This window comes from Hevea brasiliensis, chromosome 6 (genome assembly GCF_030052815.1).
Source record: "Hevea brasiliensis isolate MT/VB/25A 57/8 chromosome 6, ASM3005281v1, whole genome shotgun sequence".
Lineage (NCBI taxonomy): Eukaryota > Viridiplantae > Streptophyta > Magnoliopsida > Malpighiales > Euphorbiaceae > Hevea > Hevea brasiliensis.
Genome location: NC_079498.1, coordinates 103,855,963 through 103,928,051, shown reverse-complemented (window position 1 = coordinate 103,928,051; position 72,089 = coordinate 103,855,963). Strand labels below are relative to the sequence as shown.

General features: G+C 34.1%; 2 protein-coding genes, 1 long non-coding RNA gene and 2 other non-coding genes across 6 annotated transcripts; all 5 read left to right on the top strand.

Annotated features, from left to right (window-relative positions):
• Positions 1–13,032: 13,032 nt before the first annotated feature.
• LOC131181208 (small nucleolar RNA R71) lies at positions 13,033–13,139 on the top strand. Its single transcript, XR_009149836.1, has one exon. It is a non-coding gene; the product is annotated as a small nucleolar RNA R71 (small nucleolar RNA).
• A 16,695-nt stretch (positions 13,140–29,834) lies between these two features.
• On the top strand, positions 29,835–29,941 carry LOC131181047 (small nucleolar RNA R71). The gene has a single exon (XR_009149674.1). It is a non-coding gene; the product is annotated as a small nucleolar RNA R71 (small nucleolar RNA).
• A 5,796-nt stretch (positions 29,942–35,737) lies between these two features.
• LOC131181007 (uncharacterized) lies at positions 35,738–36,819 on the top strand. Its single transcript, XR_009149644.1, has 2 exons — positions 35,738–35,875; positions 36,624–36,819. It is a non-coding gene; the product is annotated as an uncharacterized LOC131181007 (long non-coding RNA).
• A 7,603-nt stretch (positions 36,820–44,422) lies between these two features.
• LOC110632691 (proline-rich receptor-like protein kinase PERK1) lies at positions 44,423–47,932 on the top strand. Of its 2 annotated transcripts, none has more exons than XM_021781003.2 (7): positions 44,423–44,652; positions 44,871–45,089; positions 45,280–45,690; positions 45,792–45,872; positions 46,012–46,082; positions 47,173–47,394; positions 47,498–47,932. In XM_021781003.2, the coding sequence occupies exons 1-7, from the start codon at positions 44,595–44,597 to the stop codon at positions 47,615–47,617; spliced, it is 1,182 nt and encodes a 393-aa protein (XP_021636695.2). In that variant the 5' UTR covers positions 44,423–44,594; the 3' UTR covers positions 47,618–47,932. The 2 variants fall into 2 exon arrangements, with proteins under 2 accessions (XP_021636695.2, XP_058004947.1); XM_058148964.1 differs by lacking the exons at positions 47,173–47,394; positions 47,498–47,932 and adding exons at positions 46,514–46,596; positions 46,695–47,157.
• A 427-nt stretch (positions 47,933–48,359) lies between these two features.
• LOC131180705 (uncharacterized protein At5g39570-like) lies at positions 48,360–49,567 on the top strand (the record flags this gene model as incomplete). The annotated part of the gene is made up of 1 exon (XM_058148070.1): positions 48,360–49,567. A coding segment is annotated over one exon (687 nt), but the record flags the coding sequence as incomplete, so codon positions are not given.
• Between the last annotated feature and the right edge of the window lie 22,522 nt (positions 49,568–72,089).

The window sequence follows — 72,089 nt, the reverse complement described above, 5'->3', positions numbered from 1 at the left end:
AAGGAAATGAGTTTGGGGGTGGCATTTTTAGGGACAATCATCAAAAGAAAATGCAAGATACAAGTTTAAAGTATCAAAATGTCCCTCCATTTTTATGTGTTTTGTAAATTATGCTAGCACTTGACAATTCTCATTGTGTATTTCTCTCTTCCATATATATATATAAAAAAAAAAGAGAAAAAAAATAATAATAAAATAAGAAGTGTACCTTATGTTGTCAAGATTGAAAATATTCTCATGCTTTGAATCCTTTTACCCATTTTTCTTCTTAGCCTCATCTTGAACCCCATGGCCCCATTACATCCCTAAAAAGACCTTTGATCTCTTGATAGTACTTACTATATTAGTGGAGATAGAAGTAGGGAATTTGCCTATGGGATTGGAAAACTATCCATTCATTCATTCAATTCCATCATTCTATATAGAGACACTTTGACTATTGATTGTCCTAGAATTCCTTTTGAGCATGACTCTCTCTTTTGATTGGTTGGTTTAGGAATTTTGAATGATAATTGACTTGATGGCTAAGCGGTGAAAGCTTGGATAAGCATTAGATTCTTTGCATTTTAAAGAATGGGTATATGGATTGTTGGTATGGCTAAAGGTGTGTTAAGTTACTTTAATAGGTGATTTTCATAGCTCTTTGGATAAGGCACCCCTAAAAAAATTTTTGCATTACATTTTAAAGTTTGCTTGAGGACAAGCAAAAGCTTGAGTTTGGGGGTATTTGATGCATACATTTTGCATAGTCATTTAGGTTTAATTTCATAGCCATTTTATTTGATTATTAGTCACTTTTAGCTAATTTCATTAGTTATTTAGTTAGTTTTTCATAATTGTCAATTTTGGATTAATTTGTAATTTTTACTTTATTTTATAGGAAAAATGGTGTTTTTGAAGGACTAAAAAGAAATTTTACTTTTGAGGAATGATTTCTGCAGCCAAAGATGTCAAAAACAAGTTTCAAAGTTAAAGTATGCATTGGCCAAATTGCGCATAACTTGCCGCATAAGTTATGCAGTTCTGCATAAGGAGAAGAAACTGTCCCAAGCACCTGCCGAAATCTGCATAAGTTGCCGCATAACTTATGCAAATTTGTGCCTCCCTTATGCAACCTCACAGAATTGTGCATAACCTATGCAGTCTTGCACCTTGCTTATGCAGTTTCGCATAAGAGAGTCAGAAACCAGCCGAAAACTGCATAAGGGACTGCATAACTTATGCAGTCCACTTATGCAGTCCCACAAAGACTTCATTGATGAGCTGGCAGAGGATTCCCTCAGAAAATCACACCTCAAACACACCATTTTAGGGCTCCATGTTAGAAAAAGTTATAAAAAGACCCTTATCCCATTTTATAAAGAGGAAGAAAGGGAGGAAGAAGAAAAAAAGGAGAGGGCAGCAGCTGAAGAGTCAAAAATCGTCTCCCACACCATTTCTAACCATATTTGAATATTTCTTTCTTTTCTTGCATTTTTCCTACCTTTCTATTGTTGGGTTTCTTGTTTCTTAGCTTAAATTAAAGCTTTATTTCCATATTAACTCATAATATCTTGTAAATATTATGGATAGTGAGTAGTTTTCCTTGATTCTGGAGTAAGGGATGTAATATTTGAGATATTTTATGGATTTTGATTGGGTAATCCATATTTTGTGGTCTTAATGAGTTTTATTCATTTCTTGTGTGCTTAATTGTAACACCCCCGTTTGCATAGCCTGGTAGATTTCACTGTTCCGGTGACCGGTGTCGGTCTGGACAATGAAGGGGATTAGAATCACACTTAAGACAACTAGAGAAGCTATAAACACAAATAATTAGTAATGTCCAATTAGTTAAGTATAAACAAGAAAAATAGAACATAAGAAGTTAAACGAGCCGAGAGTCACAGCGATAGGTGGCCTTCTCGGGAACGACTGCGAAGTCGTTTTAAACTCAAATTTCGAACCATAAAAAGTGACGCTGCGGTCCTTAGGACCCTTATAAACGCAGTGGAAAAGAGAAAATCATGAAAAAGAACTGTTAAGCTAGTCAAATAATTAGGTCAGGGAGCCAGAAGAAATATAGAATTAATTGCAAACCGGGATGAACCGGTAAGGGGCAGTTTGGTCAATTGACCTCGAGAGCTGACTCCTGACCTAATTGTCAAATAAAATCGGAGAAAAGAAAATTTCATAATCGAGAATTAAATTAAAGAACTAATAGAAAAAAAAAAAGAGAAAATGAAAAAGGTGTAGGGAGATGACATCATGCATGACATCATGTATGATGCCATAAAGAATATAATTAATAAATTTACTTAAATTGATTTTTAGTCTTCTTAAGACATAAAAGAAAAGAAAAAAAATAATAAAACACAAAAGTCTTCTTCAAAAACGTCACTCTCCCTCTCCCACACCAAAACCTCCATTAAAGCTCAATTTTGAGCTTGCATATTATAAGATTTCACCATAGAAAAGTAAGCCACCATAGTTAAAGCTTGTCTAGGCAACTTGAGAAGAAGATTGGTCATCAAAAAAAGAAGAAAAGAAGAAAGAAAATTGGAGAAAAGGGGAGTTAGAAGTTGCTACACAAAGGTTAGTGATTTAAGTTGCAAATGAGTTTATTACTTGTGTTTATAACTTAGTTAACTTAGAAAAATGCTTAAAATGAAATAAAAATTTGTTGAGGGACCATGAATGATTTTCAGCCAGCAGGTATATGGGAGTATATTTGCATGGTTTGATGGATTTAATTGGGTATATAAACCTTAGTTAGTTGAATGACTATGGTTAGAGGCATGGAAAAAAGTAAATGCATGAGGTTAGTGAATTAGGGTTTGGACATTAGGGTTTAGAGACCAAAAATGTGAAAAACTTGTAAATGGTGTCTTTGACCTAATGTGAAGTGAAAAATGGTCATTTGTGACCAAATGAGGTGTGTTAGAAGTGTTGGAATTAAAAGCCAATTCGGATTGGATAAGGTCATGTGCTGGCAGCATGACCAAAATTTCCTTTGAGGGACCAAAAATGAAAATTTACAAGTCCAATGGATATGGGACCAATTGGGGATGAAAATAGGCACTAAATGACACAATTTTCATTTAGGAAGCCTGCCCAAAAAGTGACTAAAACCTAGTGAACAAAGTGACCGAAGTTGAGAAATCGCAGGCTGCCTGCACAACCTGACCAAATGAACAGTGTTTGTTCATTTGGTCATAACTCGAGCTAGGCAGGTCAAAATGACCTGAAATTTTACCAGTGGTTAGATGAGATATAGACCTAAAATTTTCATGAAGAACACCAACCCAAATTATGCCATTAACCCAATCAAATTACTGAGCCAAGTTGGGTCACTGAATTTGCAGACTGCAGATTTGCCATTTGAATAGTAAAGTTTCAATGGCTATAACTCTCTCTAGAAAACTCCAATTTAGGTGATTCTTGAACCGATGGAAACCTAAGGCATAGTAGAACATTTCATATGAAGAAGATTAGACCAAATTATGGACTTAACTTGATCAAATTGCTGAACGAAGTTGGAATTAATAATCTGCCAGAACAAAATTCTGTAGCATGAACAATAAAAGTAATTTGCTTATAACTTAAGCTAAAAAGCTCCAATTGGGGTGATTCAAAAGGGAGAATAAACTTAAGACAATAAGGAACACTTTCTATGAAGAAAGTTTTGCCAAATTCCAACAGTAGACAGACCAATGAAACAGTACAATTAAGGACACCAAAACTGAAAATTTGGCAATTTTGCCTAAAAGACCTAAGTTTTGAGAAAATGACCAAAACCAACAAGTTTGGTGACCAAAATGTGGTATGTGGATAAAGTTGGAATTCCCATACCTATTAAGCCTTAAAAAGTCAATAATTTGACTTTAATAGTGCAGTGAATAGTAACCCGAAACACAAAATTTCAAGAACGTCGAATTTAGCACGTTAGAGCTAGGTAAAAGTGAAGTTAAATTTATTTTTGGATTTATGTTAAGTTATAGTACTGAAACACGGTAAAATTGTGTGTTTCAGTTGAAAAGAATACCGGGAAAGAACCCGAGGAACCGAGTCAAGGCCAAAAGACGACTCGCTTGAGGTTTGTACACAACATCACTATGCTTTAAAATTCATTAATAAAGTGAATGAAATATGTATTTTACATTTGCTTTGAATTGTTGAAAATTTATTTGTGACATTAGTTATTATGTTTTGACTTAAATTGTTGAAAGTTATTGTGTATATTTGAAATGACAATGTTTAGCAAATTGTTAAGATAAGTTTTGAAACCACAGTGTCATGACCATATATTTGAACACCTCACTAGCATGACTAGTGGGGGTAATTAGTTTCGAATTTTGATTCCTTCTCTGGAGAAGTGTTGAGGTGTGCCATTAGAAGAGGACGTTGATACGGTGTGTCCACAAGTGCACGGGTCACAGTAGTATAGTTTTAAAAATGATATCGATCCCATAGGGAATTGTGCTTAAATTGGAAATAAAAGGATAAGCTAATTAGAATGACAAAATTTAAAGATATTAAAAATGAAATTTAGAATTAAAATTGGTATTTGAGAAATTAAAACTAAATCAAACAATTAATTAAAATTAATTAAACTAGATTACCAAAAATTAATTTGAAATTTCTATTTATGAAATTAAGAAGAATTAAATCTAAATTCAATAAAAATAAAATAAAGTAATTCTAGAGATTGGATTTAAATTGGATTTAAATTGAAATTGCTATTTATGAGATTCGGAGGATTTAAATCTAAATTCAATGAAAATTTAATTGATTCTAGAGATTGGATTTTCAATATTGTTTGCATGTGGTTTATCATTAATTTAGCCAAACACATGAGAATTGCAATTTTGAGGGAAATCAATTCTTAAATTTTTGAAACCTTTTTCAAGCATCTCAAAATTGGTTTTCATTAAATCAAACCCTGTTTTCACGGTATTTCAAATCTAACAAAAACCCAACTAATGCATAAAATTGATTTTTGGAAAATTTCCCTTAATCTTCTTAGCTTATTTCTAATACCAAGAAAATAAAGTTTATTGCAAGATTATCCATCCCCAATATTCACTTTTCAGTCCATCTATTAAGGATTAAAACTTAACTTAATGAGGGCCCATTCATCAAGCAAGGCAATAAGCACACAAGCAATAAATCAAAATATAACAAATCCCATTTAAATGGCTAAATCAGTTCAAAACCACAATACAAATCAATATTTACAAACCCATCTCTAGAATCTCAATCAACTACTCACAAATCATTGTTTAAAGACAAACCCAAATGAAGAAATGAAGAAATAATGGAAATGTAAGCTAAAAGGGGTAGAAAAAACCCAGCAAATTGCAGAAGGATCTCTGCAGAAAAGTGCAGAAACGTGATCCTTGCTGCTGCTGGAAGAAAATGCAGAAGGTGCTCCTCCTTCTCTCTTTCTAACTTTTCCGAAAATGACTCCCTTGCTCTCTATATGGAAAGAAAGTGATAAAGGGCACTTTATATAGGCGAGGGGACTGTTCTAGAATGGGTAAAAGGGGGAAGGATCCAGAGAAAGTGAGGTAAAAAGCTGGAGTAACGGAAATGCCACGTCAATTATTTTCCAGTAAAAACGACATAAGCCGAGTCAGTTGTGTCGCGGGTTGTGTCGCTCTCGGCGTGAATATCTGACGATCGACACAACCTGCGACATAAGCTAATTCGGTTGTGCTGCAGGTTGTGTCGCTCTCGGCCATTTTTTTACTCAACTTCAAAATTTTTGCAATTCGATTTTAATCTCCTCCAAATGGCTACTCTGATCAAAATACATCAAATTTCTCCAAATTTATCCTACAAAACAAATGAATTCCAAAAATTAAACTAAGAAAAGTGAAAATTGCAAAATTGACTAAATATATACTAATATCTAAAATAATAGCTATGAATAAGGGTAAATTATGTGCAAAAATTACTCCTAAATGATGATCTAAAATGCATGCATCAAATTCCCCCATACTCAAACTCTTGCTTGTCCTCAAGCAAAATTTCATTAAAACTCATTTGGAAGGGAATAGAATCAGTCTTTGAAAACACAAAATTCACTAATCCAAACTACCAACTTACCTCTAGCCACCAACATTCCAAATTCCCACCAGCAAAAGCACAAAGAATGAAGCAAGCACTCTCAACAATTACAGAATAGCTAAGAATTAACCAATCAACCTAAGCAACAAATACCAACCAGCTACAAGAGTCAATTGTGCCAAAACAAACCTAAATGAAATAGATAGCCAATGTGTCTCAAATAGATGGTGAGTAATGTATGGAAGATTTTATTGCCAAACCCATATGCAAGCATAAAAGATCTAACTCTACTAATGTAACAAGCATTTTTCAAAGAATCATTAGGTCTTTTTAAGGGTTGTAATGGGGTCTAATAGGGTGAGATTGTGGTTAACAGAGAAAGGGAATAAGGTAAACAAAATATGAGAATAATATTAATCATGAAACTCAAAGTGCATCCAATTTTTTTCTCTTTTTTTTTTTTATAATAGTAAATTTTTTTTTATCAAGTCAAGAGGAAAGAAATTCACAATGAATCTCAAGTGCTATCACAATGATTATACAAAGGGACTACTTTTTATGCTTATTTATTTTATTTTATTTTGATTTTGTATGTGTCCCTATTTCATGTCACACCCAAAATTACCTTTGGGATATTTTGGTGACCTTTTCAACTTTCACAATTACTCTAGCACTTTTCAAGATGTTTTAATCCTCCGAGATTTTTTTTTTATATATATATTTTTATGCACTTAATTGCTAAAATATTATTCTCATAGATAGGTGGTAGTGTTTAGGTTTTATGGCTAGGTAAATGATTTGGGTTCCAAAGAAATTAGGGAATTAAGGTTCAAGGGGGTTTGCAAGGGTTAAAATGAAATTAAGGTAGGTTAAGGCTAAATGTGAGGTTTAAAATATGAAGAAATGCCTAAATCATATTCTTATCAAATGCAAGTTAAAAATTTCGCTTTGAAAGATCTAAAATGCTTGTTCTAGGAATGGTGAGACGACAATGACCATTTTCTTCCTTAAAGGCTTATCCAGACACTCAAAACTCAAAATAACTAATCAGAATCTGCATACCTAGATGAATGTATTAATTTTCAGCTATTAAGTAAGAGAAAGAATAATGCTTAAGACTTTGTACCCAGCTGGAACTTTCATTCCACTAACCATCTGAAGGCAAGTTGGATTGCTTGAATAAGTGGCTTATGGAATTCAAAGACTGGTTTAAAAATTCAAAAATTTTAAATGAATGAATAAAATGCATGAGTGTATAAATGTATAGTCAACCTATATGCAACTAAGTATGCGTAACTAAGTATATGAGGCTATATGCAAGTGTATGTATGTGAATATGTACAAGTATGAAGTAATGAATGAGTATGTCACTATATGCAAATGAAAAGGAAAAATAATTTTTGCAAAAAATTTACCCTCTCCCCCATACTCAGAATGAACATTGTCCTCAATGTTAAAAGATTGCAAGAAATGGGATAATTTGGCTATATGTGCAGAAAATGGGTGGCTCATATGTGTATAAAGAATTATTACCCTGTTGCATAAGCGATAGCACAACTTGTGTTGAAAGTGACACAAGCGGAGATGAGAATTGTTACCTCGTTGAAGTGCAGCCAATTTAATTAGATAAAATTTGGACAGCTGCTGCACTCATTGCAAAAGAAACAGTGCAATGGAATCCATTAAATCAATTAACTCAAAAAGTTGGAAAAGAGGTTAAGCTAAAAAATATAGCCATCAAGTGTAAATTCGAAGTAGCACATAAAAGCAAGTGAGCAATGTACTAAAATCATAAAATAAAAATGTATTTTATGAGGAACTAAAAAACTGAATAAGTAAATGGTTCAAGTAAAATAAAAACAACACAAGCAAAATATTAACTAAACAAGTTCAAAATACTAATTAGTTAAGCAACGAAGTTAAAGACATGAAATGTTTTTTTTTTTTTTTTTTATGCTCATTTGCTTGCAATGCATTGTATCCCATCTGCACAAGGAAATTAGAACAATGTTAAACTCTGAATAAGGAGTATAGAAAAAACTTAAAACAAATATATATATGAAAGAAATAAAGAATCAATAAAAAATTATGAGTTATGCACAAAAATGCTAAGTTTAGGTCTTTAGCTTGACCATACTCACTCAAGATTTTATGGAGAATGAGAGAGATAGCAAGTTGCTATTTTCTCAATTGGCTCACCAGCTGAATAATGCCTCAACCTTTGTCCATTTACCTTGAAATTACCAGATTTTTCACCAAAAATTTCCACAGCACCATGAGGTAAAACTTTCACAATTTTGAATGGACCAGACCACCTTGATTTTAATTTTCCTGGAAAAAATTTTAACCTTGAATTGAATAAGAGAACCAAATCTCCTTTTTTAAAGTCCTTTTTCTTGATATGCTTATCATGCCATTTTTTAGTTCTTTCTTTATAGATCCTAGCATTTTCATAAGCATCAAGTCTCAATTCTTCTAATTCATCAAGTTGCAAAAGTCTTTTATGTCCAGCAGCTTGTAAATCAAAATTGATTGCTCTTATGGCCCAATAAGCTTTATGTTCTAACTCTACGGGCAAATGGCATGATTTCCCAAAAACTAACCTATAAGGTGTAGTTCCTATGGGGGTTTTAAACGCTGTTCTATATGCCCAAAGAGTGTCATCTAATTTAAGGGACCAATCTTTTCTGGACTTATTGACAGTTTTCTCCAAGATTTGCTTGATTTCTCTATTTGTGATTTCTACTTGGCCATTTGTTTGAGGGTGATATGGTGTGGCAATCCTATGCTTTACCCCATATTTTCTCATCAATTTTTCAAATTGGTGGTTGCAAAAATGGCTACCACCATCACTGATTATGGCACGTGGGGCACCAAACCTGGTCAAAACAAATTTTTTCAGAAATTTCACCACAACTTTTGCATCATTGGTAGGTGTAGCAATAGCTTCTACCCATTTAGATACATAGTCCACCCCTACCAAGATATATTTATTTCCATAAGAAGATGGAAATGGCCCCATGAAATCAATTCCCCACACATCAAATAATTCAACTTCTAATATGGATTGTTGGGGCATCTCATCCCTCTTGGAAATGTTGCCTACCCTTTGGCACCTATCATACTTGCTTACAAAGTCTCTCACATGTTTAAACATATTAGGCCAATAGAAACCTGATGTCAAGACTTTTTCAACAGTTTTTGAGACACTAAAATGACCACCATATTCAGAGGAATGACAATGGTAAATAACATCATGTATTTCTTCCTCTGGTATACATCTCCTAATTATTCCATCATTACATCTTCTAAACAAAAGAGGTTCTTCCCAAGAATAAAATTTAACATCATGCAAGAATCTTTTCTTTTGCTGCCAAGACAAATCAGGTGGCAAGACACCACAAGACAAGAAATTCACAATATCAGCAAACCATGGAAGTGCAGAATTCAACACATACAACTGCTCATTCATGAAAAATTCATCAATTGACACAATTTCATCATCTTTATTTTCAGTTTTCATCCTAGAAAGGTGATCAGCCACCACATTCTCAACACCCTTTTTATCTCTTATTTCCAAATCAAATTCTTGAAGTAACAAAATCCATCTAATCAACCTAGATTTAGCTTCTTTCTTGCTCATTAAATACTTTATTGCTGCATGATCAGTGAAAACTATTACCTTTGAGTTGACCAAATAAGAACGAAACTTATTGAGTGCAAATACTACCGCAAGGAACTCCTTTTCAGTTGTGGCATAATTAACTTGAGCTTCATCAAGGGTTCGGCTTGCATAGTAAATGGCATAAGGTTTCCTATCTTTTCGCTGGCCAAGGACAGCTCCAACAGCAAACTCGCTTGCATCACACATGATTTCGAATGGCAAAGTCCAATCCGGGGGTTGCATGATAGGAGCTGTTGTTAATGCCGTCTTTAACCTGCAAAAAGCAACCATACAATCTTGATTAAAATCAAATTTAACATCATGATTCAAAAGATTTGTTAAGGGTTTAGCAAGTTTAGAAAAATCCTGAATAAATCGCCGGTAAAACCCGGCATGTCCAAGAAAACTCCGCACTCCTTTGACAGTGGTTGGAGGGGGCATTTTTTCAATAATTTCTATTTTAGCTCTATCCACTTCAATTCCCCTATTTGAGATCAAATGCCCTAAAACGATCCCCTCTTGGACCATAAAGTGGCATTTCTCCCAATTCAACACCAAATCATTATCAGCACACCTCTGCAAGATTTTAGACAAATTAGTCAAGCATGAATCAAAATTAGTGCCATATACTGAAAAGTCATCCATGAAGACCTCCATAATTTCTTCAATAAAATCAGAAAAAATGGCCATCATGCATCTTTGAAATGTGCCAGGTGCATTACACAATCCGAATGGCATCCTTCGATAGGCAAAGGTGCCATAGGGACAGGTAAAGGTAGTTTTTTCTTGGTCATCAGGATGTATTGGAATTTGAAATAAACCGTAATATCCATCTAAGTAAAAAAAGAATAAATGCTTGGCTAATCTCTTTAACATTTGATCCATAAAAGGAAGGGAAAATGGTCTTTTCTTGTATCATTGTTCAACTTCATATAGTCTATGCACATTCTCCAACTGTATACTTGATTCTAGTGGGTATCAATTCATTATTCTCATTTTTAACAACTGTCACCCCACCTTTCTTTGGTACAACATGCACAGGACTAACCCACTCACTGTCAGAAATAGGGTAAATAATTCCAGCAGCTAGTAATTTTAGGATTTCCTTTTTCACAACATCCTTCATTGTAGGATTCAATCTTCTTTGGTGTTCAATGGAAGGTTTACTATTTGGCTCTAGGAAAATCCTATGCATACAAACTGTTGGACTAATTCCCTTTATATCATCAATTGCATAACCCAAAACTCTTCTATATTCTCTCAAAACTCTCAACAATTTGTCAATCTCAATATTAGTCAATGATGCATTAATTATAACAGGATATGTTTCATTTGGTCCAAGAAAAGCATACCTGAGGTTGGAAGGAAGAGGTTTAAGATCTACCTTTGGGGCATCCTCTACCTTTAATGATGGTGGTTTGATCTCCAAGGTTTGCACTTCTTCAAGTTGAAAAATTGTGGCTTCAGGATGTGGTGGAGAACTCTCCAAGTGTTGTGCAAAAGTAGCCATGTTATGATTATCATCATCAATGCTCCCACCCTGGACTAAGCAATTTTCAAGTGGGTCTTGTGGATAGCTTTTTCTAAAATGCTCTTGAACAATCTCATCAATAATGTCTACCCGCAAACAAGACTCAACTTCTTCATGTTTCCTTTTCATGGCTGGATTGATGTTGAATATCATTTGATCATCTCCCACTCTAAGTGTCAATTGCTCACCCTTCACATCAATTAATGCACCAGCTGTTGCCAAAAAGGGTCTTCCCAATAAGATAGGAACTTTTGTGTCTTCTTCCATATCTAGAATGACAAAGTCCACCGGAATGTAGAATTTTCCAACCTTGATAGGCACATTTTCAAGAATGCCTTCTGGATACTTAATTGAACGGTCAGCCAATGAAAGATACATGTTTGTGGGCTTCAAATCTCCCATATTCAACTTCTCATATATTGAAAGAGGGATTAGGCTGACACTAGCTCCATGGTCACATAAGGCATTTGCCACACAATTATCACCAATATGACAAGGAATGGAAAACACACCCGGATCTTTAAGTTTGGGAGGTAACTTCTTCTGAATTATAGCACTGCATTGCTCTCCCAAGTTGATGGTGTCATAATCTTCTAATCTTCTCTTGTTGGAAAGAATCTCCTTCAAAAACTTGGCATAACTTGGCATTTGGGATAGTGCCTCAGTGAATGGCACATTGATATACAACTTCTTTAGCACTTTAAGGAATTTGCCAAATTGTTTGTCTAGCTTGTGCTTGATGAATCTTTGAGGGTAGGGAAGGGTGGGCTTATAAGGTTCAGGTGGGATGTATGGTTTCTCTCCCTCATCTTGCTCACTTTTGCTTTCTTCTTCTTTTTCATTTTTCTTGCTCTCAACTGAATTTTCTTCTTTTGTGCTCTCTTTTTCTTCTCTCTTGTTTTCACTCTCTTGACCAACTTTCTTACCACTTCTCAAGGTCACAACCTTACATTGTTCATGAGGGTTTTGTGGTTGGCTAGGTAGTTTCCCATAGGAATTGCTTCCCGATGAGCTTGCTTGTTGAGCCAATTGAGTCTCCAACATGCGGTTGTGGACTTGTAATTGATCCATGGTTTGTCTCATGTGTTGCATTTCTTCCTCCAATTTGCTATTCATTTTGCTTTGTTCAGCAAAAAATTTCTCCATCATGCTCTCCAAGGTTGGCTTCGGTTCATGGGATGGAAGGGATTGTTGTGCTCTTGCTTGATATCCCGGTGGTGGCTGCCTTGTGGGCTGAAATTGAGGCTGAAATTGAGGCCTATTTTGCTGCATAAACTGCTGGTTATGAGCATAATTTGAGCTTTGGCCTTGTTGAGCAAAAGTTGCTTGTGGTCTCCATGTTGAGTTGTTCACATTAGAGTAAGCATTTCCCATAGGTTTCTGTTGATAACCTCCTGCATAAGCAGCTTGCTCCTGCAAATAATCATCACCATAAGAAGAGTAATCAACTCCACAACTTTGAGTTCTATCTGTGAAGGCAACTTGTTGCATAGTTGTAGGAGTTGAGTTTGTTGCCTTTGTGCAAAAATCACTAAGAAGCTGAGTCAACTGATCAAATCTTGCATTCATGTAGCTAACTGAGTCAAGTTCATAAATCCCAACTTTCTTTGGCTCAAGTGCTCTAGGATTTCCCCATAAATGGGTATTATGAGCAATCTTCTCTAATAGATCATAGCATTCTTCACTTGTCATTCTCATGAAATCTCCTCCTGCTTGTGAATCAATTGTGTTTCTTATGGCTGGAGTAACTCTGGTGTAGAAATTCTGAACAATCATCCATTTGGGTATTTCATGATGAGGACATTGCCTTTCAAGCTCCTTAAATCTCATCCAAGATTCATACAAAGTTTCATCATCTCTTGGCTTAAAAGCTACCATCAAATTCCTCAAATGAGTAGTTTTCCCAGGTGGGAAAAATTGAGATAGAAAAGCTTGAGATAGCTGCTCCCAAGTAGCTATAATAGCTTGTGGAAGTGAGTCATACCACTCCAATGCTGAATCCCGAAGAGAAAATGGAAATAATGTGAGCCGAATAACTTCATCAGAAACTCCAGGTTGTCTTTGTGTACCACATATCATTAAAAATTTCTTCAAATGAGAATGAGGATTTTCAAGTGGACTACCTCCAAATTGTGAATTCTGAACCATTTGAATGAGACCAGTTTTTAATTCAAATTGATTAGCTCCAATAATAGGTCTGTTATCTCTCACATCAGTACATCTAGGAAAAGCATAGTCTAACATGGATCTTCTTTGAGGATCATTTTGATTAACCACAGCATTTTGCCCGTTTTGCTCATCTCCTCCATTGTTTCCACCAATAGCTCTATTTTGATTCTCCATATTTTCAATTGTCTCCTCTTGCTCAAATGTTTGTTGTTCTTCTTTTTCTGCTTCTTTTCTTCTTTTGTATTCCTTTTTGTTGGCTCGACAGAATTTTTCAATTTCAGGATTGAACAACAATTCAGTATCACTTGTGCTTTTCGATCGTCTCATAAACAAGAAAAGTACCTGAAAAACACAAGGAACAATAGTGAAAATAAAAGAAAATAAAAATTCTAATTAGCTTAAAACAATTAAAATCCAACTTAAAAACAAACAATTCCCCGGCAACGGCACCAAAAACTTGATACGGTGTGTCCGCAAGTGCACGGGTCACAGTAGTATAGTTTTAAAAATGATATCGATCCCACATGGAATTGTGCTTAAATTGGAAATAAAAGGATAAGCTAATTAGAATGACAAAATTTAAAGATATTAAAAATGAAATTTAGAATTAAAATTGGTATTTGAGAAATTAAAACTAAATCAAACAATTAATTAAAATTAATTAAACTAGATTACCAAAAATTAATTTGAAATTTCTATTTATGAAATTAAGAAGAATTAAATCTAAATTCAATAAAAATAAAATAAAGTAATTCTAGAGATTGGATTTAAATTGGATTTAAATTGAAATTGCTATTTATGAGATTCGGAGGATTTAAATCTAAATTCAATGAAAATTTAATTGATTCTAGAGATTGAATTTTCAATATTGTTTACATGTGGTTTATCATTAATTTAGCCAAACACATGAGAATTGCAATTTTGAGGGAAATCAATTCTTAAATTTTTGAAACCTTTTTCAAGCATCTCAAAATTGGTTTTCATTAAATCAAACCCTGTTTTCACGGTATTTCAAATCTAACAAAAACCCAACTAATGCATAAAATTGATTTTTGGAAAATTCCCCTTAATCTTCTTAGCTTATTTCTAACACCAAGAAAATAAAGTTTATTGCAAGATTATCCATCCCCAATATTCACTTTTCAGTCCATCTATTAAGGATTAAAACTTAACTTAATGAGGGCCCATTCATCAAGCAAGGCAATAAGCACACAAGCAATAAATCAAAATATAACAAATCCCATTTAAATGGCTAAATCAGTTCAAAACCACAATACAAATCAATATTTACAAACCCATCTCTAGAATCTCAATCAACTACTCACAAATCATTGTTTAAAGACAAACCCAAATAAGAAATGAAGAAATAATGGAAATGTAAGCTAAAAGGGGTAGAAAAAACCCAGCAAATTGCAGAAGGATCTCTGCAGAAAAGTGCAGAAACGTGATCCTTGCTGCTGCTGAAGAAAATGCAGAAGGTGCTCCTCCTTCTCTCTTTCTAACTTTTCCGAAAATGACTCCCTTGCTCTCTATATGGAAAGAAAGTGATAAAGGGCACTTTATATAGGCGAGGGGACTGTTCTAGAATGGGTAAAAGGGGGAAGGATCCAGAGAAAGTGAGGTAAAAAGCTGGAGTAACGGAAATGCCACGTCAATTATTTTCCAGTAAAAACGACATAAGCCGAGTCAGTTGTGTCGCGGGTTGTGTCGCTCTCGGCGTGAATAACTGACGATCGACACAACCTGCGACATAAGCTAATTCGGTTGTGCTGCAGGTTGTATCGCTCTCGGCCATTTTTTTACTCAACTTCAAAATTTTTGCAATTCGATTTTAATCTCCTCCAAATGGCTACTCTGATCAAAATACATCAAATTTCTCCAAATTTATCCTACAAAACAAATGAATTCCAAAAATTAAACTAAGAAAAGTGAAAATTGCAAAATTGACTAAACATATACTAATATCTAAAATAATAGCTATGAATAAGGGTAAATTATGTGCAAAAATTACTCCTAAATGATGATCTAAAATGCATGCATCAGATGTGAATGGATATCCATATATTTGAGCTAGCTAGCCTTGTGATGTGATTTCTCTTTAGCCTCTGGCTATTGAGATTCTATTTGTTTCGAATGGCATGATCTAACTGTGGATTTTACTAAAATTGATTTGATACTTCTGTGACACCCCGTACCCGTGTACAGTATACCCGAGTAAGTAAGGCCACACGGTGTACCGGCACACTCTAATATACCCTCATTAATTTTCAGCATAATTTTGAATATAACTTGTAACATATAACTCATTTAAGTCATTTATTGAAATCATAATTTATTTGAGGTTCCGTAAATTTTTAAGAAAATCCGGCAGAGTACCGGCTAAAAATGGAGAAAACAGTTCTTCGGAACCTGTGAAAAACACTTCCAATAAACAAATTCATTCATTCTCAACTCCAATATCATCACAAAACTCAATATCAAGATCTCAACATTTCAATTTCAATTCTCAATCATCCATCACATGTGATGATCACATATAAATCATAAATAACCGTTTACTTTTCCATTCACAAATACAATTTTCATAATTTACATAAACCTCAATATACATTACACAAGTTTAATTACATATGAGAAAATCAAAATTAAGTTACAAAATGTCAAAATGACACCTAGTGTCCTACCAATGCACTGCAGAAGTTGAGGTGACACGGACACTGTGCAGAGCTGCAGGATGGACTCACCCAGTCTGTGGTCTACTGGGCTCACGATCTGTATCTCCAGTACCTACGCGTGGCAAAAGCAACGCGCTAAGCAATAATGCTTAGTGGTGCAATAATATAATAAAAGAAAATAGCAAGAAATTAAATGTGTAGTGAATGTATATGTTTTATTTGTTTGGTGTTTGTATATCATTTACTTTGTCCACTTTTATTCATTTGGTTGCCCCAAGTAACATACACTAGACGACTGGACTGGATAACGGGTAAACTGGCACTGGGTATCTAGTACCTCGGGCCGTCACACCATCGGTCACATATGCATCTCCCGGTGTGCAATAGAACAGCTACCAAGCTGTAAATAATCTCAGGCACAAGGCTAAATCTCAATGCAAGCTCAGAATGGCTAAAAGCCATAAAATCACGGAATGGCATATTGCAATGTGCAGTACTGCTAACTGAACCCTATTGGCATGCCAAACTATCCAAACCAATCTTGTTAGGTATACTAGGGCATTTGAAACTTTTAAATTCTTCACTTTGTGAATTTCAAGTTTTTTGTGTCACTATTCACCTCATTGGTCAACAAAAATGTTGACTTTTGGATAGAAAATATGTACATTGACTTTGGCACTCCCAACATACCACATTTTACATTTAAAACTTGTTAGAATTGGTCACCATTACCATTTCTAACTTAAAACCAAGAGGGCAGAAAATTTCAGTTTTTGAAGCATATGTTTACTGTTCCATTGAGCACTGTTACAGTGAGAATTTGAAGAAATGACAAACATGAAAATTGTTCCTTATTTTGTCTAGTTGAATTTCATTTTTTGAATCACTCCATTTGGAGTTTTGTAGCTCTAGATATTGTCCAAAAACCACAGCTGGCCGGATTGCCAATTTGCAAAATTGACCATATCTACAGTAACATGAACAGTGACTGCCACTGCCATTTGGGTTAGGTTCTGGCCATAATTTGGGGTAGGTTTCTTCATGAAAGTTGTTTTTCTATGTCTTAACTTGTTGCTGTAAAAATTTCAGGTCAATTGACCAAATCTACAGTGAGTTATGGCCAAATGAACAGTTACTGTTTATTTGGTCATTCTGCAGAATCAGTTGCAGGGTATCCGGATTGGGGCCAAGTTTTGGTCCTCTTGCTTTGGTCTTTTGGGCATGGTTTCTTCAGCAAAAATGTGCCATTATAAGCCTAGTTTCATGTCCAATTTTCCAAACACCAATTGGACCAACACAACCAAAGTTATGGCTGTGTAATTGGACTGAAATTTCAGTCCATTGCTGCTGTCCTAGGGCAGCTTACACCTTCACTTTGCCATACTATTTTTCAGTCCAAATTGTGGTCAACTTACCTAAAATGGTCACTAATTGACCATTAAAATGTTCTCTAACAATTTCCTAAGCCAAGTCAATTTTTCACTTCTCAAAACCCTAATTCCCATATGAGTTTTCACAAATTCCTTATTTAACTCTTTCATTCTTTGTATATGTATATGTATGCATTTTAAACATAAGCTCTAGTTCACTCTAAGTCCATCAAAACAATCAAAATAATTCCTTCACAAGGGCTGCCGAAAATTCATAGTATGTATACACATAATTCTTGTTCATTTTAGTTACAATTCTTACTCAATTCAAGTTACAAATCATAAAAATAAAGATTTTTAAGTATCTAATGCACTAACCTTGAATAGGGCAGATTTTTCCCAACTCTAAACTTCACTTTCCTTCACTTTCTAGGCTGCCAAAAGCTTGTTTAAGGTGTGGGGTAAAATTTTAATGAAGAGAGGTTAGGATTTTGTGGTGAAACAAAGGAAGAATCAAGCTTTTTGATTGAAGATTAATGGAGGGAGAAGGGAAGGGATTTCGGCTGGAATGGGAAAGAGGTGGCTGCTGGTTTTTCTTTTATTTCTTAGTCTCAATTATCTCTTTTATTAGTTAGTCAAATGGTTACTTAATTGTGATTGGTCATAGTTTTCTTAATGACATCACCATGATGTCATAAATAAGCTTTTTCCTCACTTTCTTTTCTTTCCTCCACTACTCATCTTCAATTTAATTTCTAGTAATGTTTATCCATATTTTATGTCATATTAATTATTTACTCAACTGGACAAGTCGGCCAAAAATCACCTCTGAAGGCGAAATGACCAAAATGCCCTCCGTTTGGCTGAACGGGTCAAAATTGTCTGTACCGATTGAAAAATTTTTCTAGGTATTTTCTTGGCATTCTAATGCCATAGGAACCTCAGTAACCCTTCTCTGGAGTCCCAAAAATTATTTTATAATTTTTCCCCCGGGTCTAGGGCTCCTAGTTGCAAGAACCGCAACTTCCCTCCGGTTACTCATCGCTTGGGCACTGGCTCGTTTGACTTGGTTGTATTTTATTTCTAAAATTTTTACTAAATTTTTCTTATTAATATTTGAGTTAATTATGGTTCCTGACTTTAGTTTAAATATTTTTCCGGACATTCTAGCTGTCCGGACCGACACTGGTCACTGGAACAGTAGGATGTACGAAGTGGTTACCGGGAGGGTGTTACAACTTCAAAATGAAATTGTTTGGGACTAAAATCACATAATGCATGATTTGTACTTAATTCTCATGTTCAACCAAATTTTTGAATAAATGTGATTTAAGTTTTGCATAAAGATTATTTTAGTATGTTGTGCACCACTGAGTCCTAGTACTCAGCGATAGCTTCTATTGCTGTCGCAGATACAGAGATTAGAAGAGCAGCAGACTGAGCTGCTGTGGTGTGAGGAACTATCAGCTTAAAGTCATCGGATATAATTTATACCCTAATTGTAAATATTTCTTTTGATGTATGTATTGCATATAAATGTATGGACATGTAAATGGGTCTTGAGCAGCTTGTACAAAAATTTGTATGAAGTTTGTAATAAAGTTTAGTTTGTATTTCTTTTGATGTAAATTTTGTAAGAATGTATATAAATTGTTTTGTCTTTAATGAAATATGAGTGGAACTATTTTATTTAATTTAAATGAAATGTATTGCTAGTATTTTGAGGATTATTGAATTTTGAACTTGAGAAATTGATTGAAATAATTGTGGAATTCTTGAAATTGATTGAGTTTGATTGTGAAAGTGAAGTAGTTGTTGAGAAAATATTTTTTAGAAGTGCTTTTTACAGGTATTTGAAGAACTGGTTTCTCAAAATACAGACAGAACTTGTCAAAATTTTTATAAAATTTGCGGAAAAATAAAATGGACCAAAAATATTAACTAGATTTACTTTTAACTACCTATTAGAAAATGCTCACCACTTATCAAAAGTAAGAAAATTGTTTTAAAATCCCTTGTAGGGTACTTAATGAGTTATCGGTAGGTGAAGTTCGGTAATTCATTAGGTGTTCTATGGAATCATGTTATGTCTTACATAGGGGTAAGGTGTGACATGTTTTAGTGGTATCAGAGCAAATTTTTGAAGTATGTTTTAACTTGAAAATTTGTGTCTTTCTTTGTTAAGTACAACTGCTCAATGTCCATAATTGTTACATACAGTGCATTACATCATGAATATGAACTAACGGAGGGAAATCTCCTTGTGTTACTTGTTCAGGAGATACCCTAACTTCAGCCTGAAATGGAAGAAGGGGATCGCTCGATTGAGCGATCTGTTGAAGCCGAGGCACAAGGAAGCCCGGCTTTACCGAATGTCGGTGGGTCAAGAGCACCACCCGCAAATGCCGCGATTTCTGCCACGATTCGCACAGATGGCTGCGATGTTTCAACAAATGGCTGGGGGTATGCCTGCTCAAGCTCCACCTCAGACACTTGTGGCACAACCACTACCTCCAGCCAGACAGTATGATAAATTACTAAAGCATGGGGCTGCAGAATTTAAGGGTACAGTGGACCCTTTAGAGGTAGAGCAATGGCTTGAAAGAATGGACAGAGTATTTAAGAAGCTGCACTGCCAAGATAAACTGAAGTTTGAGTATTCTGTGTCTCTACTGCAAGGGGATGCGTATGATTGGTGGAAGACCATCCCCCACAGCTTAGCTGAACCACCAGTACTAACCTGGGATGACTTTATCAAAGAGTTCAGACAAAAATACATCCCAGACGCATATGTTGATCAGAAATTGCAAGAATTTTTTAGTTTGAAACAAGGCAACAGAACAGTGGCAGAGTATGAGAGGGAGTTCTCCTGCTTAAGTCACTATGCAGGGAGTCTCCTCTCTACCAGCAAGGCAAGATGTAAGAGATTTGAGACTGGTTTGAAGCCCAGCATAAGGATGCAAGTTATGGAATTCAAACACAGCAACTTCTCAGAGCTCATGTCTCAAGCACTTGAGCTGGAGAGAATTAAATCAGAAGCAACCCCAATAAAAGAAAAATCAGAGAGAGCTGAGAAATCAGAAAAAGATAAAGGGAAAAAGTCAGTAGAGCCAAGTTCTGGTACTACCTCTAGAAAGAAGAAGAAATTTAGTGGACCCAGCAGGGGTCGAGGTGGAAGATTTGGTAGGGGCAGATTTTGCGGGCGAGAGACCCCTAGGTCCGATCGTGATCGGCGGGGTTCACATTCTGCCCGCCCCTGTGAGACTTATGGCAAGATTCATGGGGGGGAATGTTATTAGGCCATTGGAGCCTGCTTTAACTGCGGAGGCAAGGGTCATTTAGCAAGAGACTGCACTAGTGCTCCATCTTCGAGATATGGTCCAGCTCCTACTACTGCCGAGGGATCTATTCAGAGTCCTGCTACCAGAGGTTCACAATCTGTTGGCAAAGGAAGAGGCAGAGGTAAAGGCACTGCTTCAGGCAGTCAGGGCACAGTTGGTCAATCAGCACAAGGGAGTGCTTCAGCCAGAGTCTACACAATGAGACAGCGAGAAGAGGCTGAGACTTCTGATGTGGTAGCTGGTACATTCTCTATCTCTGATCAAGATGTATTTGTGTTGTTTGATCCGGGTTCAACCCATTCATATGTTAGTGCTAGCATAGTCAGTTCACTTGCTGTTCCATGTGTCCAAATGGGTTTTGAAGTGCTAGTAACTAGTCTGTTAGGACAAGAGGTCCGAGTCAACAGAATCTATAGAGATTGTCCTTTGGTGATCCAAGTACATGTTTTCTTGTCAGACTTGATTGAAATGCCCTTCAGAGAGTATGATATCATCTTGGGCATGGATTGGTTAGCCAGGTATCATGCTATGATTGACTGTAGACTGAAGACAGTCACTTTTGGTCTCCCTCTGTTCAGTGATGTGGTAATACACGGGGAGAGGCATTTACTGCCATCAAACATCATTTCGGCTGCACTAGTCAGAAGAATGATCAGAAAGGGGTGTGAAGCATACTTGGCACATGTAATAGACACCCAAGTGGGGAGTCTAGCACTGAAGGACATCCCTACTGTATGTGACTTTCCGGATGTATTTCCTAATGAATTGCCAGGATTACCTCTAGAAAGAGAGGTGTAGTTTGCAGTTTGAAATTGATGTTATGCCTGGTGTGGACCCAATCTCCATAACGCCATATAGAATGGCACCTGCAGAACTAAAAGAGTTGAAAGTGCAATTACAAGAATTGCTTGACAAGGGCTTTATTCGCCCTAGTGTGTCACCTTGGGGAGCACCAGTGTTGTTTGTTAAGAAGAAAGATGGCACTCTCCGCTTGTGTATTGATTATCGACAGTTGAATAAGGTGACAATAAAGAATAGATATCCATTGCCCCGCAGTGATGACTTGTTTGATCAGTTGAGGGGTACAGCTGTGTTTTCCAAAATTGACCTGAGATCAGGGTATTATCAGCTGAAAGTATAAGAGCAGAGTATTCCTAAAACTGCCTTCAAAACCCGCTATGGCCATTATGAGTTTTTGGTTATGCCATTCGAGTTAACTAATGCTCCGGCTGCTTTTATGGATCTGATGAACACTATCTTCAGACCATACCTCGACCAGTTTGTTGTGGTATTCATAGATGATATATTGGTCTATTCGAGGAATGCAGAAGAGCATGATAGACATCTGCAGTTATGTACTTGGACTTTGAGGAGAAAGCGACTATATGCCAAATTGTCAAAGTGTGAATTTTGGCTGAAGGAAATATCTTTTTTGGGGCATGTAGTATCAAAAGAGGGCATTAAGGTAGATCCAAGTAAGATTGAAGCTGTCCTTAATTGGAGGCCACCTAGAAATGTCACAGAGATTCGTAGTTTTCTGGGTTTAGTTGGATACTACCGTAGGTTTGTAAAGGGATTTTCCATGTTGGCATCTCCATTGACTAAGCTACTCCGAAAAGATGTAAAATTTCAGTGGACTGATAAATGCCAATAGAGTTTTGATGAATTGAAGAAATGTTTGACTGAAGCTCCAGTCCTGACTTTACCTACACCGGGTAAAGAATACACCGTTTACAGTGATGCTTCTCACAATGGGTTAGGCTGTCTATTGATGCAAGATCGAAATGTCATTGCCTATACATCACGCCAGCTGAAACCACATGAGAGGAATTATCCAACACATGATTTAGAGCTTGCAGCTATAGTGTTTGCTCTTAAGATCTGGAGACACTATTTGTATGGGGAAAAGTGTTACATCTACACAGATCATAAGAGTTTAAAGTATTTGGGCACTCAGAAGGAGTTGAATTTGAGACAGAGGAGATGGTTAGAGTTGAGAAAAGACTATGATTGTCTGATAGACTATCAGCCAGGGAAAGCTAATGTGGTAGCTGACGCCTTAAGTCGCAAGACTATGGCAAGTCTACGGGTTACTCCTTTGTCTTTGGCACATGAGTTGAGATCATTACATGCCAGCTTAGAGATTAATGATGATGGGCAGACAGTAGTTGCATGGCATGTACAGCCAGTGTTGATTGATCAGATTAGAATGGCTGCTCAGAATGATCAGAAGTATCAGAAGCTGATGGAAGAAGTCCGACAGGGCAAGAAACCAGAATTCTCAATCAGAGATGATGGTCTATTGCTACACCGGGGCAGAATGGTGTTCTTAATGATGTTAATTTGAGGCAGATCATTTTGAAGGAAGCACATGAGTCTCCTTTTGCGATGCACCCTGGTGGCACAAAAATGTATAAGGGGCTAAAGGAGCATTACTGGTGGATGGGTATGAAAAGGAATGTGGCAGAGTTTGTATCCAAATGCCTAACTTGTCAACAAGTGAAGGCAGAGCATCAACTACCAACTGGGTTGTTACATCCACTACCAGTACCAGAATGGAAATGGGAAAGAATAACAATGGATTTTGTGATGGGACTTCCGAGGACACAGAAGAGTCATGATGCAGTATGGGTCATTATCGACAGACTGACTAAGTCTGCTCATTTTCTGCCAGTCCGGATGGACTACAGTTTAGAAAGATTGGCCAAGTTATACATCGATGAGATTGTGAGACTGCATGGAGTGCCAGTATCCATCGTATCGCATGCAGATCCTAGGTTCACTTCTAGATTCTGGGGTAGTCTTCAGAGAGCCCTAGGAACTAGATTGAACTTCAGTACTGCATTCCACCCACAGACAGATGGCCAGTTTGAGAGGATAACTCAGATCTTGAAGGACATGCTACGGGCTTGTGTGATTGAATTTGAAGGCAGTTGGGATACACATTTGCCTTTGATTGAGTTTGCTTACAACAACAGCTACCAATCAAGCATTGGAATGCCTCCACATGAAGCTTTGTATGGCAGAAAATGTAGAACCCTGTTGTGTTGGGATGACGTGGGTGAAAGAAAGATGATTGGGCCCGAAATTGTTCAACAAACTGAGGAGAAGATCAGGGTGATCAGAGATTGACTTAAGACTGCATCAGACCATCAGAAGTCCTACATTGATTTGAAAAGGAGGGATATTGAGTATGCAGTAGGTGAGAAAGTATTCCTTAAGGTTTCTCCTTGGAAGAGAATTATGAGATTCGGTAGAAAGGGGAAACTGAGTCCTCGTTTCATTGGGCCATATGAGGTTCTGGAAAGAGGGAAGTTGAGATTTGAACCACTGGTGATGAAATTTGCGATGAGGACCTAGTTCTTTTACTGACTGGTTCAGAGGGAAGTTGAGATGGAGAGTTTAAGTCCAAAGGAACAGAGGGGTTTCCTTTTCTTTTTCCGATAGTGGCTTTCTTGGGTTTACCCACAGCCATTTTGGTTTTACCTTTAGATTTGGTTTGAGTTGGCCCGGGTTCAGACATTGGTTCTTGAAACTGAGTTTCGAAAATGGGTTTTTCATTTTGTGGCGAGAGGGGGGTCGGCGGAATGAGGGTTGGTGTTTGGTTTTGGGGGTGTGGTGGTGTTTGCGGTGGTGGAAATTGAGGTAGTGGAGGACTAGGACTGGGGTTAGGGTTCGCAGAAAATGAGGATGGAATAGCCATTTTCGATTTGACAGAGCGCTTGGATTTTCTGGGTTTGTGGGTGGACCACATCTTGGTTCTCACCATTTAATGAAGAGAAATAAACTCTTCAGCTTCCTTAGAAATGCCGGAAAAAATGGTGGAGAGGGGGGGTGGAATGGTGCTTTGGTTTATCGGGAGTGAGGGCGAGGGCTTAATAAAAAAAAATGGCGAAAATTTTGGGGCGTTTTAAATTGTAGGGCAGACATCTGGTAATTTGGGTTATGCTTGGGGTTAAGCAGAATTTTGCTTAGGGTTCAGCAGAATTTGCATAGGGTACAGCTTAGTATGCAACATCATCAGCAAGTTTCGGCATGTTTTGAAAAAATTTGTGGTTTTACTTACCAAAAACAGTCCAAATGATATGGAATGCTATCATGACCCTTAGCAATTACCAAATACACACAAACACCATAAAATTGAGGAATTTAAGCTCATCATCTCTTAGAACTCATCAAACATAACATAAACATGAAGGGATTTGAAAGGCAAACAACTTAAATTAAGCATGGATTGTAATTACCTTTCTGCAAACCCAACGAAATGGTTTGATTTCCAAGCTTATACCCAAAGCACATTTTCAGCAGCATTTGAAACAAGTTTCAGACATTCAGACCTTTATAACATTGTAAGGCCCTGACCATCTTGACTTTAATTTTCCGGGAAGTAACCTTAACCTAGAATTATATAAGAGAACAACATCACCTTCCTCAAATTCTTTCCTCCTAATACGCTTATCATGCCATCTCTTAGTTCTTTCCTTGTAAAGCTTGGCATTTTCATAAGCATCCAATCTAAGTTCCTCAAGTTCATTTAGTTACAGCATTCTTTTTTCTCCTGCAGTTTTTAAATCAAAATTCAGTGTCCTTATGGCCCAATATGCTCCATGTTCCAACTCCAAAGGTAAATGACAAGCTTTCCCATAAACCAATCTAAATGGGGTGGTGCTAATAGGAGTTTTAAAAGCTGTTCTATAGGCCCAAAGAGCATCATCTAACTTTAGTGACCAATCTTTCCTTGAACTATTTACTGTTTTCTTAAGAATTCTTTTCAACTCTCTATTTGAGATCTCCACTTGACCACTAGTTTGTGGATGGTAGGGTGTTGCAACCTTATGCTTTACTCCATATTTTTGTAATAATCTCTCAAATTGATGGTTGCAAAAATGAGAACCTCCATCACTTACAATGGCACGTGGAGTTCCAAATCTTGTAAAAATGAACTTTTTAAGGAATTTAATCACAACTCTAACATCATTAGTTGGAGATGGTATAGCTTCAACCCATTTGCTCACATAATCTACCCCAACTAAAATGTATTTGTGTCCAAAGGATGATGGAAAAGGTCCCATGAAATCAATGCCCAATACATCAAATAGTTCCACTTCCAATATATTTTGGAGGGGCATTTCATCTCTCTTTGAGATATTACCCATCATTTAACACCTATCACATGCATTTACAAACTTTCTCACATCTTTAAACATATGTGGCCAAAAGAACTCTGCTTGAAGAACTTTTTCTGCAGTCTTTATCACACTCATATGACCCCCATAAAGTGAAGAATGGCAATCTTTAATAACATTCCCTATCTCCTCATCAGCTAAACATATTCTAATCAATCCATCTCCACATCTCTTGAACAAAAATGGCTCTTCCCAATTGTAATCCTTCACATCAAAAAGAAATTTCTTCTTTTGCTGCCATGTTAGGTCAGGTGGAAGGATTCCACACACCAAATAGTTCACGAAATCAGCATACCAAGGGGTTTTTGCACTCATGATTACTAACAGTTGCTCAGCAGGAAAATAATCATCTATTGGGGGCTCTTTTCCCAAATTATCTCCTTGTTCTTGCCTCAATCTAGACAGATGATCTGCTACCACATTTTCTACTCCTTTCTTGTCTTTAATTTCTAAGTCAAACTCTTGAAGGAGTAGCACCCACCTTATCAACCTAGGTTTGGCCTCTTTTTTCTGAAGGAGATATTTGATAGCTGCATGATCTGTGTATACTATTACCTTAGACCCCACAAGATAGGACCTGAATTTATCTACTGCAAATACCACTGCCAAAAACTCTTTCTCTGTAGTAGAGTAATTTATTTGAGCATCATCTAAGGTTCTACTTGCATAGTATATTACATACACCTTCTTATCTCTCCTTTGTCCCAAAAGAGCCCCAATGGCATAATCGCTAGCATCGCACATTAACTCAAAAGGTAATGACCAATCGGGTGGCTGCATAATAGGAGCATATATCAAAGCTTCCTTTATCCTGCAAAAAGCGTTCATACAATTAGTGTCAAAATGAAATTCCACATTTTTACTCAATAAATTGGTAAGAGGCTTAGAAATCTTAGAGAAATCCTTGATGAATCTCCTGTAAAATCCAGCATGCCCCAAGAAACTCCTCACTCCCTTCACGGATGTTGGGGGTGGCATTTTCTCAATAATTTCTACCTTTGCTTTATCCACCTCAATACCCCTGTTTGACACAAGATGTCCCAAAACAATTCCTTCTTGTACCATAAAATGGCACTTTTCCCAATTCAAAACTAAATTGAACTTTTCACATCTCTGCAAAACCTTAGACAAGTTAGATAAGCATTCATCGAAAGATTTACCATACACAGAAAAATCATCCATGAACACTTCCATAATACCCTCAATCATGTCAGAAAATATGGACATCATACATCTTTGAAATGTAGCAGGGGCATTACATAGTCCAAATGGCATCCTTTGATATGCAAAGGTACCATAAGGACATGTGAAGGTAGTTTTATCCTGATCATCTGGGTGAATAGAGACCTGAAAGAACCCTGAATAGCCATCCAAATAGCAAAAATAAGAATGATGAGCTAGTCTCTCAAGCATCTGATCTATAAATGGTAATGGAAAATGGTCCTTTCTAGTTGCATTATTCAACTTCCTATAGTCTATACACATTCTCCATCCAGTTACAGTTCTTGTAGGTATTAGTTCATCATTTTCATTTTTCACTACTGTGATGCCCCCTTTTTTGGGTACAACATGAACTGGACTTACCCAATTGCTATCAGAAATAGGGTAAATGATACCTGCATCAATCAATTTCAAGATTTCCTTTTTCACAACCTCTTTCATATTTGGATTCAATCTCCTCTGTGACTCTCGAGAGGCTTTATGATTATTTTCCAACAAAATTCTATGCATGCACACAGAAGGATGTATTCCTTTAATATCATTAATGGTATAACCGATTATCCTTCTATGCTTTCTTAGAACTCTTAATAATTTTTCAACTTCACAATCATTCAGTTTAGCACTAACAATTACAGGATATGAAGAATTTTGACCAAGAAAAGCATACCTGAGATTTGTTGGAAGAGGTTTCAACTCTACCTTCGGTGCTTCACTTTTTTCAAGCTTTGATGATGAAGTCATATCTTGCTTCAAATCCCCAATCTTCTCAGTATCAGCCATAGGCAAAGGTGGATTTTCTTTCAAGATTGTAGCATATTCTGCAGCTTCTTCAATCTCATCCCCTTTTTTGATGTTATAAACCAAACAAGCTTCTAAGGGATCTTCAGGATGTTGCTTTTTGAGCACTTCTCTGACCTCTTCATCTATCACATCAATTCTCAAGCATGAATTTGAATCATCTTTCTTTTTCATTGCTTGAAACAAATTAAATTCAACTTTTTCTTCCCCAACTTCTAATGTAAGGCTTCCATTTTTTACATCAATCACAGCTCTAGCAGTAGCAAGGAAAGGTCTACCAAGAATAATAGGAATGTGTACATCCTCCTCCATCTCCAATACCATAAAATCCACTGGTATGAAAAATTTTCTAACTTTCAGAGGAACATTCTCAATTACCCCAATTGGAAATTTAATAGACCTATTTGCTAACTGTAGTGAAATGACAGTAGGCTTCATTTCTCCAATTTTCACTTTCTCATAGATAGACAATGGCATTAGACTAACATTGGCTCCAAGATCACATAAAGCCTTATCTATACTGATATCCCCAATGTAACATGATATGGAAAAACTTCCAGGATCTTTCAGTTTGGGTGGAAGCTTATTTTGCAAAATAGCACTGCTTTCTTTTGTGAGAGCTATGGTATCAAATTCCTCCAATTTCTTCTTGTTAGATAAAATCTCCTTTAAAAATTTAGCATATGAAGGCATTTGTGCTAAGGCATCAGTGAAAGGAATAGTCACATGCAAAGACTTCAATACTTCCAAAAACTTCCCAAATTGTTTATCCAATTTCGCTTTCTGGAACCTTTGTGGGAATGGTAAAGGTGGCATGTAGGCTTTAGGTGCTACATATTTAGGTTCTTCCTCTTTGCTCTCCCTCTCCTTACTTCCTTTTTCTTCCACTGAATTTTCTTTCTCAGCTTCAATTCTAAATTCAACTTCAGTTTGTTCATCTCCTTCTCTGTTTTTCTCTTCTTCAATTTTCTCTTCAATCTTTTTATCTCCATTCTCCAATATTTTTCCACTTCTCAATGTAATAGCCCTGCAATTCTCCCTTGAATTTTCTAGCTGGCTAGGGAGCTTCCCAAATGCTTTGTTATTTGAAGAGCTAGCTTGTTGAGCTATTTGATTCTCTAACATCTTATTGTGTGTTGCCATTTGATCTACTTTAGATGCTAATTGAGAAATCATATCTTGTTGACTTTGATGGCTCACAAGTAGAGTCTCAATCATAGCTTCTAATCTAGCTGTCTTGTCTGGCTGTGCTTGTTGTGGTAGAGGTGGAGCAGGTGCATTTTGAGGTTTAGGAATTCCAGGAGGAGGACCTCTATTCTGCTAAAAATTCTGATGTTGTCCTTGTCTACCTCCCCAAGAGAAATTGGGGTGGTTTCTCCATGCTGGATCATAAGTTGTAGAAAATGGGTTACCACCTGGTCTTTGATTGTAGTTCCCCACATAATCCACTTGCTCACTTGAAAAATCTTGATTAAGTGCAGAAAAATCAGCTGCATAATTGACATTTGCAGCTCCAACTTCTGCTAAATTACTAGAACCTCCAGCTGATGAATCTACTTTCATGCTTAGCTTGTCCATTTTCCTTGTCAAAGCATCAAACTTAGCATTAATCATATTCATGGCATCAAGCTCAAACATACCAGCTGATTTCTTGATCTCATTCCTCTCACAACTCCATTGGTAGTTGTTATAAGCAATTTTATCAAGAGCAGAAAAAGCTTCATCTTCAGATTTCTCCATAAGATCACCTCCAGAAGATGCATCAATTGTACTTCTAATAGCTGGTGAAACTCCATTGTAAAAGTGTTGAACAAGCATCCACTTAGGAATCCCATGATGTGGACATCTCCTTTGCAAATCCTTGTACCTCTCCCATGCTTCATACAAGCTCTCATCATCTCTAGGTTTGAAAGAAGTCAGCTCATTTCTTAGCTTAGCTGTCTTGCTTGGTGGAAAATATTGAGCTAAAAATGCTTGAGAAAGTTCATCCCATGTTGTGATAGAACCCGGTGGCAAAGAATGTAACCACTCTCTAGCTCGGTCCTTCAAAGAAAAAGGAAATAATCTGAGTCGAATTGCATCATCAGAAACTCCATTTATCTTCAACATATCACTGATCTCAAGAAAGTGTGCTAGATGCACATGTGGACTTTCACTTGGATTTCCTCCAAATTGTGATTGTTGTACCATCCGCAGTGCTGAGCTTGATTCAAAATTATTAGCTTCTACTCTTGGTCTTGTGATACTTGGCATGAAATCCCCAATGTTAGGATAGGCATGATCCTTCACAGAGAGGTTGTTATTGTTGTTGGCCATTTCTTCTTATAATTGCTCTTGCTCTTGTGCTCTTTCTTGTTGTTGTTGAGCTTTAATTTCAGCTTTTCTCCTTTTAGATTCTGCTTTTAAAGCTTTTGCTGTCTTTTCTATTTCTGGATCAAAGAATAAATTGATTTCTTCACTTTTTGTTCTTCTCATAAAATAAAGTACCTGAAAAACAAAATAAACAAATTCTCAAAGTAAAATGGTAAAAAGAAAATAAAATAAAATGCCCAAATTAACCAAACAAACAATTGTTCAATATCAAACAAAAATCAAATCCCCGGCAACGGCACCAAAAACTTGATGTGGCGAATCCGCAAGTATACAGGTCGTCTCAAGTAATAAAGTGATGAATCAAGTATCGTTCCCACGAGGATTTGCCGTTTGAGTACCAAACTATGAATGAAGCGATTATTTGGGCTAATGATTATTGAATAAATGGTAAATGTAAATGAGCAAGGTAAATTGATTAATCTAATTGGAATGGGTAAAGAGCAAACAAATAAATTCTAGATCTAGTTTGCAATTAAACTAAATTAACAATGGGTAATTCAAATCAAAGTCTAATTATGTTAAAAGTGATTCTAGAGTTGGGGGTTTATGCATAAATTAATTGGGATTTGTCTTGGGTATTCCAATTTTAAGGGAAAAATAGAGTTTGAAGGTGATTAATTCTAAATTCCTTTGATATCTTTTTCAAGCAAACCAAAGTGCGTTCTAAAATAACCAAACCTACTTTCGTATGTTATTTGATTACTCTAAAACCCATTAATTTTTGTAACCAATCATTAATTCCTCTTAAAATCCTAGTTTATTTCTAAATCTAGGTGATTTTAAGTTCCAATCCTTGATTACCTATCAATGACTTTCACCTTTCGGTCCTTCAATCAAAGATTAACACAATACCCAATGGGTACCAACATTAGGTAAGTAAATCAAGCACATAAGGAAGGAATCAAAACTCGTATTTATGTAAAATAAGGAAATACCCAGTCCAAATCCACAAATTAATCTAAAACATATTTCCCAACTTTGAAATCTAAAGAGTTTACTCACTCATGATGGTATTTACTAGAAAGATTGATGGAAAAGTAAAGAAAAACATAATAAGAGGACTAAAATAGAAAAACCCAAGTAGAAGAACCCAAAACTCTGGTTTCTGGAGCTCCAAAAATGGTTGCAGCAGCTCCTCCCCAGAAAATGGCGTCTCCTCCTCTCTCTATTATATTTTCTTTCCTTTTTGTTTCTCCCTTCCTTTCCTCTTGTGGCAAAAACTAGGAAATGATGAATTTATATCGTCCCAAAAAGTTACCCTAAAAGTAAATAAGAGCCAAGGAGTGGATAGGAAATGAGGTGTAAAATTATCAAAGTTAGCAGCATTATTCACGTTAGGCGATGCAGCAGGAGTGCGGCTTAACCCTAAGCAGCTTCTTAGCAAATTTCAGCTTCTGGTCGCACTGTCTGCTTAAGGTTAAGCAGACCCTCAGCAAATCTCGGCAGACTGGAATAAAATGGGTTTTCTTTCTGCTCATGCATGACTTCCAGCTTGATCTGTGCTGCACCTTAAGCACTGCCGCTTTACCCTAAGCAGGATCTTAAGCAATGTCTCAAGCAAATTTTGGCTAACTTGCTCTTTCAAGGCTTGATTTCTTCAACTTTCCTCTATGCTTAAAGAACTCCAAATTTCTTCAAATCACTTCCTAATGCACTCATTGATCTTTGATTTGCTACAAAATCCTATCAAAAATAACAAAATTACAAAAATCAAATACAAAGTATCTAAAGTTAACAAATAAGTTAAAATAAAGCTAAAAACATAAAATATACTAAAATATAAGGGCAAAATAGATGCAAAGCTACCCTAAAATGCTTATGTGAAATGAATGTAACACTTCTCTTTTCACTCAAAATACTTTTATCGTATTTTTCTTTTTCTTAATGGGCTATCTTCTTGACACAAACCTAAAGATTGCAAATGCAACCTCTCAACAGGTTTCTTATCTCAACTTGGAGAAACACTTCAATGGAGATATTCTCTTCAAAAATGCCTTTTGCCTAACTTTTTACCAAGCTCTAATACCACTTTATCGGAAGCATTTAGGATTGATACAACTTTATTGAAAGAGGAATAAATGATAAATGATAAATGAGGAATTACTAGGAGAGAAAGAATATAAAAACACCAAAACAAATAATATTATCACTATAAAAAATTCAGTTTTGCAATTAATTTTTACAACTTATTGAAATCATTTACTATTAGTAATCAACTTTGCAATCGATTTATGATTTTAGTTTTTTTTAGTAAAATAGTTAATTTTTAAAAATTTAACAACTTATTCAAGAATTGGTTACTATTGGTAACTGATTTATAGTTAATTGCTAAATCGGTTGCCAATCGATATTAGAAAAATCTTAAATATATGATTAGCAACCGATTTTAAAATCAGTTGCTATTAGCAACTAATTAAGAGATTGGTTGCTAAATTAAAAAAATATATATTTTTATTGACTCTAAAATATATCAACTGATTTACAATGAGTTGCAAAAATCGATTTTTTACAATTAATATTAGGAATTTTTATAACTGACTTAAATTAGTTGCTAATGATATTCGATTTTTGTAATCATTTGCAAATCGGTTACTAAATTTTCTCTCTAAAAATTCTCATACAATTTTTTATTTTTTTTTATTTGCAATTGATAACAATAACCAATTTTTACAACCAAATGAAATCAGTTAAAATTGGCAATCGATTTTACAATCCATAGTGAATCAAAACACCCCCCCCCCCCACCCCAAAAATAAAAAAATCCCACCCAATTTTTGTATTTTTTTTTAATTTTATTTGAAACCGATTTTTGTAACCAATTATTTATTAGGAACTGATTTTGCAATCAATTGTGAATCGGTTATAAAATTTTCTCTTAAAAAATTTCTGCCTAATTTTTAAAAGAAATTAATAACAGATAATTGATTACTAATTCGCTTATATAAATCACTACTCCTTTTTTTTTTCTCTCTCTCTTCTTCTTCTCTTTTCTCTCATTTTCTTTATCTTCTTTTTCATTCTTATCTGTTTTATTCATTATCTTTTACTTTCTAATCTATTTTCTTTATCATCTTTTTCTTTCTCATCTATTTTGTTCATCATTTTTTTTTTCTCATCTATTTTCTTCTTTATCATTTTTTTTTCATTTGTCTTCTTCACCATCTTTTTCTTTCTTATCTATTTTCTTCATCATCTTTTTTCTTCTTCATTATCTTTTTCTTTCTTATCTTTTTCATTTAATTTATTTTTTCTTTGGCATAAAATAAAAATTTTGTACAAATATATTTTTGGTTAATAAATTATTTTTAGTATTTATTTTTAGTAATTTTTTGTTATAAAACATATGGTAATTTTTTTTAGTAATTTGTCTTATAAATATCTTTTTATGTATAATTTTTTGTTAGTATTTTTGTTAAAAGTTATTATTAGTACTTTTTTTTGATAATATTTTTATATTAATTTTTTAGTACTAATTTTTTGTTAATAATTTATTATTTTAATAATTTTTGAAAAAATTATTTATTGGTTGTTTGGAAATTTAATTTTTTAATATTTTTTTTAAATTGACAATCGATTTTTTTATTGTTAAATTAGTTACAAATAGCAACCGATTTACAAAATTACAAAATTAAATACATCAAATTTTTTACAATCAATTATATTTCGGTTGTTATTAACATCAATTTTGGTTGCTAAATCAGCTAATTTTTTTTACTTAAAATTTTATTTTCTAAAATTTAATTAATTTACCAACCGATTCGGTTATCAGTTGCTATTTGCAATCAACTTCATTACAACCAATTGAATCAGTTGCTAAATCGTTTGGCAACTGATTTTAATGGATGGTTGTTAATTTGAATCCCCCCCTCCTTCCCCAAAACACGCACACACACATACACACACATATATATGTATTATTCACTATACATTTATTAATACTTCACACACATTCCTAAACACTTTCGTACATTTATTTAAATATACTTATCTCATTGTTGTACTAGATACACAATATTCACATTAATATTATACCCACAAATCTATACTTATTAATATTTAAATTTATATTTTCAATTAAAGGGACACAAAGTTACGTGAAATAAAGCTTATGAATCATCATGAATGTAACAATATAAATACATGGGTTAGTTAAATGTTTGATATACTATGTTACGTGATAAGGGACTTGAGATGATGTTAGTTACAGATTTACAAGAGAAGGGATAAGCTCTATCACCACATCCCCACCCTTCTAGACAAACAAACAGAAGGTCATCCATGTTTTTCTAAATCTCAATATAATAATTTGTGTCATCTATGTTTATCTAAATCTCAATATAATAAATTGTTTGTATGTGTAATTTTCATCACAATGGGAAAACTCATAATTGTGGTGGAGCTTTGAATTCTTTAAAAGTAGAATTAGATGTTGAATGTGTCTAATTTTAGATATCGACAGTTTAAACTATTTAAGTATATTTTTGTTTTACTTATATATATAAAAAAAACTTTATTTTTGTCTTCAATGTTAAACTATACACTAAAATAAATTTATTTATTTATAGTTTGCCGAGTATGGGCACGCCGGGTTTTACTCGAATTCTGCTACTTCTACCTGTAGCAGGTAAAGATGAACATTCCATTTGTTGCCTGAGCTTAAATTATATTGTAGCTAGGTGCAAGGTACGCTTTGGCATAAGGGTTGAAAAAAAAAAAGCATCATACCTTATTTGCACCTCTAGAGAATATTTTTTGAACAATTTCTTATATATGTTAGCACTTTTTCCATCTCCGAGTGCAGTTCTAAGGCCGATGTTTATTTTTTTGGTGTAATTCTTCTGGAGTTGATTACTGGGAAACAACCAGTTGGTGATATTAGTTTCAATGGTCACACTGACATAGTTGGCTGGGTGAGTATTTGTTCCTCAATTACTATAGTCTAGAAATTGCAACATAATCCTACATAAGAATAACATTAGTCATGGTATCCTTGAGTTAATGGTGGGTACTGGGAATAAAATTGGGAGATGTCAGAGGGAGTTCTCTTTTGCCTTTTTTTTTAAGAAATCCAAGACTATAGTTGATTGGGTATGTAATTCTCAATTAACATAGACTATAAATTTAAACATAATTCTACATGAAAAAATGGCATTGACGTCCTTAGTTTATGGTGGTTATAAATTGGTATATGCAAAAGCATTGGAATATATTAAAAAAGAGCTCCTCCTAATTCATTCTAATGAAAGAGGAGCTTTATTAATTTAAAGTTAAAGCAATTACATCTTTTTTTTTTTTATAAGCAAGCAATTACATCTATAACAAATTCTGTCACCTATTAATACGTAGGCTGCTAAAACACATTTATCCAAAGGCAAAGACAGTTTTGTCGATGAGAAGTTATTAAAGAAGTATGACACTGAACAAATGGATAGAATGATTGCTTGTGCTTTAGCATGTGTACGTGGTGATCCTCAAAATCGACCACAAATGAGTAAGGTAATTCCGTAAAAATATGAATTTATTCTGTTTTACTCTTCATATTATCTGCCTCTGCTTTGTCAATTTTTATTATTTCGCTAAATGTTCCCCTAAAAAAATTATTTGGCTAATGTTGTCCTTAATTTATTTAAAAATATTTATTACTTTTACTTTTAAGGCTATATATATGCACACATACACTTCCCTCAATCTCCCTCTAGCCGTTAATTGTTGATTGCTTTTATGTGAAAATAATTGGAAAATACAAATTTATTATTTTGTTTTATTGTACAAAAAAAAATTTTGAGACTAATTGGAAAATAAAATTTATCATTTTGTTATATTTGACAAACAAATTTTGGAGAATGCAATGGCAAAAATTATGAATATATTAAAATTCATAGGAGTTCAAGTATAATATTTAAAGTTTATTAACTAGAAATTAACAAGAAAATGTATCATTTGCAAAATAATATCCATTGGAGTCATGATTATTGTGAACATTTTATAATGAAGGGTTTCACTTGCCACATTAATTGAGGGACAAATTGTTTATAATTTTTTTTTACAGTAATTTGATGAGTAATATAAATTAATTCACAATATGAAATAATTTAATTTAAACCTGTTTGAAAAAAATGAAATTGAAAATATCTGAACTTGCCCGATCAAATCAGCTAGCCGACTCTAATAATTGTAGCTAGCAATTCAAATAAAATTCTTAATCCGTGCATAACCCTTTTTTTTCCATTAACGTTCAAAGCAGATACTTGAAGTTCTAAAAGGACATAGCAGTCTGGAGACTTTGGATGTTCGTTGAGAAGAGATCACAACTGGACCGAGCACCTTGATGATGTAATATATATAATATTGTTTCTAAATCCGAAAACTTTACAAGAGTGTAACATGTAATTTAAAAGAGTGTATCATATAATTTAAAAGAGTACTTAAAAAATTTCATATGGCATAGTTCTTTTATTTTTATCCTTTTGTTTATTTTTTTTTTATGTAACGCCCTCACCGTAGGTAGTCCGTACATTTTACTGTTCCGACAATGTCTGTTCGAACAGTTAAAATGTCTGGAACTACACCTAAACTATAGTGAGAAGACATAAATTGAAGGAATAAATGTTAAGAAAATATTAGAAAAATTTAGAGGAAATAAAGAAAAATTTAGAGAATTTATTTATTTGGTACAAAAATAATAAATATAACCCGATATGCACCATGAAGGGCATTTTGGTCATTTCACCACCAGAGGTGAATTTTGACCTAAATGTCAAATTAAAATTTAGAGAATGAAATAATTAACATAAATCAAAATTACAAGTTTATGAATTTGAATTAGGAAAAAGAAGAAGAGAAAAGAAAAAAAAAAGAAAAGAAAAGAAAAGAAGCTAAGCTTATGACATAAAAAAATAAAGTACAATAAAAATACATATATGTATGACACAAGAGACAAAATCTACCTACCACAAGTCATCTTCCTCACCTCTCTTCTCTCTCTCCCTCTCTTTGAACTGTCCACCATGAGAGCTCTCTCCCTCCATTTTTGTTCTCCTTAAAGCTTGATTTTCCAAGCTTTCTCCTCCCCAAAACCTATAGTCCCCTTCATTAAAAAGTTAGCTCACTCCATAAGGAAGCCATTGATAGTGAAAAGAAGAAGAAAAGTTAAAGTTTAACAAGTTACCCAAGAGGTTAGTGCCTAATCTTCCTTTCTTCCTTTATTAATCCTTGAGTTAAGGTTAAAATGAAGTGAAATTTGTAAGAAACTAAAAGAAATAGGTGAGTTTATGAGGGGAGTGAATTTTTGATACCCATGGTGAGTGATGGTTTTTAATGACTATGATGTATATCAAGTGATTTAATGATGTTGGTTGATGCATTTATAAGTATTAGAAGTTTATTTACATTGAGATTTTATGAGGTTGAAATTGTGAGTTAGGGTTTAACCTAACTTTGGTATTTTTGTATTATACCATGCAATTGGGATTGTTGAGATGTGTTGATATTATTTAGAAGTGCCTTGAATGTCAAATTGAAGTAAGGAAGTTGGAGGAGAAATGAATTATTGGAAGTGCTATTTTCTGCAGGCTGTGTTTGTTGAGGGCAGTATACATTTTAGGCCATAAATGAAATTGTGTGACCCCAATTGGTATGAGGCCAATTGGAGGTGAAACTAGACCCAAAATAGCCCATATTCTATGAAAAAACCATGCTCAAATTCTATCTAAAACTTGACCTAAATACTGTCTAAATTCGGATTACCCTGCAACCCAACCCAGAAAATGACCAAATGAACAGTACGTGTTTATTTGGTCATAACTCTCTCTATACTGGTCCAAATGACATAAAATTTCACCAATGGAAAGTTAGACATAGGGCTACACTTTTCATGAAGACCACTTAACCCAGTTTTGCCTTTAACTAATTCAAATTGTTAGCACAAGTTGAGTCACTAAAACTGCCAACCCAGAAAATGACCAAATGAACAGTACATGTTCATTTGGTCATAACTCTCTTTATACTAATCCAAATGACCTAAAATTTCACCAATGGAAAGTTTAGACATAGGGCTACACTTTTCATGAAGACCACTTAACCCAGTTTTGCCTTTAACCAATTCAAATTGTTAGTACAAATTGGGTCACTGAAACTGCCAACCCAGAAAATTACCAAATGAACAGTTCATTTGGTCATAACTCTCTATATACTGGTCCAAATGACCTAAAATTTCATCAATGGAAAGTTTAGACATAGGGATACACTTTTCATGAAGATCACTTAACCCAGTTTTGCCTTTAACCAAATCAAATTGTTAGCACAAATTTAGTCACTAAAACTGTCAACCTAGAAATTGTCCCAAAATACTATTCCTTGGTATTTTGACCATAACTTGAGTTCTATAACCCTAAATTCAATGATTTAAAAATTGAAATTCAAGTTTAAACATAGAGGAGCAATTGTTATGAATGAAGTATGACTAAATAGACATCCTAACCTAGTCAAATTCCTAGATAAAAATAACACACCAACGTGAACCTAACGGAAGGTTCATAGGAAAAAATGCTATATAGGATAATTAAAATACTCATAAGGAAAATTTGATATTAAAAATGATATGAATATGTAAATTAGGACTAATGTCCTATTAATATGAAATTAATGGTACCAATAAACAGTACTAGAAAATAGTAACAGTGAATAGTGCTAAATTAATTAAAAATGTTTAATTGTCCATAGTATACCTAGACTTATTTATTTAGTTGGATAAATTGGTATACCAATTAGGAACTATAGATAGTAGTACTGCCTACCGAAAAAATCATGAACTGACAATATATGTCTGGTATGATTGTTCTATAGGCTATATGCCTACTTAATGGCCATTGTGCCTACTTTATTTCTGGCTTTACAGCCTGACAGCGGGTTTCATGCTCGACAGCTGGCCTCGTGCCTGACAGACTTATCCTAGATAGACATATGGCTGTCTAACCAGTATACACCCGTGCATCCAACTTTTATAATTTGTTATAGGTTTTTTGGGCACTGAAAAAAAAAATTAATTAAGACTTAAAATACAATAAGTAATCATAAAAGATCCCGATAATGTTAATTATTTCCAAAGAGAAATAAAAATGTAATAGACCCAGAAATTATGAGTTGCATATATTGTTTCAAATTATTAAATTATTGTTATTATAAATTATGCATGTAACACCCTAGGCAAATCCCACATCGACAAAACACGGGAGAGATGCTGGGTTTATAAGTTGATGGTTCATAACCCCTATTGACGCTTTTTAAAACCGTGAGGGCTTCGGCCCAGAGCGGACAATATCACTAGTGGGCCGGGCCGTTACATTTGTGGTATCAGAGCTGCTCCGCGTGCAACCTTGAACGATGGTGGGGCAAACCTCAGCGAGGACGCTGAGTCCCATAAGGGGGTGGATTGTAACACCCTAGGCAAATCCCACATCGACAAAACACGGGAGAGATGCTGGGTTTATAAGTTGATGGTTCATAACCCCTATTGACGCGTTTTAAAACCGTGAGGGCTTCGGCCCAGAGCGGACAATATCATTAGTGGGCCGGGCTGTTACAATGCACCACTAAGCGTTATGCTTAGCGTGTTGGTTTTCCATCTTGTAGAGTGCAGCTCGATCGATCTGCCATTGTCCAGAGTCACCTCACTGGTCTTTTGTATTTTAGTAGGGCCCATGTATAGACTAGTATTTTGATTCATTATGTTTAGTCATGATGTAATTACTAGTTTATGATGTATTTCATTTTGGACTTGAAATGAAAACTTATAATTTATTATCTATGAATTTCTATATGAATGCAATAGATGACACTTCATTTTGAGATCTCATAAACAGTTGTGAATGATATGATAAAAGAGAATATGATATGGGAATATGTGAGATGACTATGAATATGTTAACAGGTGATAGTGGAACCCGCCAGATGCTAATAAAACAGAGGAGGATCTGTCCGGGTCTCCACAAAAATAAGATATAAAAATAAAAAAAATTCTACACATAAATTACCTAATTTAAATGACATTAAAATTTACAATATACATGACAAGACAAGATAGGGCGCTCCGGCACCGAATGTGGCACTTCTTGCTCAACTATACAATAGACGGGTAAGGGGCGTCACATTTTATTTAAATATTTTTAAATTTTAACTACTAAAATATTATCTCATACATAAAAACAATAATTATTTAAGAGTAATTCTTACTTATCTTGCATACATCTAGCCAATCATTAATTTTCATTTTAATTAAAATCATTGTGAGTCTGTGATTTTCTATTAGTTGGGTATTTATATACCTTTAAAATTCTTAAGTTTATAATTGCAAACATTATAAAATTCTGCTCATTATATATATATATATCAATTAAATTTTCCATCATATTGGAAAAAGGGCAAATTAATTTTTAATAATTATATTAATATATATTTAAATAATTATCTAATAAAATTATTTATTTTATATTTAAAGTATAAATTTTTAAAATGATATTTTAAAAATTGTCACATGACAAGTGTATGTGTGTTTTTTTTTCTTTTTACTTTATTTATTATTTTATTGATATATGTCAACTAATTTAAAGGATAATAAAAAAATATATATTAATCAACTTATTTATTTTTTTAATATATTTTTAGAATGAATAGTCTTATATTGCGTTCTTAATTAGCGTTTTATCGTATTAACATAATTAATTAAATGTGTATATATTTATATTTTTATTAATTATATTAACTTAAATATGTGAAATAATATTTAAATAGTTTTTAAAATTTTAATTAAAAATTTTGAAATATAAGATTAAAAAATTTATTATATATGTAAAAATTATTTGACAATTTTATATGTTAATTAATTGTTCACTAGTGATTGCATGCTCTGTGATGCAGATGGTTGAAGTACTAAATATGGAATCAAATAATATATGAGCCACAAATGAGTAAATCGGGCTGTTTACTTGTAAAAACAGTTTTTTATTATAAAAAAAATTAGTTTTTATTTACCATGAAAAACAATAAGGGATATAAAAAATCATACACCTCTTAATAATAAAATTGTTTATATCTTTTATAATTAAAATAAATAAATAATTATAAAATATATTTATAACTTATTTTTTTATTAAAATTACTTTAATATGTGTTACTCATTTATTTTTTAATAATATAATTAATTTTTTAATATTATAAATAAATATATTTTATTCTAAATAATTATTTAATTTTAATCATGAAAAGCTACAGTATAATTTTAGAATGAAAAAAAAAGACTTTTGTTATAAAAGAAAATAATAAAAAAAATTAAAATTGTGTTTTTTTTTTTTAATTTAAGAAAATTGACACATTTAAAAGAGATAATATTTTTATTTTTGTAAAAAATTATATTGTGATTAATTAAATAGCAAAATTAGTTGAAAAACAAAAGAATTCAGTCAATCATATTTTTATAATTTTTTAAATAAAATTTGCCTTATTTTTGAAAGAACACAAAAAGCTTGCAGAGGAGCGGGCCCTGATATTATTCGTTAATACGGTGAAACTAACACCTTTGTTTTTTCTTCATTTATTAATCTATTATTGCCAAATGATACTTACATAAAATTCATTAATTAATACATTAATAAATTAATCAATTTATTAATATATTAATATATATATCAGCTGTTCATTTCAACATTAATAACTTTTTTATTTTTTTCTAATGAGTACACATACACATATGTTAAAATTTATTTAATGCACTCAATAAATACAAAAATATGGAGAACTACAAAATATATTTCATTACAATGGCATTAGATTTCCATATTAATAAAATATATTAAATAAACTTTATTTAATGAATATTCCCCATTTGCTTTTATTTATTATTTAAAATTTTTATACGTCAATTAAGAAATTAATTTTTAAATTATAATAAAATATTTATTTATTTAATTGAATTATTTTTTATCTAACCTAAGCAAGAAAAAGAGGAAAGATGTTAAAAAAAATTTTAAAAAATTATATTAACAATTATTGTATTTAGTACATATAATAATAAAATTAAAAAAATAATAAACACTCTTTAATATTTTCAAAACGATAGGACAAAATAATTTAAAAAATAACAATAAGTATGAAAAAAAAGCGAAAATATACATTAAATGAATAAATACATATTTTCACCTACTAACGATTTTTCTTTATGGTGCATGTGGCTTTTGCATCTTTAAATATTGTTTATTAATTGTTAGATAAGAGTGATCGAAAGTCGACATTTTAAAATATATAGACCAAGACTAAGAGCTCATTGCCCCAATAATTGGCTTAATATTTTAAACCTCTTAATGCCATTTTCATTGACAATCTGGGTAGGTGGACCTGTGGAGATCATTATTTGCTGATTTTTTTTTAATTCAATTAATTAATTTTAACTAATTAAATTTAAATTCAGAATCTTATAAAAGAAGTTGTTTATTAATTTTTTTTTTTTGCCAAAATTTGTTTATTACTTTGTTGGATGAGAGTGATCCGAAAGTCTACATTTTAAAATATATAGAGGAAGACTAAGAGCTCATTGGCCTCTATGGTTGATTTAATATTTCTACCTTCTTAATATATCTATCATTTTGATAATTCCATTTTCATTGACAGCCTGGGTGATGGGTACTCGACCAGTGGAGATCACTTGCTGAAGTTTTCTTATTCTTTCTGATTCAATTAATTAAATTTTAATAATTTAACTAATTAAATTTAAATGAACAGAATATAAACAATACTAACGATTTTGATAAATGAATTAAATGCGAACTAAACTCATCACAGAATTTAATTTTGATTCAAGCAAGCTGAATATAAGCATAGTTAACAAATTTGATGAATGAGTTAAATGCATATGTGGACTGAACATACAAATTTAATAAATAAACCAGATACAGTTGAATTTATTAGGGATGAAGCCAAGGGAGCTAGGGGAGCCTTGGCCCCAAAATATTTTTAAATATTTTTATTAGGCATATTAAAGTTTATTTTGTTTATTAATTAGTCTCTTAAATTTTTTATTGGCTTTCATAAAATCTATGGAAAATTTAAGTGTAGAAAATTTAATTTTTTTTTTAATTGTCCACCTCAAATTTTAATTTATAATTTAAACTGAAGCGTGAAAATTATTTGATTATTATTAAATGAGTACAAAAAGTTAATAAAAAGATTAGTGACTCAAACTTTTGTATTTATAAATTAAAATTTAATTGGTAGTTGTTATTTGAAAATTAAATATAAATCAATTTAATAAATTTTTATCATATAATTTTAAATCACATGGTATTTTTTTAATTTATATTTTTGTTTTCCCCTCTTCTTCTACGGGTACAATATATATTTTTTTTCTATCTCTAGGGGTGTAAACAGAATGAGCCAAGCTCAGATTTAAAGATCTCAAGCATAGCTCGTCAAACTTTTTTTGAGCTCAACCTCGATTCATTTAGAAAGCAAGTTGAATATTTATAAACTCAAGCTCGGCTCGTTTACTCAAACAGGTCACAAGTAGCCTTATATGCGCTAATTGTTGCTTCTTAAAATTAGAGATGACAATGGGTAAGGTACCCATGAAAATCACCCTATCCAAACTCAATTGATATTCCTAATATACAAACCAGTTCCAAATCCGATTAAAATTTTCTTCAACTATTCAAACATGTTTCAAATCTGATTAAATATAAAATAAAAAATAAAATTTTAAAATGCTGAAAAAATATACCGACCACTAGATATGGTTGGTAATTACCTTGACCATAATAAATTTGATCGATAAAATTATACAAAAAAATAGAAAATGAAAATTTAAAATGCTAAAAAATATACGACTATAATGTGTTTAGTTGATAAATTGAATAGAAAATAAAAAAAAAAATTAAAATGCCATAATCTCTTAAACTTTTAAATATCTCTCTCTCTCTATATATATTTATATATATATATAATTGTTTCCCATATTTCTTACCTAACGAAATATTCACCTAACTAAATTTAAAAAAAAAAAAAAAAAAGTCAAAAAAAGGAAACCAAGTCTACCTTTCCGCCCACGCCTTCAATCCCTCCTCTCACTCGATCAGAGCTATATACAACAAGAAACCTTTGTAGCCACCTTCTAGTTACCGATCATTGTAGTGGTCATAGTAGCACAACTGTATCGATTCTGCAACTTGTGATGGGTTGCTTCTCGAGCAAGAACAGTCCCAAGGCAGATCAGCACGCTGACACTAGAAGTATTCTTTTATTTGCCACTATATAATGAGTCCAAAGAAATATTAGAGCCGTAGAGGCTCTTGAATAATGCTTGTATTACTTATCCTCCATCACAAAATAATTGATGCTCCTTTTTCATATAAGTTATTTCGATTTTTGGTGGATATGAACAATATCTGTACTCGTTCTCACGTTTTCATTTCTTCGGACTAATTGAGGCTTATTATAATTTGCTCAGATGGTGTATCTAGGTCAAGATCATATTCTGCGCCTGCAGCTTTACAGCTCAAACCTGGCAACTTATCCTCATTTCCTAAGGAGAATCAGCGATATGGACAGAGGCCATCTCTACCTGCCTTTGCCTCTCAGAATTATAAAGGACATGAACAGAGGCAATCTGCGACTTCATCCTCATTTCCTGAGATTGTTTCAGTTCAAGAACTGCCAAAGACAACTGGTCATTTCTTTAACAAATTAACATACTTCTTTTGGTCAAGTCTTTAAGGGATCTGTTAGAAGTGTGTGTGTGTTTTGTTTTGCTTTGTTTTGCTATGTTTTGTTTTTTTGTTTGGTGGATAGGAAAATATCTCTCTCTTTCATTTCTTCTTTCTCCTCTGACTAATTGTGGCGTGTTATAATTTGGTCAGATGATAGATCTCAGTCACCGCTACTTCGCCAGTTACCGGTTATGGATCGCCCACCAGAAACTGAGAATCATCAAAGTGATGTACTGAAGAAATACGGATTTAATGATCTATCACAAGCAACTGGTGGTTTCAACAACAACGACCTGCTTGGCGAGGGCGGTTTCGGTCAAGTCTACAAGGCAACCCTTGACGGAAAAGTCGTTGCTATCAAGAAACTAAAAATGTTGCCGGAGAGTGACGTCCATAGCGGTAAACAGCCCGAAATTGCCAAACAATTCGAGGAGATTGATTTCCTTAGCATTGTGAGTCACCAAAATGTTGTACAACTGATTGGGTACTGCAGTGAAGGAATGAATAGATTGCTTGTTTTAGAGTATGTTCCTAACAAGTCCTTGAGATTTCATTTAAATGGTGAGTCCTTCTTCTTGCCCTTAGATATTCGTATATAAAACTATCTGGATAACTCTGTAAATATGACATTCAAATCTTACAAATGTTAAATGTCATCATAGCAAACAAGCTTTTGGAGTGGTCAAACAGGATGAAAATCGCTATAGGCTCTGCTGAAGGGTTACAATATCTGCATGATGGATGTGAGTAGCCGATCAAGTATTCATTGCTTGCTATGCTATAATTTAGCTAGGATTGATGTATTTTCATTTTATTCATTTGTGTTATTAATCAATAATCTGATGAAGTTTTTAACTCTCTTAATATATGTATATATTTCAGGTGGTAAAAGAATCATACATCGAGATGTAAAAGCAGAAAATATTCTAATCGATAATGATTTTGAACCAAAAGTAAGTTAATTTATATATTTCAAAAGGCAAAAGTCTTTAAAAATTCTGAATTTTATTGCTTTTTCAAGAATATATTTATAATGTTAACAATATCACACTTTAATTTTTATAATTGGTGGGTTATATATCATAATGTAGTCCTCCCTCTTTAATGAATTAATGAGATTTGAACTCAAAACCTTTTCACCGCCAACCTCTTTAGAGGTTGAAAAACCAATGAGGAAACCAGCCAATCCTGATTGATTAGTAATTTGTATTAAATCATTGATTTCATATTAGTTGTAAGTTGTAACTTGGTTTTTATTATTATTATTATTATTATTATTATTATTATTATTATTATTATTATTATTATTATGTTTGGTTGTCTTTGATATTAATTATATGGAAAAATAAATCTACTTATCTACTTTAATCGTTTTTGTATTCAGGTTGCAGATTTTTCTCTTTCCAAAATTTTGCCAAATACCAATAGTGTTAGCCACATCACAAGTATATTGAGGGGAACTAATGTGTAAGATATATATATATATATATATATATATATATATATATTAGGTTCACTTTTTGAATAGTTAAAAAAATATAAAAATAATCTAATTTTTATTACAGTTATGCAGATCCAGAGCATGGTGATGTTCAAAAAGTTTCTGAGAAGTCAGATGTTTATTCTTTTGGTGTGGTGCTTCTAGAGCTGATTAGTGGGAGGAAATTGATGGATAAAGAAAATATTAGTATCGTTACTTGGGTACAATCAGCCATATGACACTAGTCTATAATATTGCAATATAATTTTTTTTTTCCTTCTCAATATTTTAAAAATTTACAATGTGAAATTTGTGATATTTTACTTAAGAAAATTATTTTTCAAATATTTTTTAAAATGATAAGTAAAATATAATTTTATTTAATTAACATAAGCCAATAATAGAAAAATGTGAATGAACTATATTGACATAATTTAAATATGTAGTTCTACCAATTTTGATATTTAGCAGCTAGTCCTTATATTAGCATATATTCTCAAATATGGTAGAAAAAGTAAAGCTTAATTTTGATAAAAGAAAAACATGCATTTATTAATATTCAGGCAAGGACTCAAATTGAACAAGCTTTGGGCAATGGAGAATATACAATTCTTGTTGACTCCATATTACAGAGTTATGACGAAAAGAAAATAAAAAAGATGATTATGGCTCTTGTTGATTCCAAATTGGAGAAAAATTATGTTGAAGAGGAGGTGAAGAAAATGATATTTTGTGCCATAGCTTGCATAAATTATAATTCTGAGTATCGCCCACCAATGCAAAAGGTAAAAACTTAGCCTTATACGCATGTCTAGATTAACTGACATCCCAATGAGAGAGATTACATATATAACCTTTTTACTTTTTATCATTGTATTGCCATGCCAGATAATTGGAGTTCTTAAAGGGACGATCATGCCTCCAGAGAAGATATTGGATTGGGAAGACAACAAATCCCTACACGGTACTACATACAAAGTTTCATTTCTTATGGCAACTATGATTTAACTTTTATCTAATGTTAATCCATTTTCTTAATTTTTTGATAAATTATCTGGGTGTTAATTGGTTTCAAGGGCTTTGTGGTTTTCTTCTCTAGTATGCCGGGTTTGGATTGGGTCTCCTGGTCTCGTGTGTTTATGCAGTTTTCGTTTTGCTGGTTTTCTTCTGTTGATTTTAGGTCTTGGTAGCCTCTTGATGTTTGTTCTTTTCTTTTTGTTGTTTCTTTTTATCAGGTTTTTTTTTCTTAGCATTTTTCCTTCTAGGTTGGGTGAATTAGAAAGACTTGCTGGCCAAGAGTAATTGAGAGTTTCTTGCTAAGTTTTTCCAGACTTTATTTCATTATTAATAAATTTTAATTATAAAAAAAATTGAATTTTTTCTTAGTTCTTATTTTGATTACAAATTTCCATCTGTAAAACTTTAATTTACTCTAGTGACATTAGTCCAATTTAGAATAAATTAAGAGTTTTTTAACCGAATTAAAATATATTAAAAACTTGATTAACTTTGAATGAAGATTGAATTTAATCACTACCACATAATTTAATGGATCAATCTTTTCTAAAGAAAATCTTATTTAAAAAATTATTTTTTATTTTAATTTGTAATTTTGATAGTATTTTATTTATTTTACACCCTCAAGTCAAGTGATCTATTAAATCTCCGTTTTTATTTTGACCAATTTATTGGTGATTTTCCTTTACCATAGTCCTATCATATAACACTTGTCTAATTTAACCCTTTCTTCCTTGATCTAGATAACAGTATCAACCTCTTACAGCCTACGGAGAAGAAGCTTGCTAGCATTCCAGAAACTGACATTGACGAGTATGATCCGACACCATATGGAGGCGGATACGACATAGCCTTGACGTACGGACGTCCCATCCCACCGTCTGACGAGACTTGCTACCAAAACAGCTCATTAGTCGATGAGATCGACTACGATCGCCCCAACTTCACCTCCTACGCCGAGCCCTCCGCCTACGCTGATGAGCGTCTCCAGGAGGAATACACTAGCTATGCCCGTCCTAAGCCCCGACTTGATCCTTCTTATGGCTTCGTCCTTGGTGCTGCTGCTGGAAGGGAAGTATTTGTTGATGCTAAGCCTGAGCCTGCTTATGGGTTCCAAACTGGAGTGTCAAGGCCTGGATTCGATTATGGGTCTGGTGGCTATGGCGGAAGACCCAAGTATGAGAAGCCACCTATTTTGGAATATGGGTCTGGGTACGGCCGAATGCCAGATTCAGAATACCTATCTGGTGGATATGGCTGGAGGCCTGAGTATGATGATGGTTCTCGCAACAAGTATGGCTATGGTAGCGAAGAGGGTTATAGCAGCAACAAATATGGAGATGATGACTCTGATGATGAAAAGAAGAAGCATAATCGCTACCAGCACCACCACCACAGGAAGCACTATGATGACGATTGATGGTGCCGTTGTTAATGGGATTCATGCCCATTATTGGCTATTAATGAAAGGATAGAGGCATGTTTCTTGTTTAATAGTCGTTTTGTTACTGTTCGCTGATGTTGAAGCTTGGATTATCATTTTTTAGAATCTGATGAAGTCATAATGCGTTGTATTTCAGATCAAATTAAATCTGACATGGCAATTTGGGAGACTTCAGGTCATTAAAGCGCTGGTTTCCTTCAAAGGCTCATTGGTCAGAGGCATCTTTTAATCTTTAGCAGTGATTGTGGTTTATGTTGTCGTTTTTTGGAGGTTTCTTGGTTCTTCTTTTATGTTGGTTCTTAGCTTTGGATATTTGATGGTTTTTTAGGCTTAGTTTTGTTGAGGGGTTGGATGTTGCGGTTCTTTTTCTTCCTTTTTGCGGATTTATCTATTGCTGGGGTTTTGGAGTTTTTACGGTACGGATGCGTTGAAAAAAATAATTAACTAAAGAGAGATAAGTTTGAGAGAAATTATCAAAAGAGAGTGATATATGCTGATGTGGAAGCGTTTTGTATTTAATTTATAATTTTTATATTGAGACACTATTTATAATAACGTTTTGATATTTAAATCTCTCAAAAAAGTTAAATTATTTTTATTTTAATTTTAAAAATTATTTATTTAAATTTTATATATTATATATTATTTTTTATTATTATTGTATATTTATTCTATAATTTTTTTATTATATAAATTATTCTATTATATATTATTTTATTATTATTATAATATTTGAATTTTTTTATTATATTTTTTTTATTATATCTTATATATTTATATTTTATTATTATTACATCCTCTTTTCATTTTCATGGGTGCTAATAAGAATAACGTTTAGGTAGTAATAAAAATTAGAGCTGTGCATAGTTCTCGGGGTCCAAATCATACCAGAATCGAAATTACACCGAAACTATACCAAATCAAAATCGAACCAAAAAATGAATTTATACATATATTTTTTTTAGATGTATTATATACTTTTAATATAATTATATATATTATATATGTAAATTTAATTATGAAGTAAATATAACTTAATACTATATTTCATTTCTTTATATTTTCTTAATAATTTTAGTTATAAATACATTAAATTATCTTATAATTTTTAATTATAAATGCAATGGGGAAGGTAAGATTTTTGAGAGTTTTTGGAGGTTTTTAAAATCTCAAAAACTTCCAGTCTCTCAACCCACTAAATTAAGGTGTTGTGAAGGTTTTTATAAATTACACATTAATTATTACCTATCCTTCCTTTCCCATGCCTTTGATCCAAATAATATAAGGTTAGTAAATCATCATTTACCTTACCTTCCTCCCAAACAACATAATATTAAAAAAATTTGCCTTACCTTTCATTACTTTACCTTATCTTACTTAAAAACACCTCGCCTTACGTCCTTACACTCCTCCCAAATGAAGGCAGTTAACATATTGTTAATTATAAATCTTTCCTCAATTAGCAATAAAATTGTTTTCCTCATTAATTATTTTAAATATAAAATACTTTTGTCTTTTTTAACAATTGACAAATAAAAATTTAAATTTTAACAAAAAATAAAATTTAATATTTGATATTATATATTTGTGTGTGTATGTATTCTTTTTTACCAAATGAAATGCTTAAGTAACCTTTGTGCATCTATTTTGATTATAATTCACAGGCAGTGCCTCTACTCAAACAAATTTTGAATACAGACAAACAAGATTTTGATGCAAAAAATTGTAAAGATCTTTTTGATTTGAAATTAAAGAAAAAAATATAATAAAGAAGAAATGATTCGAATGACTTATTGTGTTGCAGCTTGTGTATATAAACCTATGATGTTACGCCCACAAATGAACCAGGAAAATCCATAAATCAAGCTAGATATTGTTGTTTTATTTTTGAACTCTTGGTCTTATATATTTCTTACGCCTGATTTTATTGCGTTTAATTTGTTATGAGCTTTAACACTTTTCATCTTAAAAAACGGAGAGAGAGATTTGTCTATATTATATGTGCTAACTTGTTTAATATTTTATTAAGAAAAAATTTGATTTTGACTCCAAAATGGAAGAATTTGTTGAAGTGTTGTCGCACATTATAATAAGAATTATTTCAAATATAATTAAGATTTAAATTTTAATATATATATATATATATATATATATATATATATATATATATATATAATTTTATAAGTGATTACATGCTTTGTGTTAGAATTATGACTCAAAATCCTAGTGAGATTTGGAGAGACTTTTTCCTAATTTGAGTTGGAGAAATATTCCTTAATAGGATAGAGGAATATTTCCTATATAAAGTAGAACTCTTATTTTAGTGTTGTTCTTAAATTGAGTGGAACTCCTAATCATATTAGGATTGAGGGGATTAACACTATAAATAGGAGAATGGTGGAAATGGTTATTTGGCTTTCAGCTCATGGAGTGATGCTGTCGTGTAATGCCCTCACCATAGGTAGTCCGTACATTTTCTATTTCGACGACTAATGTCTGTTCGGACAGTCAGAATGTCTGAAACTACACTTAAACTATAGTGAGGAGACATAAATCAAAGAAAAAAATGTTAAGAAAATATAAAAAAAAAATTTAAAGGAAATAAAATAAAAATTTGGAGAGTTTATTAATTGGTATAAAATAATAAAAATAACCTGATATGCAATATGAAGGGTATTTTGGTCATTTTACCCCCAAAGGTGAATTTTGACCTAAATGTCAAATTAAAGTTTAGAGAATAAAATAATTAACATAAATTAAAAATTTATGAAATAAATTAGGAAAATGAGAAGAGAAAAGAAGAGAAAAGAAAAGAAAAAGCTTATGGAAATTTTAAAGTTTAAAGTGCAAAAAAACAAAAATATATATATGACACAAGGAGACAAATTTCCACTAACCCTCTTCTTCCCCACTCCCTCTTTTCTCTCTCTCTCTCTCTCTCTCTCTCTCTCTCCCATGGTCGGCTGCATTGTCCCCATTTCCTCCATTGTTATCAAGCTTTAAAGCTTGATTTCCTAAGCTTCTACCCATCAAAACTCATAGCCCACTTCATTAAAAATCCTCCCCACACCCTAAGGAAGCTACAGATACCCATAAAGAGGAGAAAAGTTGAAGTTTATGAAGCTTGAAGTTGGGTCACCACAAAGGTTAGTGCTTTAAACTTTTAATCTCTTCTTTAAGCATGAATATCATGCTAAATCAAGTGAAAATTTGCATGAAATTGAAAAGAAAATTTGAAGGAAAAAAACCCTTGATTTTTGACAGCCATGGAACTTGAAGTTTGTTGCTTTTAAGTGATGAAAAAAGGTTCCATGAGAATGTGTGATGAGTTAAAATGTTTGAGAGTTTGAATGTGTAGTGTTGTGCAAATTTGAAACTTTGAAAACTAGAATTTGTGTAAATGATTGAGAACCTTATGTAAATGCTTGAAATTGACCTATTGAGTTGAGATTGTTGCTTATAGAAGTGTATTGCATGCAAATTGAAGTAAGGAAGTTGGAGGAGATTGAGTATTAGGAGTGTTTGATTTTCTGTAGGTTGGAACTTAATGAGTCAAGTCCCTTTATTGAACCATAACTGAAAATATGTGACTCCAATTGGTATGAGGCTAATTGTAGGTGAAATTAGACTCAAAATAGCACATTTTTCATGTAGACACCATGCCCAAATTTTGTCAAAATCATGACCAATTCTCTGCCCAAACCCGAATGACCAAACACTGAAACCTAGAAAATGACCAAATGAACAGTACGTGTTCATTTGGTCATAACTCTCTCTATACTGGTCCAAATGACCTAAAATTTACATCAATGGAAAGCTTAGACATAGGACTACACTTTTCATGCAGACCACTTGACCCAGTTTTGCCTCTAACAAAGTCAAATTGTTAGCATAATTTGGGTCACTAAAACTGCCAACCCAAAAATTGACCAAAATTCTAGTCCTTTGGTATGCTTGACCAGTTTTGGCAAAAATGCCATAACTTGGTCTCCAAATTTGCAAATTGAGTGAAACTAGTGCCAAAAGTTTTATAAGACATAGCTCAACAATTTTTATGTTTTGACCAAGCTCCAAAACCCATTACATCCTAGAGAAAATATTAGCCAAAGTTAGGAATAGAAATCTGGAAAATATTAAGTTGAACCCAAAATGCCATTTGATACCCGTGTGTTCATTTGGCCATAACTCCCACTAGGAAATTCTATTTGAGATGTGCCAATATGATCTGGAAACATACTTAGGGCCACAACATTGATTTAGACACCTTTGCCAAATTCTAAGTGTAAAGACCCTAAAGGAGGGTCAAACATATTGCCCTGAAGTTTGACTATTGCCTTTATAGGATTAAGAGTCCAGGTCAATACATTGACCATAACTCACTATACCAAGCTTGAAAAATTATGAAATTGTACCTGGGAGTCCCTAAGAGATAGAGAAACATATATTGTGAAGGAACCTAAGTCTAAAAATGACCATAAAATGATCAAATGACTGGTCAAAATTTATTGACCAGGAATTGTCAATTCTGGACAGCTTAGAGGCAAAGGGACCAATTATGATATTTTGACTATAACTTTAGTTCTATAACCCCGAATTGAGTGATTCAAAAACTGAAATTCAAGTTTAAACATAGAGGAGCAGTTGTTATGAAGTGTGATCAAATAGACATCCTAACCTATCCAAATTCCTAGATAAAGATAATACATCAAAATGAACCTAAAGAAAGGTTCATGGGAAAAATGTTATACATGATAATTAAAATACTCATAAGGCTAACTAAATATTAAAAATGATATGAATATGTAAATTAGGGCTAATGTCTTATCAATATGAAATTAATGGTACCACTGAATAGTACCAAAAAATAGTGACAGTGAATAGTACTAAAATAATTAAAATCATGCTTAATTACCCATAGTATAACTAGACTTATTTATTTAGTTTGGATAAATTGGTATACCAATTAGGGACTACAGATAGCAGTATTGCCTACTGAGAAAATCATGAACTGATAATATATATCTGGTATGATTATTCTACAGGCTATATGTCTACTTACTGGCCATTGTGCCTACTTTATTTCTAGCTTTACAAGCCTGACAGCAGGTCTCATGCCCGACAGCTGGCCTCATGCCTGACAGATGTATACAGGGTAGACATATGGCTATCTAACCCATATACTCCCGTATATCTAGCTCTTATAGTCTGTTATAGGTTTCTTGGGCATTGGTAATGATTAATTAATACTGAATATACAATAAGTAAACAGAAAAGATCCCAATAATTTTTATTGTTTCCAAAGTGCAATAAAAATGTAAAAGACCCAGAAATTATGAATTGCAATTATTATTTCAATTGTTAAATTATTGTTATTATAAATATGCACCACTAAGCACTATGCTTAGCGCGTTGGTTTTCCATCGCGTAGGTACTGGAGATCAGTCCAGCAACCGCAGCAGCCGCAGCAGCCACAGCAGCAGTAGTAGTATTGCATACACATAGCCCGATCAGATCTGTCAGTGTTTACTAGTCACCTCTACAGTTTTATTTCTTTTTGGTAGGGCCTATGTATGTTTAGGTTTTGTACTTTTTATTCATTGCACCTAAAAACATGATGTATACCATTTTGAGATTTGTAATGTAAACTTGAAATTTATTATCTATGAATTTCTATATGAATGCAATAGATAATATTTCTTTAGAGATCTCATAAATAATTGCGAATGAAATGGTAAAATAGAATATGATATGGAAATGTGTAAAATGAGTATGGACATGATAACAGGTGATTAGTGGAACCCGCCATATGCTAATAAAACAGGGAAGGCTCTGTCTAGGTCTTCACAGAAGTAAGTTATAAAAAAAAAAAAATTACACACGGATTACTACTTTTAAATGATATTAAAGGTTTACAGTAGATATGATAAAACAAGATAGGGTGCTCCGGCACCGATTGTGGCACTTCTTGCTCAGCTATATAGCAGACGGGTAAGAGCTGTCACATTTAGTGGTATCAGGGCAGAGGTTCAGGTGGTCCTAGACCTAGAAAGTTAGAAATAGATAGAGTGCATCACATGCATGGGCCTTTAAATAGAGTCGAGGTGACACTAATGCAGATCTGTTCTTTGTCTGTTTTATAGGATCTATGGCATCTGATCCTTTAGAGCACGGACCTCCAGGACTAATAGAGGAGGAGGTAGAGAGTCACTCACTCGCACCTGCTCCTAGTGGGAGGCGAAGTAGTAATAGAGCAGAATCATCTCGAGGTGTTGTGAGTAGGGCATAATAGGCCTTCTATGAATAGATGACACAGCTGCTCTGTCAGGTTACCAGAGCCATTCCTCAGCCACAGCTACCCCCACCTCCACAGCCACCACCACCACCACCTGTACAGCCACCTCCACCCCCATAGCCGCAACCTGTACATAGATCCTCACTAGAGAGACTGCGGAAGAATGGGGCAGTTGACTTCAGGGGTAAGTGGGATGATGATCCAGCCGCAGTAAAGTATTGGCTGAAGAGGACAGAGAGGGTATTCCAACAGTTGCACTGCACCCCAGAGTAGCAGTTGGAGTGTGCTCTGTCACTGCTACATGAGGATGCTTATAAATGGTGGGTGATAGTATTGAGAGTGGTACAGCCTGCATAGATCACATGGGAGTTCTTTCTGGCTTAATTCAGAAAGAAATAAGATGATTAAAATCAAGATTAAATATAGGTTTGACACTTGGCACAATGTGATTGGGTCAATTAAACCTATAACTAATCAGAGGGTGACATGTGGCAAGGGTTTAATGTGTTGACCTAGCTATATAAGTGTTGTTATGAAAAGAAAAATAACACAAGAAGTAGCCACTCCCTTGGTACCGCCACCTAGAAGCTCTCATTCTTCTTTTCTTCTTCTTCTTTAATCAATCCAAGAGATTAGCAAACAATCTCTTGAATTAAGAACACTAGAAATTGTTTCTAGTGTCCTGTTTACATCCTTAATCTCTTAAAAGGCAGAACTTGATTTTCTAAATAATAGAAAAAGCTTTAGAAGCTGTTCAAGGGCTGCCATAGGTGTTCTTGGTGTGGATAAGCTAAAGGGACAACATCTGGTGTCCTGAAGACGAATCTCAAAGGCGCAAATATATTGCAGTGCATCAAAAGGTTAGTGTGTTTGTTATTGATTTAATCTAGGGTTCTAAAATTAATCAGATTAATTTTAAAATCTTAAATGACAAATATAGATAAAAAAAACATATTAAAAGAGTTTTAATATGTTGTTTATCATTGAAATCAAATAGATAAAAATAAATCTTGCATGATGCATGTGACCCTAGGTGAAAATTTTTGAATTCAATGGTATAAACTTGTGTTTTTTACGCTTCCGTTAGTCTCGCGTACTTAGAGGTTAGAAGGAGAGAATTCCTGGTGCTGAGATAGAGGCAGCTTACATTTTCTGAATATGAGCGGGAATTCATGAGACTTAGTAGATATGCATTGGAGTTGATGCCCACAGAAACTAATAAGTGCAGAAGGTTTGAAGATGGACTAAATGACAACATCAGGCTAATAGTGACATCTCACCACTTCACAGATTTTTCTCTCTTGGTAGCATCAGCCCTTGATGTGGAGAGAGTCAGAAATGAAGAGTAGTCCAGAAAGGATAGGCAACGCAAGAGGGGTTCTGGATCTGGTCAGTCCAGTTCAGCAGACACTGGTAGTAAGAGGCCCAAGGAGTCTTAGGGTCAGACTCAGGGTCAGGGCAAGAAGCAGAAGTCTCAGTTTGCTCCAAGGAGAGGAAGAGGACAGTCTGGTGCATCAGTGGGTAGTTCACCTGGTGTAGCTACATGGGGATTAGCCCCACTACCTACTTGTGTACATTGTGGTAGACCCCACAGAGGAGAGTGCAGATTGTTGACTAGTGGATGTTTCAGATGTGGGTCTACGGATCACTTCCTGAAGGATTGTCTACAGAGGAACACTAGTGGTCCCACTGCTTCGCCTCAGATTGAGAGGTCTGCCCCAGTAGCACAGAGGGGTAGAAGACCTACAAGGCTTGATATAGCTGGTACATCACAGAGGCTTACTGCAGAGACAGTGTAGAGGTAGGAGACTAGGGTAGCACCTCGTGCTTATGCTGTGAGAGCTCGAGATGAGCCAGAGCCAGCTGATGTCATTAGAGGTACATTTTCTCTACATGATATGTTAGTATGTGCATTGATTGATCCGGGTTCCACACATTCATATGTGTGTATCACACCGCCAGTTGATAGAGGGGTACAGATAGAGGGGTTAGAGGAGGACATAGTAGTCACAAACCCTTTAGGCCATAGTGTCATGATGAAAAAGGTCTACAAGGGTTGTCCTCTAAGGATATAGGGTTATGAGTTCCCAGCTGACTTGATTGAGCTTCCATTCCATGAGTTCGATGTGATATTGGGTATGGACTGGTTATCACATTATCAAGTGATGGTAGATTATTAGCTAAAGAGGATGTCACTACAGACTATAGATGGGGATGAGATTACAGTTGTAGGTGAAGGAACGGGTTGTCTTTCTACCATCATATCAGCCACAGCAGCTAGAAGAATGATAAGAAAGGGCTGTGAGGCTTTCTTAACACATGTGGTTGACACCAGGAAGACTAGCCCAAGCATGTAGGAGATCTTCACTGTATGTGATTTTTTGGATGTGTTTACGAAAGAGTTATCGGGTTTGCCACCTGATAGAGAAGTGGAGTTTGCCATTGAGGTTATGTCGGGTACTGCACCGATGTCCGTTGCTCCATATAGGATGGCACCTACTGAACTAATAGAGTTGAAAGTTCAGTTACAAGAGCTACTAGACAATGGTTTCATACGCCCTAGTGTGTTGCCTTGGGGAGCACCAGTACTATTTGTGAAGAAGAAGGATGGGACCCTTCAGCTATGTATAGACTATCGGCAGCTGAATAAGGTGACTATGAAAAACAAATACTCTTTACCTAGGGTAGATGACCTATTTGATCAGTTGAGGGGAGCTGGAGTATTCTCTAAGATAGATCTCAGATCCAACTATCACCAGTTGAGAGTGAAGGAGATAGATGTTCCAAAAACTGCTTTCAGGACCCGGTATGGACACTCTGAGTTTCTAGTGATGCCATTTGGGCTGATAAATGCACCAGTAGCTTTTATGGACCTAATGAATCATATCTTTCATCCTTACTTGGATCGGTTTGTTATGGTCTTTATAGATGATATCTTGGTGTATTCTAAGAACCGAGAAGAGCATGATGAGCACCTGAAAGTGGTACTACAAACACTAAGGGAAAAGCAGTTATATGCCAAGTTGTCTAAGTGTGACTTCTGGTTGGATGAGATATCCTTCCTTGGACACATTGTATCAGCAGATGGGATCAGGGTAGATCCAAAAAAGATTAAAGCAATAGTTGAATGGAAGCCTCCCAGAATGTAACAGAGGTCCAAAGCTTTTTGGGGTTAGCTGGATACTACAGGAGATTTGTAAAGGGATTTTCCCTTATAGCAGCCCCACTAACTAAGTTACTGCATAAGAATGCAAAGTTTGACTAGAATGATAAATGTCAAACCAGCTTTGAGAAGCTAAAGGCTATGCTTATAGAAGCTCCAGTGTTAACACAGCCAGAGTCAGAGAAAGACTATGTAATCTTTAGTGATGCCTCTCACAATAGGCTTGGGTGCGTTCTGATGCAAGAAGGGAGAGTAGTTGCCTATGCTTTCAGATAGCTAAGGCCATATGAAAAAAACTACCCAATTCATGATCTGGAATTGGCTGCAATAATATTTGCATTGAAGATATGGAGGCATTACCTATATGGTGAGAAATGCTACATCTATACGGATTATAAGAGTTTAAAGTATTTATCAATCCAGAAGGAACTCAATCTGAGACAGAGGAGATGGATTGAATTCCTTAAGGATTATAACTGTGTGATCGACTATCATCCTGGGAAGGAAAATGTAGTGGCTGATGCCCTAAGCAGGAAGTCCATGATGGTTTTAAGAGCATTGAATGCTCTGTTGTCTTTAGCACAGGATGGGATACTTTTAGCTGAGTTGCTTGTAAAGCCAAGCTTGTTACAAAAAATACAAGAAGCACGGTAAAGGGATGAAAAGTTGCTAACTGTTATGGGTAGAATTCAAGAGGGGAAAGAGACTGATTATGAGTTGAAAGGAGATGGGTGCCTTTATTAGAAAGGCAGAATCTGTGTACCAGGAGATGAGGAACTGAAGAAAAATATCTTGAAAGAGGCATACAGTAGCTTTCATGCTATGCACCCAGGAAGTACCAAGATGTATCAAGACTTGAAAACACATTATTGATGGCCTGAAATGAAGAAAGAGATTGGTGATTTTGTGACTAGATGTTTGACGTGCCAGCAAGTTAAGGCTGAGCATCAGGTTCCATCAGGGTTGTTACAACCTATATCCATACCAGAATGGAAATGGGACCGCATCACCATGGATTTTGTGACTGGGCTACCATTAACACAGAGGAAGCATGATACTATATGGGTGATTGTGGATAGATTGACCAAGTCAGCTCACTTCCTGCTAGTTAGAGCCGACTACTCACTGGAGAGATTAGCAGAGATTTACATAGATGAGATAGTCCGGCTACATGGAATGCCAACATCGATCATATTTGACTAAGACCTGAGATTTACTTCGAGGTTTTGGAAAAGGCTATAGGAGTCCTTAGGCACTCGACTATACTTCAGTATGGCTTTTCATCCACAGACAAATGGACAGTCAGAACGGGTGATTCAGGTAACCCTTAGAACCTAGTAAATTATTATAGATGTTAAAAGACTACTAATAATGACATGAATTACATGATAGGTATTGGAGGATATGTTAGGGAGCTACATCATTGATTTTGAAGGAAGTTGGGAGAAGTATCTTCCTTTCATAGAGTTTGCATACAATAACAGCCACCAAGCCAGCATAAAAATGGCTCCATATGAAGCATTGTATGGGAGGAGATGTTATGCTGGACAGAAATGGGTGAAGAAAAAGTAGTGGGCCCAGAATTTGTGAGACAGACTGAGGAAAAAGTGAAACTCATCAGAGACAATTTGAAATTGCCTCAGATAGACATAAGTCATATACCGACTTGAGGAGAAAGGATATAGAGTCTGAGGTTGGCGATAAGGTGTTTCTCATGGTATCACCTTGGAAGAAAGTGTTGAGATTTGGTAAGAAGGATAAGTTAAGCCCTAGGTTTATTGGTCCATACGATGTCATTGAGTGTGTGGGTCCAGTAGCCTACAGGCTAGCTTTACCACCTGAGCTGGACAAGATTCACAACGTGTTCCATGTGTCGATGCTCAGGAGATACAGATCAGATCCTTCACATGTCATTTCAATAGAGGAGATAATTGTGCAATCTAATTTGACATATGAAGAAGAACTAGTCAGAATCTTATCACGGGAAGTGAAAGAACTCAGAAACAAGAGGATCCCATTAGTGAAAGTCTTGTGGAGACACCACAACACAGAAGAAGCGACATGGGAGAGCGAGGAGATGATGAGGCAGTAGTTCCCTCAACTCTTCATATCAGGTAAATTTCGAGGACGAAATTTCTATTAGAGGGGAAGAATTATAACGCCCTCACCATAGGTAGTCTGTACATTTTACTGTTCCAATGACTAATGTCTGTTCAGACAGTCAGAATGTTTGGAACTACACTTAAACAATAGTGAGGAGGCATAAATCGAAGAAATAAATGTTAAGAAAATATAGAAAAAATTTAGAGGAAATAAAATAAAAATTTGGAGAGTTTATTAATTGGTATAAAATAATAAAAATAACCTAATATGCAATATGAATGGCATTTTGGTCATTTCACCCCCAAAGGTGAATTTTGACCTAAATGTCAAATTAAAATTTAGAGAATAAAATAATTAACATAAATTAAAAATTTATGAAATAAATTAAGAAAATGAGAAGAGAAAAGAAAAGAAAAGAAAAGAAAAGAAAAGAAAAAGCTTATGGAAATTTTAAAGTTTAAAGTACAAAAAAAATAAAAATATATATATGACACAAGGAGATAAATTTTCACCAACCCTCTTCTTCCCCACTCCCTCTTTTCTCTCTCTCTCTCTCTCTCTTTCTCTTCCGTGGCCGGCTGCATTGTCCCCATTTCCTCCATTGTTCAAAGCTTGATTTCCCAAGCTTTTACCCATCAAAACCCATAGCTCACTTCATTAAAAATCCTCCCCACACCCTAAGAAAGCTATAGATACCCATAAAGAGGAGAAAAGTTGAAGTTTAGGAAGCTTGAAGTTGGGTCACCACAAAAGTTAGTGCTCTAAAATTTTAATCTCTTCTTTAAGCATGAATATCATGCTAAATCAAGTGAAAATTTGCGTGAAATTGAAAAGAAAATTTAAAGGAAAGAACCCTTGATTTTTGGGAGCCATGGAACTTGAGATTTGTTGCTTTTAAGTGATGAAAAATGGTTCCATGAGAATGTGTGATGAGTTAAAATGTTTGGGAGTTTGATTATGTAGTGTTTGTGCAAATTTGAAACTTTGAAAATTAGAGTTTGTGTAAATGATTGAGAACCTTATGTAAATTGATACATGCATTTTGCATAGTCATTTAGGTTTAATTTCATGGCCATTTTATTTATTTGTTAGTCACTTTTAGCTAATTTGATTAGTTATTTAGATAGTTTTTCATAATTATCAATTTTTAGATTAAATTATAATTTTTGCTTTGTCTTGTAGGTAAAATGATGTTTTTGAGGGACTAAAAAGAAATTATGCCAGTGAGGAGTGATCCCTATAGCCAAAGATGTCAAAAACAAAGCTTGAAAGTTGAAGAATGCAGTGGATGAATTGTGTATAACTTGCCGCATGAGTTGTGCAGTTCTGCACAGGGAGAAGAAGCAATTTTTTCATTCTTGCTGAAATCTGCATAAGTCACTGCATGACTTATGCAGACTTACTCCTTGCTTATGCAGCTTCATACAGAGGGCCCAAAACCTACCAAAAATTGCATAAGGGCCTGCATAACTTATGCAGTCCACTTATGCAGTTTCATAGAGTTTTCATAATGAGCTGGCAGAAGATTCCCTCATGTAAACTATACCTCAAACACACCATTTGAGGGCTACTTGTCAGAGAAAGATAGAAATATACTCTTATCTCATTTTAGAAAAGGAAGAGGAGACAAAAAAAAAGGAGCAGCAGCAGGGGAAAAGTCAGAAAATAGAGCAAAAAACGTCACCTCTCTATTTCTAAACTAGATTTGGAGTTTTCTTCTTTTCTTCCCTATTTCCTACCTTTCTTGTATTGGGTTTCTTAGTTTTTAGCTTAGATTTAAGATTTATATCCATATTTACTTAGAATTTATTGTAAGTATTATGGATAGCGAGCAGTTTTCATTAGATTCTGGAGTGGGGATGTAATATTTGAGATATTTTATGGATTTTGATAGCGTAATCCATATTTTGTGATTTTAATGAAGTTTTATTCATTTCTTGTGTGCTCAATGACATGCTTAGTGTAGGATCCCATTAAGTATTGTTCTTAATCCATGGTTGAAGCACCGAAAGGAGAAAACCTTGTGATAGATAATCAAGAAATTGGACTTAATTAACTTAGATCTAGAAATAGACTAAGGATTAAGAGGATTTACAAATTAATTAAGGAAATTAATGGGTCTTTATTAATTTTAGCTCCACGAAAGTAGGATTAGATTGATTAAGGCACTCTTTGTCCCACTCAAAAGAGTATTCAAAGGATTTAAGAATTAATCTCCTTAAAACCCGTAAATTCCATAAGATTGGATAACTAATTTAAAAATTCCAAAATAGCTTGAATATGAACTCCTGAACTCCGGAATCGCCTTTTTTATCATTGTTAATTTCTAATCGAATTTAATTACTTGCCATTTTAAATCTTGCCATATTTCAATTTGCTTATTTTAATTTGATGCAAATTTAGTTAAATTATTACATTGTTGAATAGATTATTAATTTTGCACATATAGATTTCACACTTCAATATCTATCATTTATTGCTTTAATTTCAAAAATAGTTCAAATTAGTCAATTTTTATATAAAAAATTCAATCATTAATACAACTCCTAGTGGGAACAATATCTTTTCTATATTACTTGTACGTCCCGTGCACTTGCAGTTGAGCCATATCATAAATGCTTGAAATTGACCTATTGAGTTGAGATTGTTGTTTATATAAGTGTATTGCATGCAAATTGAAGTAAGGAAGTTGGAGGAGATTGAGTATTGGGAGTGTTTAATTTTCTGCAGGTTGGGACATAATGAGTCCAGTCCCTTTATTAAACCATAACTGAAAATGTGTGACTCCAATTGGTATGAGGCCAATTGGAAGTGAAATTAGACTCAAAATAGCCCATTTTTCATGTAGACACTATGCCCAAATTTTGTCAAAATCATTACCAATTCTCTGCCTAAACCCGGATGACCAAACACTGAAACCTAGAAAATGACCAAATAAATAGTACGTGTTCATTTGGTCATAACTCTCTCTATACTGATCCAAATGACCTAAACTTTATATCAATGGAAAGCTTAGACATAGGGTTACACTTTTCATGAAGACCACTTGACCCAGTTTTACCTCTAACAAAGTCAAATTGTTAGCACAATTTGGGTCACTAAAACTACCAACCCAGAAATTAACCAAAACACTGTTCCTTTGGTATGCTTGACCAGTTTTGGTAAAAATGCCATAACTTGATCTCCAAAGTTGCAAATTGAGTGAAACTAGTGCCAAAAGTTTTATAAGACATAGCAAAAAAATTTTTATGTTTTGACCAAGCTCCAAAACCCATTGCATCCTAGGGAAAATATTAGCCAAAGTTAGGAATGGAAATCTGGAAAATGTTAAGTTGAACCCAAAATGCCATTTGATACCCGTGTGTTCATTTGGCCATAACTCCCACTAGGAAATTCCGTTTGAGATGTGCTAATATGATCTGGAAACATGATACTTAGGGCTACAACATTGATTTAGACACCTTTGCCAAATTCTAAGTGTAAAGACCCTAAAAAGAGGGTCAAACATACTGCCCTGAAGTTTGACTATTGCTTTTATAGGATTAAGAGTCCAGGTCAATACATTGACCATAACTCATTATACCAAGCTTGAAAAATTATGAAATTGTACTTGGGAGTTCCTAAGACATATAGGAACATATCTTGTGAAGGAGCCCAACTCTAAAAATGACCATAAAATGATCAAATGACTAGTTATAATTTATTGACCAGGAATTGTCAATTCTGGATAGCTTAAAGGCAAAGGGACCAGTTATGATATTTTGACCATAACTTGAGTTCTATAACCCCGAATTGAGTGATTCAAAAACTAAAATTCAAGTTTAAACATAGAGGAGCAATTGTTGTGAAGTAAGTGTGATTAAATAGACATCCTAACCTAGCCAAATTCCTAGATAAAAATAATATATCAAAATGAACCTAAAGAAAGGTTCATGAGAAAAATGCTATACATAGTAATTAAAATACTCATAAGGCTAATTAAATATTAAAAATAATATGAACATGTAAATTGGGACTAATGTCCTATTAATATAAAATTAATGATACCACTGAACAGTACCAGAAAATAGTGACTTTGAATAGTACTAAAATAATTAAAATCATACTTAATTGCCCATAGTATACCTAAACTTATTTATTTAGTTTAGATAAATTCATATACCAATTAAGGACTACAGATAGCAGTACTGCCTACCGAGAAAATCATGAACTGACAATATATGTCTGGTATGATTGTTCTACAGGCTATATGCCTACTTACTGGCCATTGTGCCTACTTTATTTCTGGCTTTACAAGCCTGACAGCGAGTCTCGTGCCTGACAGATGTACACAGGGTAGATATATGGTTGTCTAACCCGTATACTCCCGTGTATCCAGCTCTTATAGTCTGTTATAGGTTTCTTGGGCATTGATAATGATTAATTAATACTGAATACACAATAAGTAAACAGAAAAGAATCCAATAATTTTTATTGTTTCTAAAGTGCAATAAAAATGTAAAAGACCTAGAAATTATGAATTGCAATTATTATTTCAATTGTTAAATTATTATTATTATAAAATATGTACCACTAAGCGTTATGCTTAGCGCGTTGGTTTTCCATTGCGTAGGTACTGGAGATCAGTCCCAGCAGCCGCAGCAGCAGCAGTAGTAGTGTGCACACAGAGCCCAATCAAATCTGCCAGTATTTACTAGTCACCTCTACAGTTGTATTTCTTTTTGGTAGGGCCCATGTATATATAGATTTTGTACTTTTTGTTCATTGTACCTAAAAACATGATGTATACCATTTTGAGATTTGTAATGTAAATTTGAAATTTATTATCTATGAATTTCTATATGAATGCAATAGATGATTTTTTTTAGAGATCTCATAAATAATTGCGAATGAAATGGTAAAATAGAATATGATATGTAAATGTGTGAAATGAGTATGAACATAATAACAGGTGATTAGTGGAATCTGCCAGATGCTAATAAAATAGGGGAGGCTCTGTCCGGGTCTCCACAGAAATAAGTTATAAAAAAAAAAATTTCTACACATGGATTACTACTTTTAAATGATATTAAAAGTTTACAGTAGATATGATAAAACAAGATAGGGTGCTCCGGCACCGAATGTGGTACTTCTTGCTCAGCTATATAGTAGACGGGTAAGGAGCGTCACATATCGCCCATTGTAGAGAGGGGTTTTGCCAATTACTACAGATTTGGCTCTGCCCATTGATGAGGGGCTTTTGCCGATTGCAGTGGAGAGAGGCTTATTTGTAAATGATTTAATTTTTGTTTTTAATTCTGTTTGTTTCATGAATCTTACGTTGGCTTGTTCATTATTGCTTGCTGCCTTGGTTTCTTTTGCTGTGATACTTGCACTATCTTTGTGATCAAGATTTCTATTGAATTGATCATTTTCTTTATTTTCAGTCTCTATTGGCTATTGTAATAGCATTACTAATATTGCTTTTTAAATATCATATAACTGAATTATTGACAATGCAGTAGCTGCTCTTCTCTTAGCCTTGAAAATTCATCATCTAAGGTAACTTCTAGACATTCATCTGCCACACGCTGACATTGCTTTCCTTTGCCATGCCTCATACTAAGGGTTATGCTCTCCTATGAGCTATTTGCATTCCCTTAAATTTTCAAAATTTTTGAAAACCCACCAAAATTTTCATGGAGCATGACATGCCCCATGTTGATACCCCATATCAGTTCCTGAATAGTTGGCACAGGGCATGATAATTTACTTTTACTTCAACATGCCTCATGCTCCCAATACTTATAAATCATATGCCTCATGTACATATTCTGATCATTCACCACTAGGCATGAACATTCTACATGGTAACTCTTTTCCACTCTTTCTTAGTTTATATCTCTCCAAGCTATCATTTATTGATTTCATTGACATTTCTGCCACTTCGATTAAGCCAATGAGGACATTGTTTAATTTGAGTTTGGGGGAGGGCAAAATTTTTGCAAAATTTTTAATCCTTTTTATTTACATTACTTAAATTGCATTTCATTGCATTTCATGTAACACCCTAGGCAAATCCCACATCGACAAAACACGGGAGAGAAACTGGGTTCATAAGATGGAGGTTCCTAACCCCTAGTGACGCGTTTTAAAACCGTGAGGGCTTCGGCTCAGAGCGGACAATATCACTAGTGGGCCGGGCCGTCACATTTGTGGTATCAGAGCCGCTCCGCGTGCAACCTTGAACGATGGTGGGGCAAACCTCAGCGAGGACGCTGAGTCCCATAAGGGGGGTGGATTGTAACACCCTAGGCAAATCCCACATCGACAAAACACGGGAGAGATGCTGGGTTTATAAGTTGATGGTTCGTAACTCCTAGTGACGCATTTTAAAACCGTGAGGGCTTTGGCTCAGAGCGGACAATATCACTAGTGGGCCGGGCCATTACATTTATGGTATCAGAGCTGGACTCCCTCTAGTACGATGTGTGGTGTGAGGACGCACCAGGCGGAAGCTGGTGGGCTTGTCACGACCCAGGGATGGGGTTGGGACGTGCTTGTTCAACCAGCTACGCACTGGGGTGGAAACTTCGTGTCCCACATCGGAAACGGGAAGAAAAGATTTGGGCCATATATGTGGGAGCCTTCCTCACCTGGTCAGCGCGCTTTTGGGAATGAAACCTCCCAAGGGACAAATCCGTGAGGCCCATGGGCCAAAGCGGACAATACTAACTGAAGAAGGATTGGGCTGTTACATTTGGTATCAGAGCCGCTCGCGTGTCCTCTTGAGCGATGGTGGGGCAAACCTCAGCGAGGACGCTGAGTCCCGAAAGGGGGGGAGAAAGGTCCCTTAGGCAAATCCCACATCGACAAAGCACGGAGATGGTCTTGGGCTCAAAAGTAATGATATATAAGATGGGGGTTAGGAACCTCCATCTTATGAACCCAGCATCTCTCCCGTGTTTTGTCGATGTGGGATTTGCCTAGGGTGTTACAATCCACCCCCCTTATGGGACTCAGCGTCCTCGCTGAGGTTTGCCCCACCATCGTTCAAGGTTGCACGCGGAGCAGCTCTGATACCACAAATGTGATGGCCCGGCCCACTAGTGATATTGTCCGCTCTGAGCCAAAGCCCTCACGGTTTTAAAACGCGTCACTAGGAGTTACGAACCATCAACTTATAAACCCAGCATCTCTCCCGTGTTTTGTCGATGTGGGATTTGCCTAGGGTGTTACATTTCATTTATACTTAGTTACTTAGTTCACATACACCACACACCTACACCATGTAAATATATACACTTGCATATAGATATCATATAGATCATGTATAGTTTTTATTTCAATTTTTTTATTTTATTTAATTTTTGCATTCATTTTAGGAATCATGCATACATAAAAAAATATATAATAAATAAATAAATAAATAAATTTTTACCTAATTCTTAGAAGATTGAGAATCATTTTGAAAAGCAATAGAGCTTGCCTCTAAATGGGTTTAACGGATTGAAAGTTCTAGATTGGTATGAGGTTGTGAGATTCTTATCTAGGTTTATATCTTCTTAGCCAAGGGCCACCCAATTAATTACATTAAGTTTTGAGTGCTTAAAGAAAACTCTAGAGTAAGAAATAACTAATTGTGTCTCACCAATCCTAGAACAAGCCTTCTAGACCTTTCGAGGTGAAATTTTAGCATTCACTTAAAAAGAGAAATGATTAAGGCATTCTTCGAATTTTAAACCCACATTTTTAGCCTTAACCAACCTCATTTTAAATTTTCCCTTTGAAACCAATTTAAGCCTTCATTTATACCCTTTATTTCCTTAGCACCCATAATTTACCTAGCCATAAACCTAAACACTTACCGTCCTTCATGAGAATAATTTATTTAAGAGATAGATTAAAAAAAAAAAAGGTATATAACAATCAAGTGAGAGAAGTACTAACGTAAAATTGGCTAGTAATCGTATCATGTTGCAAAAAAAAAAATTTATTTACCACCCAAGTATACAAAGAAATGAGTTTGGGGGTGGATTAAAAAGGGATAATTGCAATGCAAAATTTAATTTTATTTATGTAGTCCCTAAAAGAGTTGCAAAAAATTGTATGCTAGCATTGGTGATTTATTATAAATTTTTTCCTCCCATTTGATTCTAAAAAAAAAATAATAAAAAAAATAAAAAATAAAAAATAATAATAATGAAAGAAAAGTGTATCTTGGTCTTTTTAACAATTTAATTATTTTCATGTTTTACTTCCCTTTTACCTTTTCTTGTTAGCCACATTATTACCCCTTAGCCCCATTATATCCATTAAAAGTCCTTTTGATCTCTTGATTGTGTTTTGCTACATTGGTGGAGATTGGATTAGTTGGTTTGCCTATGGGATTAGCACATTATTCATCCATTTAAACTATTTCCATCATCATTTGAGACGCTTTAGTTTATTGATTGTTTTAGAGCCTATTTTAGCATGATTTCTCTATGTAATTGATTGGTTTGGGTTTGATGGAATGAATAATTGACTCAAGGCTAAGCGGTGATAACTTTAGTGAGAATTGAATTCCTTATATCTTGAAGGTGGGTATATGATTTATTGGTGGCTAGAGGGAAGTTTGAAAGCTTGAATGAGTGATTTTCATGGATATAAGAACAAGGAACCCCAATTGCATATAATTATTTTTAATTTGCTTGAGGACAAGCAAAGATTTGAGTTTAGGGGAATTTGATAAACCCATTTTATATAGATATTTTAGGATAGTTTTACATCCATTTTGCCCATTTTAGTTTAGTAATTTTATGCTTTTAATGCTTATTTTAGTTAATTTATTAATTTTAGTTTCATTATATTTGATTTTTGGGATTTTAATATTTTTGATAGGTTTTAATAAGGTTTAAAGGCAAAAAGGTCCATATAGAAGAGATTCAAAGTGATTTGAAAGCTTAAAGTAGTGTAAAAAATGAAGAAAATTCGCTTAAGAAAAAGACCAGCCGAGATTTTCAAAGGCTTCAATTCAAACCTAACAAAAACCCAATTAAAGCTCTAATTGATTTTGGAAAATTCCCCTTAATCCTCTTAGCTTATCTCTAACACTAAGAAAACAAAGTTTATTGCGAGATTATCTATCCCTAATATTCACTTTTCAGTCCATCCATTAAGGATTAAAGCTTAACTTAATGAGGGCCCATTCATTAAGCAAGGCAACAAGCTCACAAGCAATAAATCAAAATGTAACAATACTCATTTAAATGGCTAAATCAGTTCAGAACCACAATACAAAACAATATTTACAAACCCATCTCTAGAATCTCAAACAACTACTCACTAATCATAGTTTCAATACAAACCCAAATGTATAAATGAAGAAATAATGGAAATCTAAGTTAAGGAATAGAAAAATCCAGAAAATTGCAGAAGAATCTGCTGCTGGATGAGTGCAGAAAATGCCTCTGCAGCTGCTGGAAAAATGGATCACGTGCTCCTCTCTTCCTCTCCTTCTTTTCTTACCAAAAATGCCTCCCTTTCTCCTTATTATGGAAAGAAAATGATAAAGGGGACTTTATATAGGTGAGGGGACTGCCCTAGAATGGGTAAAAAGGTGGAAGATTCCAAAGAAAGTGAGGTATAAAATCAGAGTAATGGAAATGCCACGTCAGCCATTTCCAGTAAAAATGACATAAGCTGAATCGGTTATGTCGCGAGTTGTGTTGCGGGTTGTGTAACAATCTGCCTGAATATCTGACGCTTGACACAACCTGCGACATAAGCTAAATTGGTTGTGCTGCAGGTTGTGTAACTCTCGGCCATTTTTTACTCAACTTCAAAAATTTTTGCAATTCAACTCTAATCTCCTCCAAATGGCTACTCTGATCAAAATACATCAAATTTCTCCAAATTTAACCTACAAAACAATCCAAAAATTAAACTAAGAAGTGTGAAAATTATAAAATTGACTAAATATATGCTAATATCTATAATAATAGCTACGAACAAAGGTAAATTATGTGCAAAAATTACACCTAAATGATGATCTAAAATGCATGCATCAAATTCCCCCATACTCAAACTCTTGCTTGTCCCCAAGCAAAACTTCATTAAAACTCATTTGGAAGGGAATAGAATCAGTCTTTGAAAACGCAAAAATCACTAATCCAAACCACCAACTTACCTCTAGCCACCAACATTCCAAGTTCCCACCAGCGAAGCACAAAGAATGAAGCAATCACTCTCAACAATTACAAAATAGCTAAGAATTAACCAATCAACCCAAGCAACAAATACTAACCAGCTACAAGAGTCAATTGTGCCAAAATAAACCTAAATGAAATAGATAGCCAATGTGTCTCAAATAGATGGTGAGTAATGTATGGAAGATTATATTGCCAAACCCATATGCAAGCATAAAAGATCTAACTCCACTAATGTAACAAGCATTTTTCAAAGAATTATTAGGTCTTTTTAAGGGTTGTAATGGGGTCAAATAGGGTAAAGTTTTGGTTAACAAAGAAAGGGAATAAGGTAAACAAAATATGAGAATAATATTAATCATGAAACTCAAAGTGCATCTTTTTTTTTCTTTTTTTTTTATCAAGAGGAAAGAAATTCACAATGAATCTCAAGTGCTATCACAATAAAGAGACTACTTTTATAATATATTTTTTTTATTTTGTATGCGTCCCTATTTCACGTCACACCCAAAATTACCTTTGGGATATTTTGGTGACCACCTCTTTTTTTTTTTCATTATTATTATTTTTTTATGCACTTAATTGCTAAAATATTATTCTCATAATAGGTGGTAGTTTTTAGGTTTAATGGCTAGGTAAATGATTTGGGTTCCAAAGAAATTAGGGAATTAAGGTTCGAGGGGAGTTGCAAGGGTTGAAATGAGATTAAGGTAGGTTAAGGCTAAATGTGAGGTTTAAAATATGAAGGAATGCCTAAATCATATTCTTATCAAATGCAAGTTAAAAATTTTGCTTTGAAAGATCTAAGATGCTTATTCTAGGAATGGTGAGACGACAAGGACCATTTTCTTTCTTAAAGGCTTATTCAGACACTCAAAACTCAAAATAACTAATCAAAATCTGCATACCAAGATAAATATATTAATTTTCAGCTATTAAGTAAGAGAAAGAATAGTGCTTAAGACTTTGTACCCAGCTGGAACTTTCATTCCACTAACCATCTAAAGGCAAGTTGGATTGCTTGAATAAGTGGCTTATGGAATTCAAAGACTGGTTTAAAAATTCAAAAAATGAATTAATGAAATGCATGAGTGTATAGATGTATAATCAACCTATATGTAACTAAGTGTGCATAACTAAGTATATGAGGCTATATGCAAGTGTATATATGTGAATATGTACAAGTATGAAGTAATGAATAAGTATGTCACTATATGCAAATGAAAAAGGAAAAATAATTTTTGCAAAAAATTTACCCTCCCCCATACTCAGAATGAACATTGTCCTCAATG

Bases quoted from the DNA above. Each gene is read 5' to 3' on its own strand.
- LOC110632691 (XM_021781003.2), top strand. From the start codon at position 44,595: ATGGGTTGCTTCTCGAGCAAGAACAGTCCCAAGGCAGATCAGCACGCT. The intron at 45,090-45,279 runs GTCATTTCTTTA...TAATTTGGTCAG, and splicing joins AGAACTGCCAAAGACAACTG to ATGATAGATCTCAGTCACCG. The intron at 46,083-47,172 runs GTAAGTTAATTT...ATTAATATTCAG, and splicing joins ATAATGATTTTGAACCAAAA to GCAAGGACTCAAATTGAACA.